General features: G+C 35.7%; 8 protein-coding genes across 10 annotated transcripts; 5 read left to right on the top strand and 3 right to left on the bottom strand.

Annotated features, from left to right (window-relative positions):
- Positions 1-11,705: 11,705 nt before the first annotated feature.
- On the bottom strand, positions 11,706-12,433 carry LOC123674796 (2-iminobutanoate/2-iminopropanoate deaminase). Its single transcript, XM_045609881.1, has one exon. It carries the CDS (start codon positions 12,403-12,405, stop codon positions 11,764-11,766), a length of 642 nt encoding a protein of 213 aa, XP_045465837.1. The 5' UTR covers positions 12,406-12,433; the 3' UTR covers positions 11,706-11,763.
- Positions 12,434-14,139: 1,706 nt separating this feature from the next.
- LOC123674797 (ejaculatory bulb-specific protein 3-like) lies at positions 14,140-15,806 on the top strand. Its single transcript, XM_045609882.1, has 2 exons — positions 14,140-14,359; positions 15,532-15,806. The coding sequence occupies exons 1-2, from the start codon at positions 14,170-14,172 to the stop codon at positions 15,741-15,743; spliced, it is 402 nt and encodes a 133-aa protein (XP_045465838.1). The 5' UTR covers positions 14,140-14,169; the 3' UTR covers positions 15,744-15,806.
- Positions 15,807-16,753: 947 nt separating this feature from the next.
- LOC123675191 (ejaculatory bulb-specific protein 3-like) lies at positions 16,754-17,849 on the bottom strand. Its single transcript, XM_045610501.1, has 2 exons — positions 17,619-17,849; positions 16,754-17,030 (listed from the first exon to the last, which is right to left on the bottom strand). Exons 1-2 carry the CDS (start codon positions 17,806-17,808, stop codon positions 16,825-16,827), a joined length of 396 nt encoding a protein of 131 aa, XP_045466457.1. The 5' UTR covers positions 17,809-17,849; the 3' UTR covers positions 16,754-16,824.
- Positions 17,850-18,804: 955 nt separating this feature from the next.
- LOC123675192 (ejaculatory bulb-specific protein 3-like) lies at positions 18,805-21,461 on the top strand. 3 transcript variants are annotated; one of them, XM_045610502.1, is made up of 2 exons: positions 18,805-19,045; positions 19,114-19,374. In XM_045610502.1, the coding sequence occupies exons 1-2, from the start codon at positions 18,859-18,861 to the stop codon at positions 19,317-19,319; spliced, it is 393 nt and encodes a 130-aa protein (XP_045466458.1). In that variant the 5' UTR covers positions 18,805-18,858; the 3' UTR covers positions 19,320-19,374. The 3 variants fall into 3 exon arrangements, with proteins under 3 accessions (XP_045466458.1, XP_045466459.1, XP_045466460.1); XM_045610503.1 differs by lacking the exon at positions 19,114-19,374 and adding an exon at positions 21,200-21,461 and having other exon boundaries at positions 18,806-19,045; XM_045610504.1 differs by lacking the exons at positions 18,805-19,045; positions 19,114-19,374 and adding exons at positions 20,898-21,131; positions 21,200-21,461.
- Positions 21,462-24,166: 2,705 nt separating this feature from the next.
- Positions 24,167-24,731, top strand: LOC123675193 (ejaculatory bulb-specific protein 3-like). The gene is made up of 2 exons (XM_045610505.1): positions 24,167-24,402; positions 24,471-24,731. Exons 1-2 carry the CDS (start codon positions 24,216-24,218, stop codon positions 24,674-24,676), a joined length of 393 nt encoding a protein of 130 aa, XP_045466461.1. The 5' UTR covers positions 24,167-24,215; the 3' UTR covers positions 24,677-24,731.
- A 796-nt stretch (positions 24,732-25,527) lies between these two features.
- LOC123675194 (ejaculatory bulb-specific protein 3-like) lies at positions 25,528-26,169 on the top strand. Its single transcript, XM_045610507.1, has 2 exons — positions 25,528-25,742; positions 25,850-26,169. The coding sequence occupies exons 1-2, from the start codon at positions 25,553-25,555 to the stop codon at positions 26,053-26,055; spliced, it is 396 nt and encodes a 131-aa protein (XP_045466463.1). The 5' UTR covers positions 25,528-25,552; the 3' UTR covers positions 26,056-26,169.
- Positions 26,170-27,233: 1,064 nt separating this feature from the next.
- Positions 27,234-30,580, top strand: LOC123677141. Its single transcript, XM_045613670.1, has 4 exons — positions 27,234-27,468; positions 27,726-27,923; positions 30,024-30,173; positions 30,304-30,580. The coding sequence occupies exons 1-4, from the start codon at positions 27,282-27,284 to the stop codon at positions 30,507-30,509; spliced, it is 741 nt and encodes a 246-aa protein (XP_045469626.1). The 5' UTR covers positions 27,234-27,281; the 3' UTR covers positions 30,510-30,580.
- Positions 30,581-40,603: 10,023 nt separating this feature from the next.
- LOC123677142 (ceramide transfer protein-like) lies at positions 40,604-41,446 on the bottom strand. The gene has a single exon (XM_045613671.1). It carries the CDS (start codon positions 41,444-41,446, stop codon positions 40,604-40,606), a length of 843 nt encoding a protein of 280 aa, XP_045469627.1.
- Positions 41,447-71,735: the final 30,289 nt, after the last annotated feature.

Below are 71,735 nucleotides of genomic sequence, written 5' to 3' on the forward strand. Positions count from 1 at the left end.
TTCATGAATATTTCCCGTTCAAAATTTGCTATAATGGTTCACTATTCCATTGAAGGTAGAACCATTGAGAGAGCATTTGTTGTCAAGGACTTGGGTATTTCATATGATGATAGTGAGTTATCTTTCAGAATACTTATCCGGGTCATTTCTAGAGCATTTCGGAGGACTCTGGGATCTGAGAGGCACCTGGTATTTCAGCGAGGAGACACTAGAGTACCTCAAAGCGCTCTTGTGACACCAACGTTGGAGTTCTCATCTGTCGTTTGGTCACCCAACACTTTCGTGGACAGTCTCTTCTCGAGAGAGTACAAAATAAGTTCCTAAGATATGTTTCAATTAGAGTTGACTCATTTTCTTTTGAGTCTTCCTCCGCAAGTCGGTTGCAGGTCCAGCTTGAACTGCCCTTCTTGAGAGCAAGAGATTTCATGCGGATGTCATGTTTGTCCTCTAAACCCTTTCGAGGACATCTGTATTCTCTTGAACTGTTTCCAGTCAAATTTTTTTGAAAATTTCAGTTTACACCCTATTATATCTGAAATGATGGACTAAACGCTGAACTGCAAGTTGTCATCTGACTCAACGAATCAATTGATATGATGGTAAAAGTTCCCATGTGGGAACTTTAAAAGAAAAAAAAAATTTCAAGAGTTAGGTATGGAAAATTTGAGGCAAATTTTACGTTCAAAAAATTTTTAGGCGAGTGCAGAATTTGGCTAATAATCGGTAACCGGTGTTAGGATAAATGATCCCCAGATCATTAATCTCTACGAGACCATTTGAGCACTACACTACGCATTAAATTGTTGATCAATTAATGTTAGTTTTTCAGCAAAACGATGGCATTTTCTAGAGAAATAGGCGTCTCCACAACAAAAGAACCCTTTTCTATTATACCCCAACTAAAAAGAAGACACCAAACATCCCTCTCAAGAACCAAAAAGCACAATTGAATAATCCACTCCGCCCCTGCTTCCCCGCCATCTCGGGGGCAGCGTAAGATGAGTGAGAAACGATAAGCCTACCCAGAAGATGAATTGACGAGGTTAGGGGTCGGCGGACGTGGCGGCGGAAGAGCAGACAGCACTCTCTTACCCCGGTGGCAGCGGCGATTACTCATTCGACTGGCCGACCTGCCGTTCCAAGGCGCCCCCGGCCCAGGAAGTGGCCCCGACGGAGATAAGGGCCTTACATTTGTAACCTTTCAGCTAACAAAGCCACGATACAGATAAAGGCCCGTCTTTTTCCACTTACCTCCGAGATTCTTTTGAAAATTGCCTCAATTTCAGCAACGCCCGTCGTTTAGTCGGTGACGTCGACGTTCTGTCATTTTATCTCGGGTTTTGGGTGTACAGGGTGGGGCTGCAAACTGGATGAGAGGGTCAGCGTGATGGATTGCGAGGAAAATTGGGTTTCGTTGGTCGAATTTATTCTTATGTAGTATATACAAGTTTGTGTATCTTGGGTTTCCTATACACTCGCTATTTCTATTCTGTGCTTCTTTGTAAATCTATGACTTTATGCATTTGTTAGGTTAAAAAAGAGGTTATGATATGTGTACTGAAGATTGAACCGCAACAACAATTGTGTACGGTCGCAATTCCATTTTGTGGTGCAGACTTTGAAAAAATGCTTAAAAGAAGAAATATCATCCTATTAATACTTTTAATCATAGATGAACGAGATTTGTTGAAAGATATTTGGGGTGCACAATACCAACAGTTGTCACTTTCTGACTGGAAAAACTGACATATAACAGCTAGGCTATCAAGGTTACCCAAAACACTTTTATATTTGAAAAACAAAAATTACTGGGAATCATAGAACTAACTAGTAATTGGATATAGAACATTTTCTATGCTTGATCTTTCAACTTACATATACCTAGAGGCAAATATAATGCTAATGAAAAAATGATCTTGAACTCCTCATACTTGTCTTCATATTATCCCTTTTTTTAACGCGGAGTAGGATTGGTCATACCGATCATATATACCTATAGTCCTATTCTGAAAAATTTTTCGGCCATGAATACATAGGAGAAATTATGACAAAAAATTACATATTAAGTTGCAGCAGAATAGAAAAACAATGACAACAGTTAGTCGAATCCTGAACATTCTAACATTTATCGATTCTTTATATGCGGTCAAAAATCATAATACATAAGAAATGAAAATAAAACAACTCATTATTGAGGAAGGATTCTAATTAGAGTTATCAGTGAAAATTTGATGTTTTTCAAGGTTTCCTAACCAGTTTTAAACTTTTTGTTGAAGACTTGGGAATCATACTGTAGGTAAATTCGAAGGTTGAATGTTATTCCAATAATTATATCCCCCAAGAGTGTTTTAACCGCTTTATAATACTATTATATTATGCAGATTTTGTTTTCATGTTTTTCTCCCTTCTTTGTTATTGTTTGAATTATGTATTCGATTTGGGATAAACGCACGAAGTCTTTTTTGGGTATGGAAGAGGAGAACTTTGGGTCTCAACTATACTTATGGCCAGTTGAGCCATTTGCCTAAACATTGATTAAAATTTATTATTGATTACTTACTGATTTCTCTTAAGAAATCAGAAGGTATTTGTATCATATGTACTTTGTACAAAACTGATATATTTTTGAAATATTCCAGAGAATAAACCTACTAAAAATTATTACAAAAGAGATAAAATAATAATTTCGTGGAAGTCATCGTACAGTGCTGCGCTATACTACTCATTTGCTTCGAAAAAGAAAAAAAAAGAAGTGAATGTACAACACAAAGTTTGGTCATCGCAGGAGCGCCAGAGGTACCAAAGCTTAACTGATACGCGAAAAACCACGTGGTGGTAATTCCTCTTAATCAAATTATAAAAGTTGGTGAAATAAAATAAACTAAAATGGCTTTCTGTATTAATTTTGTAACTATTGTTCAGATTTAATAATTGTCACTGTTTGGCAGAAATCATAGGTTCACGTTCAATTGACAGTATTTCTGGAAAATTTCTGACATTACAGACATTATGACGAAATTATTGCGTAATCTGTTCGAAGAGTGAATCGCAAAATGTAATACCGTATGAATCGTTCAGCCGGCAAAATAAATTACCAACTTCAGACCTCAACTTTCCAATCCTGAAATGGTGTTGAAAATCCCTACCATAGAAATTCGGTACACCCATGCCCATCCTTAAAGAGTTCACCATCCGTTGCCGTCATAATAACAGCCCACGCTGGTATACCATCAATCATGGTGCAAATTACATGTGCAGCTCTCACACATAAGAATTATGACTGTCATTTTGGTAATTTCATGGCACGCCACATAAGCTCGGTTTGTAATCAAGGCTCCTTTTAACTGTCGAGAAAAACCCTCAGTAATAATATGCAATTCAGGTAATTGCACGGTGAGAATGAATAGCTTTAATTTCACCATCGGTAAAAACGACATTATGATAATATCTGGGGCCCTGTTTCGAATTTAATGATGGCGATGTTTATGATTTAATATTATGGTTGTTTTAATGGATTTTCTCCCGACCTACATGAAAATATGGGTTTTTGGCTTTGTTTTCATTGAAATTGGTAATGGTCTGAAGAGGCAAAAACTAGGGGTTATTATGGTTGTTTTTTTTTCGTGTTGATTCACCTGATGATATCATCCTTTTATTTCAACGCGGAATAATTTTAACGACTGGGGATCACAAGTGGCTGAACTAACTACCAAGGTCTTTTTTCAACTTGAAAGTCTTTTAATGAAACTGAATGAGTATATGAGTGGAGTACTGAAATGTTGTCGGTTTGGGTTTTGATCTTCAATGAATGTTATGTTACTGATTGTAAGGGTTCACATTGCACTTTACAGCTCGCCTTTCTATTTGCGTTTCGTAGATCTACTGAGACCCAGTATCTGAAATAGCTACAAGTTTCTCGTCCGGAGCATTTTTTGCATTGGATTTTGTAACGTAGAGATCAGAAGTTTCTTCCCCCTTCTCCTTACAGAATCAGGAGTTAATTATAATTACTGATCATTCTTTTTTTGGATGCATCCTGAAGCGGCGAAACTACGTAAGGAAGCTAGTGAGGAGGTGTTGCATATTCTTTCTGAGATACTTCTTGGCTCTTGCAGTATTATAGCTTCTTGCTACAATAGAATTGAAGAAGATTGACTTGAGTTCAATATGTTATGAATGGAAATACTTATTATGTATAACTTACTTACCTGTTCCAAACTAATGAAGTACCTGCTTTGGAAATTTTGTAATTTGGTGATGGCAACCAAGAGTAGGTGTTGTGATAAATGAAATTATCCTTAAATTTGTTCGCAGATGAACAATGATTGGTTCAATAATGTTTTCTATGTAGATGGCTCCAGTCATTGCTCGTTCAACGATAATAAGAGGGGGATACGACGACCGAATATAATACTCCCAAGCCTTGAAAGGGCACAACTTATCGGGTGAAATTGAGTCGCTCTGTTCTTCCTGGACCTCTCCAAACCCTTTCTCGTCGACTATCACTTTGTAAACCGAATCATGACTCGTCCAACAAAAGTATGTTGCATCATTTTGGTAAAAGCCAGTCTTGGTGGTGTTCTGTCCATTGCCGACGGGTAGCTCTTTGTCCAGCTGATAGCAGAGGTACTCTTAAAGGTTTTCCTGCCCTTAAATTTGGGGAATACAACTGTCTCCTCATGGCACTGGTTCAGACTACCCGTCAGTAGGTCCTCAAAAAAATGACTTCGAAGGGCTGATGTAGATACCGTTCGATAACTTCGCGTAAAATTTGCGATAAAATGGTCTTCCCTTGCAGATGTTACTCTGGGCTCACCAGGCATTGGTCTCCGGGCAACACTGCCGGTACCCAGGAAAAGGGCCACTATGCGCCTTACTGAAGTGCGTGGAATATACAAACGTTGCGCAATCTGGTGGTTCCACAACGCTTCTTGATGTAGGGCTACTATTCTTGCCCGTTCAAACTGATAAATTGGATCTCCATGCATTTTCCACGGAATATTCTCAACAACTCTCGTTATTCGCTGAAAACTGATTAACTTCGAATAACCTGTATTCTCCCGAACAAAAAACATTTTTTTGCTGGTTTATTGTTTTCATTCAAGTGATAAGATAGCGAAAACCCACACACAAAAATTTGTCATGTTAGATACAACAAGTTGAGAGTTGAGTCTAGAGAGACCAAGACTTTTGACGCTGGTTTGAATCGAACTAGTGAACTAGTGTAAAACTGGAGAAGGTATAATTTCGGTATTTATAATAATAAACTGAGTTTTGACTACATGAACAATTTCGTTTTTAAACCAACCAAGCCTATTGGTGAACTAACCTAGCTACAAGTTAACAGAAATCAGAAGCGACCAATATCGTTTATGTGGAACCTGTATTTTCTCTCCGATCCAACTAACCCTAATCGTCACCGCGATCGATCTGAAACCATCACAACGACACAATTCCCCATCTGCGTAAGCAGGGAGGTTCCAATTTCTGCTGAATCAGTTGAGCGGATCGGCAGACAGATCCAACAGTCCAAAATCACCTTAATCCATCTCAGCTACTTGAAAGCCGGCTCCGACCGAAGTTGGCAGTGAATAATGCGAGCATATCGTGTCTCAACGCAGCGAAGATCAATCAATGTCAAGTTGACGGCCGCACCTCACCACATGCCAATCCTCCACTTGATTTACAAGCCATTGTTGAGCCCCGCAGAACGAAAACTCGACGTTGAAAGAGCAGACAGACGTGGATGGACGATTTCCATAATCGTTCGGATCGTATTTATGTCCGTTTTGAAAATGCAATTATCCCCAGAGGCGTGAATTAATAAATATCAATATTGCGGCCCTGTCTGCCTGCCAGTAATGAAAGGATTGGAGCGGACACACTCTTGGTTGGACGGCTGTAGAAATCGTAAGTCTACTGGTATTGATCTTTGATCTCTACTCTGACTCATTCTGCGGTTGTTTTGATGGATGGAGAATATTGCTTTTTATAGGTCGACTTCTGGGTCTAGTTTATTTCTTCAACTTGGCTGAATGAGTGAAGAGATTGATGTATAGATGGCGCATCTGATGCTTTACTCTTATGGTGGTGCTTGTTTAGGATCAAGTCTATTCTGAGTTCGATTTCAGTTAAAATTTTGAAAATTATCCCGTTCAATGACAAATTGATAATTTTTAGTAGAATCAAGTAAATTGATTCAAATTGTAGCCCTGTGGAAACTTAGAAGTTATGATTTTCTTATGGCTCCTACACCAGATGCAATAACCTGTGCCAAATTTGCAGTGCTTTCATGTCATTCTTAAGAGAGACGAGATTTTTGGATGGTAACGTAAATGAGAATTATGCTATGAGCCTTTGTACTCTCTTACCTCATGAACTTTCATCTTGTTCCCATAGATGAGATGGTTTCAAAGGATGGCAGAATTTGAATTTTTGTTATTTTACATGAAATGATGACCAGTTGTTGGTAAATGAAGGCTGTTGTCAGGTTATTGGTCTGATAGGGTGAAAAAAATCAATTCAATAAATAGCCGACGTTTTGTTTATCATTATAGACTTCTTCAGGAATCATGATTATTATAAGGTGGTTTTCCGCGTTAAATAACAATAATATTCTGAAATGGAAATGAACATCCTCAATAGCTACAAATAACATTTATTAATTTCAGATCAGGCGATGGCAACGTCACGCTATCAGATCAATAACCTGTCAAGAGGTAAGTAGTCGAAACACTGGTGGATGCGCTTGCAATCAATCTGATATGGCGGTATAGTATATTGACAATAGATGTCAGCACCGAGACAATCTTTCAATCAACACCGTTCCTGATTATTCTTCTGTAGTTCTTCAAATGGTCTTAATCTTAAAGTGTCCCTTTAATATTTAAGTGGCGAAGGTCTGTTTCTACTCTGAAGAGGAAAAAATGAAAAAAGCTATAAAAGTGATTTCTGCAATAACTTGAACATTTTGGATAAAACTGATCAATTTTCAAGAGAAAAAGCATGGAAAATAAATATTTAAATATCATTTCTCATTTGACCTTCAAAATTCATGAATCGCCTTCTGAAGCTAGGAATATCAATGTTTTATAGAAAAAGCAATCGTTTTTATTTGCTGAATTTCATATAAATACCTATCTAACTAGCTTTCATAAAACTTATACCAAGAGTTCTAAACATCATTCAGCACTGAAACTGAAATTGCTGAACATAGACTTCCTCCAGGCATTTCTATTTTTCTCTGTCGTCCTGGGCGGTTGTCATCCAATTGGTGCAGATTTTTCTCAGGTTGTCGATTCATCTGGTTGGAGGTCGTCCTTGGTTTCATTTATCTGCTCTTGGTCGTCGTTCCAGAATCCCAAAACGAGGATCTCTAGATCCCTGGGAAGTGAGCCATCTACCTTGCAAACCGAGACATTAGCTGTCTATACTTACGTCCAAGAGTGTCTCAAAAAACCTCAAAGGGGCGCGTATTCACATCACTACTCACAGCCAGGCCACGCTGAGATCCCTGAAATAATATAGCCAGTGGTCTCTACTGACATGGGAGTGCCGTAATACCATAAGGAAATGACCAGAGGCAATGAAGTAACACTACTATAGGTACCGAGATTTGTGATATTGAAGCAAACCAAAAATCTGATGAAGTTTGATAAAGGGCATCAAGGTTAACATCTGTTGGACCTGAGCCTTTCTGTGGGCTCGGGAAAGACCAATATAAGGCAGAGGTTCAACAATGGGAGTGGGAGAACAGAAAAAGCCTCTGGACGAACACGCCGAGTCTTGCTCTCGCAAAGAAATGTGTGGTGCTTTCACCAGGAAACTCCTGACGCTAAGACGAGACGAGCTTCGGGTAATGGTGGTACTGCTGACAGGACACTGTCGGTGCCAAAACCTTTTGTACCGCATGGGTAAGTCTGCAAATGAGATCAGCAGATTCTGTGGATAGGAAGTGGCAACAACCGAACACATAGTGTGCAAAGGTCCGGGACTGACTGGCCTAAGAACCACTGACATGGGAAAGTCAGTTCTGAATACTCACGAAGTAATAGCCAAGGCTCCTAAGTATGTCGTCGGTTTCGTTAACCGTATCGACGGCCTCCCTGGGTTTGTATGAATGGGTAGGGTTAAGAAATAAAGGGATATTTGGTCGCTGTTCCCGGAAGTCTAACAGAGATCCCTGAGTCAGTGATAATAATAATGATAATCTCTTGTAGTAGTTTGGAAAAGGTTTGGACGGTGGACATATGCCAAAATTTCAGATTCTAAATTTTTCTACTTCAATGATTCCCAAGGTTTTTATTGGAAATAAAATACCCAAAATCAACCCCTCCCACCATTATATATACACAACTAAGTCACGTTCAAAATCATTTCCCCTACTACCAATCCGAAAGGAATATGAATTGCTCCATCAGTTCGATCTTCCGTATCCGATCGGGAGACCAAAAACCCGAATACCCCCAAGAAATAAAATTGGAGGGAACGTCCTGATTCGCCGTAGCCTTCCCCATAAAGGAGATGTGCCCGTAGATAAAATTGGAAAACTTGCGACGGGCAAGTTGAAGTTATGCCGCCATAATCATTTGCGGAACGATCGACGAAAGGTTAATAATGTGGGCTCTTATGCCCGGATTCCAAAAGGCGGGTTATTGTATTCGTATATACCGGAGTTGGGCAGGACTCCCGGTCCCTCGAAACTCGTGTTTTCATACGTTTTCTGGCCACCTATTCCGGTGTTTGTCTTGCAGACCTTCCGACGTGACTAGTGAAATGTTTATTTGAACATTTTGGGTTTGGTGCAGACTCCGGAATTTATTATTGGGGGGATAATCTGGTTTTCTCTGACAATATCGTTTGAACGGATATCGCCGTAGGAAAGCAGGATTTGGAGGATTAGATTTAAGGGGTGGGTTGGATGTGGATGGAAAAGCAAATTTGGTTTGCTCGTGGGCAGTTTTATTTTCAGCTGGATAACAATTTTTATGAAAAGAATAATACAGTGCGCGTCAAAATTATGGAACAAATTAATTTTATTAGGAGATTATTTGGCAACAAAATCCTGAAACAGGTCAATTGTTTGTTTCACTTTTACCAAATTTTTATGCATTTTGAAGGATTTTTGTTGCACCCTGTGCCATCCCCATCAAACCTCTAAATTTTTTGAATAGGTAATGTGGGTCATGTAGTTTTGGCAACGTGAAAAATCAGATACCTATTTAAATTTGAAATGATCAATGATGGAAAATTTATTGGATATCTGTCTATTCATTTATATGAGTTGTTTCATATGTATATTAATCCATAAACTAGAAGCAATCAAAACAAATGCATATTGATGTATTCGCTTTCAAAATAATGTCAAAAAGAGTTGATTAGTCTAGAAATTGACCTTGTGAAATATTTGAAACGTTGGGCATGGGTAGTTATTTTTCAACAAACGCAATCTAATAATTCTATTTCGAGTTTTGAGAGCAATCAATTTCATTTCTGAAAAAAATATCTTCACGATTTGTATTTTGTATAGAATGCACAATTAATTCAATTATTTTTACAACATGAGCATGTTCAGAATTGATTAAAATTCAGATTAATTCGAAACAGTTTTTCGAATAATATGTTAGAAAAATAAAACTGCGATCTCCTAGACTATTCAAAATTCACAAGCATCAGTGTCCCTTATATTTCAAAAAAATTAATTTACCTTAACTTTCTGTTGTGAGTTTTCGCTTATAATAAAATATAATAATATAATAAGGAAAGTAGTGTTCGATTTCAACCAACTCTTCACTTTGGAAGATAACTCTTGACTGATGCATAATTCTCAATATGTAATGGTAACAAACTATCAATAGCTATGATTAATTTTTTCAAATAGGAAGCCCATGATTAATGATATGTCAAAAGTGATAAGTATACCAAGGTAATTATGTAATTTGTTGGACGCTCTTTTATTGAAGGTTATATACAGGGTCCTGCTCTAGTCGTTGGTGCTTGATAATCTCTAATTGGGACAATTGGGTTTTCAGTGATTCCTAGACTGGTCCTAAATTTCATCTTCATTTCTTCGAAAATATTGATGGTTTTCGAGATATTTAGTATGACAAGATTTTTTGAATATTAATGCCTCAGGATATTCGATATTACAATGTTATGGTAATTCCTTTTGAAACTTATTTCTGGTCCAATATTATAAATGAAATACTCTCTTGGACGATATTTCTTGAATAGATCTGTGATAGACAGTATTTGAAAAACAGCTTGGCCAATTAAATAAATGAAGATCTGCAGAATTTTCTTTATTTCATATTGAACACCAAGCAAATTTTGGATTCATATAATTTTGGATTCGATAATATACAGGGTGTTCGATTCGAAATGAGGAAAATTGAGTATATTATCATTAAAAAAAATTTTACAAGCTGGTCCATTTCAGATATACCGTTCGAGAGAGTAATTCAGTAAAACAATACTTGACCATAAATAAATTCCAATAGAACTCACTTTAACTTTGAAATATCAAATATTCAGAGTCACTTGAAGAAAAAAGGTGTCTCGCTAGTATGAAGTATCATAAAATATATTATTTTCACTCGAAAAAAAAAAAAATAACCGGAACTTCCAGGAAGAAGTGAACACCCTGTATATGTCTGATAACATTTTTATTCAGTATAATATTTAGTACGCAGGCAATACGAACTCTATAAAAACTTATATTTTATCTTTGACACAACTATATATAATAAAGCGCTAATGTTGCGAGATCCTGTAAATGATTTTGCGTGAAGAACGGTTATTTAAATGATAATTTTTTTGAACGAGAACCAGATGATTTGAAACTTCATGTTCAATGTCCACTATTTAATCAACGTTTTTCAAACGACTGATAAGTAAATGATATTATTACATAAATCAAAATCTAAAGTTCAACTAGCTATTATTGAATGTAATATCAATACAAAGTGTTATTTGATGATTGCTTCACCATTAGTATAAAAAAGAAGTAGAAAAATTACGGGACAATTATGACATAAATCACATGTTTTAATACGTGAAAATGGTTCTCCGCAAAAAGAACTGCTTACAACAACGAAGAAAAACTACGAAATTAATCAATCAGAGTGTAAATTGGAGGTTCTATCAAAATAAGATCCTTGGGATAATTTTAAGAGAATAAATTACTGTAAGCATTTCTCTATTTTGTTCACAAACCTACAGGGTGATATTTTTCTGGAACAATGTCCGCTTTCTCCCTCCAGAACGTTTTTTCTAGTGGAGCACTGCTACTTTGAGGAAATAATAATAATAACTCTTTATAAAGTGAAAAAGCAACTTTGACATAGTACAGAAATTTTTGGTTCGTACTACTATCGATTTTGAAAAAAAAATTTCAAACAACTCTCTCGAATTCATCAAGAAAATCCGAATTATCATAAACAACAAGTTAATCAGCCGTGATGAATAAATTCATTATTTGTTTAGGTGCTTATTTTCCAATCTGGATGAGGATTCGTAGAGATTCGATAATTATTACTTATGTATAAGTAGACAACAAAAAACACTCTGTATCTCCAAAACAAAGAGTTTTCGGGCTCATGTTTATAGCACTTCTCAAGGAAACTTTCATTTTTGTTAGTACCTTCAATTGAGAGACACCCTGTATATCCACGGTGAAAAATTTTGCATAATTTCCAATTCCAACAGACAGAGGCACTTGCAGACATAGTCTGCGTTTATTGTAACTTTGAAATCTACATTAGTTTACATTTTACTACCACAGTTACAAGATACTTGTTCTATTTCACCAGTCCCAGCAATCACTTCAATTTCCACTAAAGCTCCCAGAGGAAGTGCTGCAACCTGATAGGTGGACCTAGCTGGCGGATTACTTTGGAAAAAGTCCTTGTACACATCATTAACCTCCTTGAAACTACCGATATCATCTAAAAATATCGAAGTCTTGATGACATTCTCATAGGTTGTACCTGCAGCTTTCAGGATGTGTCCCAAATTCACCAGAGCCTGCTTGGCTTGTTCACCAACACCTCCTTCCACAAGCTCCATCTTGTTCTTGTCAAGACCCAGAACACCAGAAACGTAGAGGGTGTTGCCGAATTGAACAGCTTGGTTGTAAGGTCCAACAGGTTTGGGCGCACATTGCGTTAAAATAACTTTTCGCACAGTAGGTTCAGAGTTGTTCTTTGATCTGTTTTGGGAGGAAGCCATCAGATTCCTGCAGACTATGTCAAACTTGGCGCCACGGTTGACCGTGTTGTCACAACTGATAGATGTCAGGTTTCGGTGATGTCTATAGAGTTCGATTTTTCTCTTATCAAAAATGCTGCCCTGAATAAAGGCAGTTCCCTTCTTGAGAATTCCAGACAATACTTGTCTACTACACATTTTGTATCACTATGGAATTGGAATGTTTGTCGATCGCTTTCATCATTCTAGGATTTAATCAGTGTTGAAAGGTCAGATATTGAGTCATTATGAATTACTTGATTGGAATAGGGTATTGTAGTCATATAAATATTGAATTAATTCTGTTGATATGATGCCCGTTTCATTTCTTCATTTGTACAGTACAATAGGCAAGATGACAATTTTTGAAAACTATCTTATAATAACTTCTTTCTGTATCTAATAAAGTTTTAGTAGGCAAAAATGACATTTAAGTTTTCAGATTTAAAATTCGCACAAAAACGTGTGAAAGTGTCATGGCGTACTGCTAGTGATGTTAGCTTGAAAATTTGAACTCGAAATTTTGAAAAAACCGTAATTTCTATTTCAAAAATCGTTATATCCCCTAAAATATTAGTCACAGCCCCCTCATATAAAAACGTTTTTTATAGATCTAGTTGCGATCTAGAACATATTGAGGTTTCAAGTCCGTATATCATGCACCATACCTTTCAGAAAAGTAACTTGTTTTGTACCCTAAGATTATAAGTTTGAGAGATACAGGGTGATTGATGAAAATTGGCCTAAATTAATATTTCAAGCAGCTTTTTACAAGAATCAGAATGTGCTGAGGGCTTACAATGAAAGAAAGTTGGACAGAAAGCTTTAAAATCCAAAAACTTATCAGATAACATCAAATATTATCACAAAAGGAATAAAAACAAGACCGCATTTCAAAAAAGCTACATAAAAATTCTTTCGCTTGCTACACTTTTCAAAAAAGTGTGCCATTTAACGTGAAAATTGAATGCATTAGACTGAATTTTTTGTTTCTTCATGTCAATAACCATATTTCTTTAGAACGTGTAAAAAATATAGATTTCGAAGTCTAATGGAAAAAACTCAATAATCTGAATACTGCTCTGAAAATATTGAAATTAAATTAATCGTTTTGAATGGTTGCATGAAGCGAAGAATTCCACAAAATTTGAACAAAATCGGACTGAAGTTGTGGATATCAGAAATTTAGGGCAATTTTCATGAATCACCCTGTATCTCCGAAATTAACAGTCTCAGGATACAAAACAAGCTACTTTTCTGAAAAGCCTGCATGACCTGCATTCTTCACTATGCTATCGCCAGTCACTCATGTTACACCCTGTAGAAGTGACAAAATTTGCTGCAACATAGACTGGCCAATCGTCAAATCCAAAGAATGGCGATAATCTATTCAACCTTCAATTCAAGCTGGCTTTTCGAACTATGAATTGGTTGTTCTTTGAACATAATGTAGTCTGAAATCTGCACACAACAGATTCTAATAAGCTAAACAAAGGCTTTTCAAGGATCAGAAGAAGCTGTATATGAAAAAAAGATAAATGATCTCATGGATGATCAGCGTCATTCTTGCATAACCAATCTACGATCAATCATCCAGGGGCAGGTTGTTTACTCTTCGAAATAAGATTTTCGGCAATACCTGGAACTGAAATTGGCGAATTTTTTTTTCAATGTTACATGAGTCTGCGGAAGCTCACCTCAGGTACGTGAAAAAAATACGTCAGCATGATTGAGCTCTCGCTTTCAATTCATTCCATCTGTCCGATTCAACCTTGGGATCCTAATCTTTGACCATTGATTTTAATTGATGCGAAAAAAACAAGATGCCTAACAAAGTAAATCAGAAATTTGCCTATGCTAATGGGATGGTATATTTAGGATTGATAACACTCCACCTGATCATTCTTGAAATCAATTCCGAAGATGAAACTACTTCTCTTGTTTGTGTTTGCAGCTGCTGCAACAACTGTTTACTGTGATTTGAAAGATGTTGATAAAACGTTGGCGAAAATCGATTTTGAGGCTGTAAGAGCTAGCGGACGTCTTCTTGAAAACATGTTCAATTGTTTAATCGATGGTGTTAGGTGTACTCCTGATGCTAAAGAGTTGAGAAGTAAGTAAACATTTGAATTTTTCTGTATCAAGAACTGAAACTTTGCATTTTTTTGGTTGTTTGATTTTTCTAGCTACTAAGAGGTAATTTGTTTTTTGGTTTATTTTGACATAAATGATATCAATCATTTTCATAAAAAATGGATTTTTTTTTTTCATCATTTGCAACAAAATCAAGATAATTTTCAAATTGTTTTAGACAAAATCATACTAGCTTACTAGCGCAAAAAGGAAAGGATTGAGTTTATCCACTCTTGAATGGATATTTTTAAAATGGCTCTCACATTTATTCCAAATCTAAAAAAGATTTTGTGAATCCTACTTATTCTCATAAATGAAATATAATAGTGGGGGTGCTTATACAAGGTGTTTACAACTTTACAAATGAAATAGGAAATTCCTCGGGCCATTTAAAAAAAATTTTCAAATAACATGGTCCCGCAAACGATTTGTTTTCGAGATACAAAGTTTTTCTTGTAGACTTACTTTTTATGTGATGATTATACGAGATTTTATGGGGTTATTATACGAGTTTATCGAATCTTTATGAATCATTGCTACAGCTCGGGAAAATAAACACTAACATCAATATTTAATTTATTCATCAGAGCTCACCAACTAGATTTTTATGATAATTTGGAAGGATCCTGGGAATTTCGAGAGTTCAAAATTTGAACGAAATCTGTAGCACATACGACAAAACTACAAGAAATCAAAAAGTTCAGTCCTGTTTATTCTCGTATTCTTAAGCTACTACTAGTCCACAAAAAAAAATTTAGAGGAAAAAAGCAGGCACTGTTCCAAAAGAAAATATCACCCTGTTGATTTGCAATTAAAATTGGCATATCCGGTAATGTGAGCTTTAAAATAGAATATATATGCCAAATTTCAGCTAAATACCTCTTGAAGTGCAACTGCAATTAAAAAAAACAAAATTTCAACACCCAGCAACTTAAGAACAAGAACAAATTTATAGGACTTTTTCCTCTCAAAATTATCCGAGGAATCTCTAATTTTTGTTTGAACCTCCAATTTAAGAACATTCTGTATAGATGAACCTTTTCATGAAGGCCATCTTGCGTGTTGATAACAACGATTCTATTTGTATACAATTTTTAGAATTTTTGTTTAGAGTTTATCCCATACTTCACTGAACATAATTTTTCATTTCAGAATTCTTGCCGGAAATTTTGGAAACATGTTGTGCCGAATGCACTGAAAAATTGTATGGTGAAACAAAAAGAATGGTAGATTTTCTTCACAAATACAAACCAGAATATGGAAAGAGAGCTTTGGACAAATTCGACCCTGATGGCACATTAGTTGGAAAGTGTGACGCAGCCTTCCAAGCTAAGGGAATAAATCTGTCAGGATTCAGAATGTGATCAATTTATGTTATGTTATGTTTAGATTTAGAATTTTTCACAATAAAGTTTTTTCAAAGAATATTTGAAAATTGTTCTCAAAAATGAACTCAAATTTCAGCTTACCAGTATCCGTATTACGAGTACGAGTACGATCTTGTTATTCTTTATAGAGGGCCTATATACACTTCTTTGGAGGATTCATCTCCAAATTATATATGAAATATAACAACTTGATGAATATTTAATTGGAAGAAATCATACTTGAACAGATGAGCTTTGATATTTTAAGGGCCAATTGCACCATTCAAAAAATAAACGCTGTTTACCTAATCAATGTTTAGTACTAATCGATGATTATAATTTCTACCGATTGCACCGATTGATAATAATCGATGTTTAGCTAAACATGAGATATGTTTGGCAACATTTCAAAATATCGACGGTGATCATAGAAAAATCAGGAATTTCAATTTTCTAGTATAATGTTCTCTGTTCTTGTGGTGACAAAGTTAAAATAAATCACAAATTATCATTATAAATTGTCAGTGAATGATAATTCACGATCTGAATCAGAATCCATATTTCAATTGTGAAATTCCTCACAAAACCAAACACAGAAACATATAATGTGACACCATCAGGTTATGTCCATAAAGACATAAGGTTTAGGGTTATGTAATAAGGCATATGTTTTGACATTTTGAGTTGCGCAGAACCATAGACATTATATCAAATTGATATTAGGTCTATGTGCAGAACCCTGTTTAAAACTAATCGGAAAAATAAACGTCCAAATTTTCCTGTTTAGTATAATCGGTGATTAGGCCACATTAACGTCATTTGACAGATGGTGCAAGAGAAATCAGAAAGTAATCAATGTTTAAATTTTTAATCAACGATTAGGCAAATGGTGCAACTGGCCCTAATAATTCATATTTTCATTCATTTTCATTATCATCTTTATCTCAGAAATTTCTTATTATTATTTGAAATCGTTTTTCAGAATAGCTGACATGAAATGAGGAAACTGAATTTTAAGAATTTTTATTAATTATTAATATCATCACATTCAAAAAACAAACGAAAAATTTCATTCATTTTAAAAGTTTGAAAGATCCACACCTCCTTCTTTCAACTGTTCTGCACATGTGTCTTTGTGTTTTCTCTCAGGGTCATATTTATCCAAGAGTTTCTTGACAAGATCTGGTTTCTTCTCAATCAGGAAATTCATCATTTTATTTGATTCTTCCTTATGCTTGTCAGTACACTTGGCACAACAAGTTTCCAAAACTTCTGGCATGATTTCTGTGAAAATTGAGAAGGTTAGATATCTTTCTACAACATAGATCACACAACAGTTCATTCGAATATAGCAATAAATATAAGTTTTTCTGAAAAACGAAAAAAAAAAGATACATTTTTATTCGAAGGGGGCAAATTTAAATGCGTGGATTCAGGATCAACCTCATCCAAGGAGGATGGCAACCCAAACAAGAATCTTAAATGGCAAGAAGGGTCGAGTAACATAATTTTATCTCGAACGTAGCCATAGGGGGGGAGGGGAGTTAAGGACTTTGAACCCCCCTCTTCAATTCAGGAATATCCCGGTTAATAAATATTTAGAAGCGAATATCTCATCAAATGCAAAAATGATAAATCATAAATCAGAATTAGAACTTTCCAAGTGAAGGGTTTTCCTATAGCAAAGACACAATTTAAAACAGTTATAATGACAACACTGTTGTTGAAGCGTGTATCTTTCCATGATCAAATGGCGTATCCCACTGAAAACAAATGACATTATAACAATTTTGGATTGTTTTTTTTTCGTATTGGAAACTTGTCACTACAAAGCTTCACCGAATAAACATTGATTTTTTCTTCAGATCATACTTCTCAGTTCTTCTGCTTCTGGTGTACACCCTTTTCCCTCTATGAGGCAATTGAAGTGATTTTGCAAAAGCCTATCGTTATTTCTGATGGCATCGAAATCAATTTTCTCTAATTTCGAACTATCGTAAACATCACCGCAAACATTTGAAATTGTAATTGCAGCGGCCACACAGAAAACTAACTTGAACATCTTGTTGTTTGTTACTTGGAACCAACTATGGTTGGCTGAAGAAGTAAAATGTGTATATATACAGAAGCAAAATAATTACATCTGCAATTACTGACACATGAGGTGGAAATTTTGTTCTCCATTGACGAGTTGAATAAGATCAAAGCAAGGACGCTAATGCATTTGAATCTTTTTAGAGATAAGAAGTAATAACTTATTTGAGTTTGTTATTGTTGATTTTGTAATCGTTATGATCTTGATGCAATATTAAATTCTCCATTTCCGATTAAATGTTTACCTTGTTATTAGGAAATAATGCATAATGTTGGGAAGTAGAACAGTATGTCATGAGGAACTGAAGGAGATCAATGATATTTCTGAATTTGCATTGACTTTGATCGACAAAAGATTGGAAAAACTTCCTGAAACATTTTTTTTTCAATGCAATCTCATAGAGAGAGAGGGTGTATCAAAATGAACCACTATAAGTATCAGATTTGTAATTTCACGGCATTAAAAACTAACAGAGGTTTCACAGTTGGAAGAAATTTACTTGGACTCACAAAATTTGTAATATGAGACTTTGGAGGCTGTTAGAAACCTTATTATTAGTTGTGCGACATTGAAAAAAATACTCATCACATCAAAATGTGTGCAAATTTTGAGTTGAGTTGAGTTTCTAATATTTAAAAAAATGGGAATAATATTTCCATTTAGCAATTATATACGTCTTCATATTTCATATCCAAAATACAAGTTGAAAAAGAATATTTCAAAAACTTCCATTCTCTCTCCCTCAATGAATGTATCAAACAATGAAATTCAAAGGTTACTATATTAATTAGCTGAGAAACTGCCATCACTTCCTGATGACTCAACCAAAATTGCAAATTTTCTCCTGAAGGATACCCGAATTTCATTCACAAGTTGGCAAAACTTTTTCACCTCCAAATTATTCTTATAATCGTATTATAATAACCACTTATTACTCCACTCCAGCGATATAAATAGTTGATGGATATCTTCTGGAATCATTCAACGAGCTCTGGTCTTCGCTCACTTATCTTCAAAATGTTGTTCGTCCTATTGGTTGTAGTAGCTGCTGCTATTAACGTAGCTCATAGCGAGGAAGGATATTCTTCGAAGCTGGAGAACATAGATGTCGATGCCATAATCAAGAATGAAAGATTACTGCAGAACCACTTCAAGTGTCTTATTGATGGACAGGGCTGCACACCTGAGGCTGAGGAATTGAAGAGTGAGTACTCAAGAAAACTACAATTTTTCAAACTATGAAATATATAATTAATATCAAAATTTTTTCAGAAAACATTCCTGAAATCATGGAAACCTGTTGTGCAAAATGTTCTGACAAACACAAGGAGGCAGCTAAGAAAATGACTGAATACCTACTTGCCAACAAGCCAGAGTTGATAAAGAAAGTTTTGGACAAATACGACCCAGAGAGGAAATACACTCAAAAATGCAACGATCAGCTCAAATCAGGAGGCGTTGATCTCACTGGAATATAATTATAATCTTGTTATGTTTGGACAGATCTTTTAATTAAATTAATGTGAAATACAACATGGACTTATTTTTTGTTCTTAAATCCTTAAAAACAGAATATTTCCTATACTTTATGAACTCTCAGAGAGTTCTGTATCTGTTTCTGGAATAGTTTACTCTTAGTAGTTTTCATTCGAAACAGAGACTGAGGAATTGAAGAGTCAAAGTTGACAAAGAAATTTAGAAATTTACAAATACGACTCATACAGCACAAATCTGGCCTCTGGAGGCTTTAATTTCACTGGAATATAAATAAAATCTTGTTATATTTGGACAGATTTTTTCGTTGAATAAATTTTGAATACCATATGGTCATATTTTGGATTGATAAAAAAAGTCTGTTTCTGAAATAGTTTACACTTCATAGTTTCCATTTGAGACTCTTAATTTTTTTTATATTTGCTCTTCCAGAAAAATAGATTACATCAAAATATTTGTATGGAGAATGTTTGATGTTATATTCTTAGATATACCACTGAAATTCTTCTCCACATAGTGAGCATGTAAATGGAAACTGCAATTTTATAACAGATATCAAGTGGAATATTTAGAGTTCTAGAAAAGAAAAATAATATTAATGATGCAAAAATAAAAAAAAATATCAAATGCATAGCAAGGGTGTGGTACTAATGTATTTCATCAAGAAGTCGAACCATTTTAAGGCTTCCATACATTCGTTATATCATTCTATGATGAAAGCCAGCTAGTCTTGGCGTGAAAAATGATGATGACATCAGAAATTATTGAAAATTATAAGCATTTTTGATGAGACCAATTGTTGAATACCAGCTAAGGATTTGAAAATTCACACTTAATAAGAAAATGATCAATTTTGAAGCTCCAGATGAAAAATTCCTTATGGCAAAGATAGTATTATGAGATGTGATCTTTATTGAAAAATACATTTTCGATATTTCACGTAGCAACTATTATGGATATTGCTGGGGAGTGAAGAGATCTAATATAACTGACTATAAATGTTGTCCAAGACTTAAGATTAACCAATTTTGGTATATTCAAATAATACCAAAAATTATGTAAATAGAGCGATAGTCTCCAAAGGAAACTGTTTCATTGAATTGGTTGCACTTTGCAAAAATAAATATTTTGTCTCTCAAAAGTTTATCTAATCGGTATAAAAAAGTCATCAATGAATAAATAATGAAGAACAAAGACATTTCCTGCGAGTTGAAGAAATAACAACTGTTTTACGCAGTCAGCAGGTAGAATCGATTTTGAAGGATTGTCAAACGAAAGAGCCTTAGATTAACGATTCCTCTGCCTCCACGAGCCACTGCCTACTTATCCACATATTTGCAGGGCGATAAAGGTGCAGAAATGAATGAAGCACATGATGTGTAGTGAAACAGGAAATATCGCTTCCTTATGAATCAATTAAAATTGCAAATTTTCTCCTGAAGGATATCCCAACTTCTTTTGAGTGATGCCAAAACTTTTCCACCTCCAAATTATTGTTATAATCATCTTATAATAACCACTTATTACTCCACTCCAGCAATATAAATAGTTGCTGGATATCTTCTGGAATCATTCAACGAGCTCTGGTCTTTGCTCACTTATCTATAAAATGTTGTTCGTCCTACTGGTTGTAGTAGCTGCTGCTATTAACGTAGCTCATAGCGAGGAAGGATATTCTTCGAAGCTGGAGAACATAGATGTCGATGCCATAATCAAGAATGAAAGATTATTGCAGAACCACATCAAGTGTCTTATTGATGGACAGGGCTGCACACCTGAGGCTGAGGAATTGAAGAGTGAGTACTCAAGAAAACTACTATTTTTCACACTATGCAATATGTAATTAATATCGAAATTTTTTCAGAGAACATTCCTGAGATCATGGAAACCTGTTGTGCGAAATGTTCTGACAAACACAAGGAGGCAGCTAAGAAAATGACTGAATACCTACTTGCCAACAAGCCAGAGTTGATAAAGAAAGTTCTGGACAAATACGACCCAGAGAGGAAATATACTCAGAAATGCAACGAGCAGCTTAAATCTGGAGGTGTTGATCTCAGTGGAATATAATTTGACTTTTGTTATGTTTGGACAGATCTTTTAAATAAATGAATTTAAAATATAAATAATATGGACTTATTTTCTATTGATCCCAAATATTTCATACTTCATTAACTCTCAGAGTATTCTTCTTCTGGAATAGTTTGCCATAGGTAGTTTTCAGTTGAAACTGAGATTGAGAAATTGAAAAGCCAAGGTTGACAAAGAAATTTACGGAGAAATACGACTTATACAGCTCAAATCTGGAGGCGTTGATTTCACTGGAATTTAAATTTAATCTTGTTGTTTGGACAGATTTTTTCATTCAATGAATTTCAAATTATTATTATTATTTTATCTACTCCTATTGAATTATATATTCATTATTCAACTGCTTTTGAGCAATTAATAGTATCTATTAACAAACATCGTGAGTTATAATAACTCACTGCTATAACTCACTATAATAAATCGGAAAATATGGATCTGTGCTTCTATACTTCTCTGCTTCTATTCGATTGGCCGAAAGGGAACATTCCATTATTGTTATTGAGGGGAGGAATGTCCGAGGGAATGTCACTTTAATAATTTTGACGTTTTCAAATTAAGCTGATATCTAATTATCGTGAATGTTTTGCTGAAAACGAGTAATTCAGATAGTGAAGATGAAATATTATATAGGTATACATTTCCAACAACTAATGTTACCATACAGAATTACTTGCCCGAAAAAAATATAAAGGAAGCTAGTTCGATTGTAATTGGTGACACTAAGTTTCAATCTCTCTTGTAGTCAGGATCGAGCACATATGTTTATTTCCCGTTCCTTCTGTCTATATTCTAAGTCTGTATATTTTTCTTAGTATTTATTGATATAGTCGTAGATAAAGTATAGTATTCAACTTGCGGTAATGGTCATAACTCACTTGATGAATTACAGCACTCGCCTGCGGCTCGTGCTGCAAACTTCATCTGCGTGAGTTATGACCTACATTACCGCTCGTTGAATAATATACTATTACAATATAAGAGTTGAGAATTACCTATATAACTCACAGAACTTAAATAAATCATTTCAGTGTGAAAAAATATGCAATATGGTCTTATTTTCGATTGATCCAGAAATGCAGTATATTTCATACTTTATGAACTCTTAGAGAAGTCTGTTTCTGAAATAGTTTACACTTGATAGTTTCCATTTGAAGCTCTACACCTTCTCATATTTGATTTTCAACAAAAATGAATAACATAAAAATATTGGTATCGAGAATGTTTGCCGATGTGGAATATTCTTAGATACACCACTGAAATACTTCTTCACATAGTTAGCATGTAAATGGAAACTGTGCAATTTTATAACAGATATGTAAAGTGGAATATTTAGAGTTCTGAAAAAGAAAAATAATATTGATGATGCAAAAATAAAAAAATTCATCAAATTCATAGCAAGGGTGTGGTACTAGTATATTTCATCAAGAAGTCAAACCATTTTAAGGCTTCCACACATTCGTCAAATCTTTCTATGATGAAAGCCAGCCAGTCTTGGGGTGAAAAATGATGATGACATCAGAAATTATTGAAAATTATTAGCATTTTTGAAGCGACCAATTGTTGAATACCAGCTAAGGATTCGAAAATTCATACTACATAAGAAAATGATAAATTTCGAAGCTTCAGATAAAAAATCCTGATAACAAAGGTAATTTTATGAGATGTGATTTTTATTTAAAAATAAATTTTCGATATTTCACGAAGCAACTATTAAGGATGTTGCTGGGGAGTTGAGAGATCTAATATCACTGACTATAAATGTTGTCCAAGACTTGGGATCGACTATTTTGGTATATTTAAATAATATCAAATATTATGTAAATAGAGCGATAGTCTCTAAGGAGAACTGTTCGATTGAATTAGTTGCACTTAGTAAAAAAATGAAATCTTTTGCCTTTCGAGAGTTTATCTAATCGGTATAAAAAAGTCGTCAATTAATGAATGAAAAAGAACAAAAACATTTCCTGCGAGTTAAAGAAATAACAACTGTTCTACGTCGCCAGCAGGTAAAATCAATTTTGAAAGATTGTCAAACGAAAAAGCTTCATATTAACGATTCCTCTGCCTGCACGAGCCACTGCCTACTGCGCTTATCAATATCATTGCAGGCCGATATAGGTGCAGAATAGTTATTTATAATACAAGTGCAGAAGGCATTGATATTCTTCCACGAGTTCAAAATTCAAAAACGAGCCACGAAGTGGCGAGTTTTGGAATGAACGAGTGGTAGAATGAGCCTTCTGTACGAGTATTATACATTATTTTCTCTAATTCATTGCATTTTCATTGAAATTAATGAAATATTTCCATAAATATAATTTAGTGATTTTTGCATTGAAAAATATTGGTTGGCAGAACTAATTTCTTTAAGGCAATTTGTTGAATTGACAGATAAAGCCGTAGCGGAAAGTTCGGAGTGCCAACATAGAATAATAAAATATAACCATGAAAACTGTGCGTTTCTGATATATTCTCGCACGATTTTGTTCTACAAGATGTGGAAGAATGAACGGAATAACCACAGAATTAGAGAAATAAATAAAGCACATGACTTGTAGTGAAGTTAAACAGGAAATTTCGCTTCCTAATGAATCAATTAAAATTGCAAATTTTCTCCTGAAGGATATCCCAACTTCTTTTGAGTGATGCCAAAACTTTTCCACCTCCAAATTATTGTTATAATCGTATTATAATAACCACTTATTACTCCACTCCAGCGATATAAATAGTTGCTGGATATCTTCTGGAATCATTCAACGAGCTCTGGTCTTTGCTCACTTATCTATAAAATGTTGTTCGTCCTATTGGTTGTAGTAGCTGCTGCTATTAACGTAGCTCATAGCGAGGAAGGATATTCTTCGAAGCTGGAGAACATAGATGTCGATGCCATAATGAAGAATGAAAGATTATTGCAGAACCACATCAAGTGTCTTATTGATGGACAGGGCTGCACACCTGAGGCAGAGGAATTGAAGAGTGAGTACTCAAGAAAACTACTATTTTTCACATTGTGCATTATGCAATTAAATTTGAAATTTTTTCAGAGAACATTCCTGAGATCATGGAAACCTGTTGTGCGAAATGTTCTGACAAACACAAGGAGGCAGCTAAGAAAATGACTGAATACCTACTTGCCAACAAGCCAGAGTTGATAAAGAAAGTTCTGGACAAATACGACCCAGAGAGGAAATATACTCAGAAATGCAACGATCAGCTTAAATCTGGAGGTGTTGATCTCACTGGAATATAATTTGACTCTTGTTATGTTTGGACAGATCTTTTAATTAAATGAATTTGAAATACAATATGGTATATTCTTTATTGATCCCGAAACACACTAAAGCTCATACTTTATGTACTCTTAGAGAATTCTTCGTCTGGAATAGTTTGTCCTAGGTATTTGAAGTTCTCCACCATCTTACATTTGCTCTTCCACAAAAATGAATTATATCAAAACATTGGTATCGAGATCGTTCGACTTTGTGCAGATTTAGGTCTTGATAAGAAATATGATATTAATTATGCAATATATAAAACACATGATTCGTTGGAAAATCAAAATAGAGTATTTGATCCCAAAATTCGGCGAATATTTCGAATCTTGTGACAGAGCCAAAGTACACTTTTTCATAAAATTGAGGAAAAAGAACTAATCAAAATGGGAGACTGGAGTAAGTGATAAAGTTCAACAAAGATCTAAATTTTTAGTTAATTCCTGAGCCAAATATTACGTCCTCTTCCCAAATTAGACAATAAGGTAAAATCATGGATATGTTTCAAATTAGAAACGCACAGCTCAAAACTTTTCCTATTCAATTGATTTCATATGTGAAAGAATCTGTTTTATTTGAGTACAGAAAGTATGAAGTATTGATCAAAAAATAACAGAAAATGACTATTCCGAAGCGTCAAAACTGATGATGGAAATGTTTTCAATCTTCCGGATAGAGCTACAAGACTTTCCACTCACTTTAATTGTTTAATGAGTGTGCAACCACATCGATCAAATTGTTATCGGATATATTCAACTTATTCTAATAGATTTTTTGTCAAACATTTTTCAATTATAAATGTTTGAATGATCATGTTGCGAATCAGTTGAATTATCATTTTCTATCCATGCACTATGGGTTTATTTCTTCAAATAGTTGCTTTTATGGCAATAATTCTAACAGGTCATTGTGAAGACGGTTATTCTTCGAAATTAGAGAAAATTGATATCGATGCCATAATTAAAAATGATAGACTTCTTCAAAACCATTTTGGTTGCATACTTCAGGGAAGAGGTTGCACACCAGAAGCGGACGAACTGAAAAGTGAGTTTTAATGTCATTCGATTAATATTTCTTAACTTTTATGTTGAAATTTTCAACCCTCTCAATTTTAATATTCTCTAATAATGTAATGTTATATTTTTCTGCAGGACACATTCCTGAAATCATGGAAACGTGTTGCGAGAAATGTTCAGATAAACATAAGGAAGATGCTAAAAAGATGTCCCTTTTTTTGATTGACAACAAACCAGAATATGTCAAGAGTATGTTAGATAAATATGATCCAATAAGGGAGTATACCCAAAAATGTGCCGAACAACTGAAGAATGAAGGAGTAGATTTGAGTTCTTTTTGATATAATTTCCTCACAAAGTGTTGGATTGATATTTTTCTTTCGAAATGTGTGTTGAAACTTCATATTATCATGTTTTTGAAAAATGTTTGCAGATAAATTAAAGACAAGAATTAATGTTGAATATTTTCTATCCCCACTCCTTTGGGCCTATGTGATACCTTTCAGTAGATCTTATTCTGTAGAAGTTAGAAGAAATATGTTAATTGGTGACTGTGTCCAATCACATACATCGTGCCAATAATGTAACGTAACTAGTCAATAATTCTTGTATGAAAAAATCCTCGCACCTGTCGATTTTTAATTTCAAAAACAATTCATCGTATGCTTTTTTTAATGCGATATTTCTCACCTCCTACGACCCGCACCCCCATACTTGATTTTTCAAATGGAAATATATGGATTGTGATTGATGTATCACAATGAAAGGTAATTTGATCATCTATTCAGCAATGTGGCTAAAAGTAGAATTGGTTATGCCGTTTTTTATTAGAAACTTAGGAAATAATTTACAAATTTTCCTTAATAATTCTGCGTACAAGAATTATTGACGAGTTACGTTACTTTTTTGGCACGCTGTGTAGTATTTCAGGCGCAATAATTTTTTGTCTAGTACTTTCGGATATACAAAACGCATTGAGTAAGCATAAACAAGAATTTTCGAGGAAGATTTTTCCAAGAGCAGAAAACATGTGCACATTGTGCCATACAAATTTGCAGAATGTTTTGTATTCAGATTAATTCCATTAAGATGAATACCAAAACAATCTCTGAAGAAATTAAAAATTTCGAAGAACACGCATTACAAAAATGTTCAATTCCGAGTATTTTATTCCAAAAACCAAATACATAAATATGTATATGAATCACACCATCCTGTATAATTCATAAGAAAACCTGGAAATCCCTTCAAATTACATTTTATAGATAATAAAAATATACCGGGAAAAACTTTCCGTAAGACAACAACACATTAATGCAATGAAACGAATCGACCTACGTAAGATGTAGATTATCTTCATCACCGTCTTCATCTTCAAATTGTTAACGAAGAGGATAAGCGCCATCCTTGATTTTTTATTCAATTCAATTCGCAACGATTCATAATTGGTCTTCTAATGATAGAATAATTGTGGGTATATTTGGTGGCTGAATTAATATTTCGACTATAAATATCCCCTCGAGCTATACCAAGTCATCAGTAGTTCCTTCAACAGAACAATATCAAAATGTACTCTCTTGTGATTGTCGCAGTTGTTGCATTCTCAGCAATTGTGAATTGCGATGACTTCTATTCTTCGAAATTCGAGAATATCGATATCGATGCCATCATCAAAAATGAAAGATTACTCCAGAATCATTTCAATTGCCTTTTGGAAGGAAAGGGTTGCACTCCAGATGATGAAGAATTGAAAAGTTAGTTTTTTTTTTTGATATCTTTAATTTTTCATGAAAGAATTGTTTCTGAGCTACCATGACTGCTCCACTAATGAATCCAAGAAATACATCGGTGAAAACTTTCTAATCTCCAAAATTAAATAAACTATGCAATAAAAATTATTTTATTGACTGGTGCTCTTGAATTTCTTTTCCTAAAATTCTGGAAAATTCTTATTTTATTCTCGGCTATTGAATAACACCCTCAAACATTGATCTTTCATTATTTTTTTCAGACCATATCCCAGAAATCATGGAAACTTGCTGTGGCAAATGCACAGACAAACATAAGGAAGGAGCCAAGAAGATGACCCAATACCTAATTGATAACAAACCAGAGTACATCAAGCAAATGTTGGACAAATATGACCCTGACAGAAAATATGCCAAAAAATGTGCTGAGAATCTCCAATCTGGCGGAATTGACCTCAGCGGTTTCTAAGGATGATGAAAAATGATGAACGATTCTGAATATTATGTAAAATATGTATAGAATAAAGACTTGAAGCATACCTTTTTTGTCTATCTATGTTACCTATGTTCTCGAATGAAATATAAGGTTACCTATGGATAATAAAACCATTTCTGAACAAACTAAACGTAACTTTACCACCTTTTAGAATAACTGAAAGGGTACAACATAATACATAAAATTTGATATAAGGATAGAAAAAAATATAGAGTCTTGATAAATATCTGACACATTAACTATTAAAGCTAAGTTTATAATCTACGTTGAATTAGGAAGTTTAAAATATATTATTAATCTCATTTATGTTGAAATAGCATGCACCAAAAGTCAACTGCACCCTTGGAGATCACATATATGTGGTTTTCAGCTCTAAAAAAATACAGAATTTACCTCAGGGCAAACTTATTTTTTCCGATATTTTTCTTGATTCTCTATGGTTGTTTATTTATGGTTGTGATGACGGGAGCAACAAGAAACTAAGCATGAATCTGGTACATGCTCGAGCGGACCTATAGTAGCCACTATCGTGGTTGAAAAAGAAGAAGAAGTTCAAGATTGTTTTTTCATATCTTCTTGCTAAATCTCAACTCGGTCTGATCTGTTACAGAATTATTATGTTTCAATATTCTTTTCTAGTTTTCTTTGATATGTTGATTGTTGATATGTATACACTTAAATGTCCTACATATATGGTTCTGATGATGTGATTAGCCCGAAACTTTGCACATTGATTGAAATTGTGATTTAATATAAACTCTCTGAATCTCAATACTATTTCTTTTTGAAGTCACAGAATAGTACTCCTTTTTTTCGAGCGATTAACGAGTCTCAAAAAAGCTATAAAGAAGATGAATAGACTATAATTGAAGATTCCTTCCAATTTTTTCATTTACTATTCAAATATATCACACTTATTCAATAATCTGAAAGATGATTGATGTTTACTTCTAGTTCTTTATTCAACTATCCTAGAAGTGAATCGCTGTTTTTAGAAACAATCGATTGTTTCAATGGTTTTGTCCTTCGGGAGCCCATAAAGGATATCATCAATTTTTGTTACAAAATTTAATCATTATTATGAGAAAATTAAACCATTAGAAAATTTTGGATGAATAGCCTAAGAAATACAGAAGATGTAAATCAACAATCTTGGAAATTAATTTCAAACTGTATAAAATGGAATAGTCCATGATAGGTACATCATAAACAACATATGTGATATGTATAATATGTGTACTTACAGATATATCGTGTTTTTAGATTAGCAGAAAATTTCATTTCAATCATAGTTATGACTCAAAATGTAAGACCATTGCCTTCTTCCAATAAAGAATAGTCTACTAGGAACATTCCTATGGTCTTCCATTGTACAAGTCGTTCGAGTAGTTAAGGAAGAATGCATCTAGTTGAGATGCATAATATGTAACAGTTAACAGAAAACAGTCAACTAAAGACGATCAATACTGTCTAACTCGAAGGTTGTAAAAAAAGTTATGTAAGATATAGTCTTGTCAGCATTTACCAATATAGCAATATATTAGTCCATTAGGTCTACATCATGGACTACACTCATATCTTCTGATAAGAGTAAAAATGCAAACCAGATTCTTTCTTGAATTATGTCGGTTTCAAATATTCGATTATCAAGATTTTTCATCATTCAACCAATTTTCATTTCAGAAAGAAATCGATACAATTTAATCGGAAACTTCATTTAAAACTAGATGAGACATTATTGAAACTTTTGTTTCTGAATAACCCCATCTCGAACGATTGGAGGTAGATCACACAACTTTCGATTCATCTCGAAGATAATCCACAATTTGGGAACAAATGACTAATCCTTGAAACTGACCTCGATTGCCGAAATTCAGCACCTCAAGAATGATATTGTCGTAAAAAATTTCATCTGATGGATAAATAATCGTTTTTTCAAAGACAAAATTATTTTGAACTCCTATAAATACACAAAACAACTCATTTCAATTCAGTCGAAGTGTAAGTACCTACAGCATCAAAACCAACATGAAATTCTTCGTTGTATTCGCTGCAATTGCAATAGCCTGTGTTGTCGGTGGTGATGTGTACGATACTTCCAAATTTGGCAACATTGATATCGATGCTATTTTGAAAAATGATCGACTTCTTGAAAACCACTTCAACTGCCTAATTGAAGGAAAAGGATGTACTCCAGAAGGAGATGAGCTCAGAAGTAAGTATGAAAATTATCAAATCAATCGAAGAATCTTTCATATTGGTTTTTTCGAAGTAGTTTTTGAGAAGTACTCTCTACAGCCTGAAAAAATTAAGAGTTGATTATAAATTAAGTTCGATCTTTTCAGAACACATACCTGAAATCATGGATACTTGCTGTGCCAAGTGCTCTGACAAACAAAAAGAAGAGGGCAAGAAAGTGACCATGTTCCTCATCCAAAATAAGCCAGAAATCATTAAGAAACTCTTGGACAAATACGATTCTGAGAGAAAATATCAAGAGAAATGCGCTGATCATTTGGCTTCTCAAGGAATAGATCTCAGTGGATTTTGATGAATGTTGAGATTGTAAACAATGGACATATTTATATAGATATTTTGACAGCAATAAAACCATAGCTCTTATGAATGTGTTTGTAAATCTCCTTCATAGTAATTCAATTCCAAGTAGACAAATTTTCAATGTTTTTTGGCACTTCTGTTCCAGAGCTATAATTTTGTCTAAATCACTAATTTCAGAATTTTGAACGGAAATTTTAATGAAATGATGGAGCACTATATAGTCAGGGAATGTGCGCTAAGAAATATGAAACTCCTAAGTAACCTCCAATGTCCTTAACCGAAAAATTTCAAATTCCATTCAAATCTGTCTAGTACAACACGAAATATTGAGATTCCAGATATTTTACAATTGCGCATGAGCAAGGACCATGGTAGATATGTCTGGATGACCTGTCCTATCCTTTCCCAATATTCTTATCAATTTTCATCAACATTGCGCAAGATTAAGAAATCCTAGTAATTTCACCTTTGCGCATGCTTACGCCCATCCTATATCTATATCTTAAAAAGCTCAATTTTGTATGTGACAATCTATAGCCCAAACTGTAGACCTATACCAAATTTCAATAAAATCGCCTAAGAATTGTAGAAGTGAGGAGCAGTAGTTTTCGGACACACAGGTCGACAGACAGACACGACACCAAAGTTGGTCAGGATATTCTTCCTGAAATGCATTTTGCAATTTTTATTATTTTAAATATCGGAGACCAAACATTTTTTCAACTCTAAAGTGATCATGCTTCCTCTACTTTCAGCAGGCTCAGGAACAAAAATTGAATTTATCAATTTAATCAACCAAACAAAATCAATTCTACATTGTGTAGATGGTTTTGGATTGAACGCACTTGATTCCATCCTCAGAAAGATATTGACTCTTTAAAATTCCCAAGATTCAAACCGTAAACTTAAAAGTTTGTTTTCATTATACGAAATCAGATACACATTGATGAAAAATATGTAGAAATCTTTCTTTTTATCAGGGTGCAGTTGGAAGTATTCATATTCCATTCTATAGTCTATAGTCTTAGGAACGCAGTAGAGGCGTGAATCTAGAAGTCTCTTTTTGCTTCTGTGCTAATGTCGCGGTCATTTTGTTATGATCATAGACTAGTTTTAAGTGACAAGTATTATGTATTGTTGAAAAGTTGAAGAGGTTTTTTCAACAAAGATGTGAGTATTACTAATTCTTTTCATAAAACTCCTGTGAAATATGTCATTATTATAATATTCGATTGCTTTTCCCTCTTGTTATTCACGTATCAGAGTTAATAATTGAAAACTTCTTGGAAATGTAGAATACCTACAATTGTGAATTTTGGTGCATTATATAACCCTCTGCTTTGATGATCATTGAACGGTACTTTTTCATTCTGAGATTTGGAAATTTGACTGAAATTGTTTATCGTTTACATTACGTCAATATAAAAATTGGAAAACAACTTGTTCGAATCTTCGAATTGTAACCTGATTCAGGTTGATGTTCTGGGCACATTTCATAAATGTGCGCATCCTAAAGGGACATCATTCTCAGTTGCTAACGGCTTGGCTTTTGTTTCTCGTCTCTAACAGAATTTGTATTTCTTGATAAATATTTTCTGATATTGAATACCTAATGAGCAGCGAAAATATTGTATTAGGTACCTATTGTTTTCAAAGTAATATCTGATCGATATTTTGTATTATGTTGGAAATAATGTGGAATTCTCAAATTCCTTTCTTTTTCAGAGAGTATGAAACGAAGAAGAAAGAGACGAGTTTGAAATGATAAAGTAATAACCTTAAACTGAATTAAATAACATAATGGTTATACAGGGTTCTGCAACAGTGGCGTGGTGCTTTATATCTCTAGTTGGATGAGAGATAGAAATCTAACTTTTTATTGAGGTATGTTATTGCTTGAGCACTATTCAATCAAAATATTTTCCATCACACAGGGTGTTCAGTTTTTCCTGGTTGGGTTCCAACTTTGTCTTATTAATGGCAAACCATTTTTTTTCGGTTTCTGCATAGAAAAAAGACTTAGTTATGGATGTTTTTTTTCAGTTTTCCCCTCAGTATGCACATCGATAAGTACCGAATCATCTGTGTTCAGGGCTCAGTGGACAGGAAAGGAAATTGTTCAACATTCAACAAGAATAGGTCCTCAACTTGTCTCGACCTTTTTGGAAAAAAGTAAGGTGAGGAAGGACCTGACAAGGTAAGAAACTTCTGTTGATCCTATTCTAGTGTTCTGGGTATGCTTTCTTGAACTTTTTGTTTCTCTATATCCGTCAAGCATGTTTTTTTTTCAAATTTCAGTAATTTCTAAATTTTGAGCAGAGAATGAATCCAAGGTCAAAATCAATTCTGTCCATCCGGCCGCCGTGTACACGATAACTCTCAAACGGAAATTTTTAGGGTAGAATGAGGGTCCGAATATCCTGGTTAAGTTCATTAAAGGGCCAAATTTGTAACACGGTTCCGGAAATCATTTTGTTCCCTTAATAATAGAAGAAATGGGCGTCAGGTCAAACTGAAATAATGAAACTTTTTTTGAGTATATTGGGTATGATATTTTTCTATGGTTCTAGTTGCGTGACCAACATGAAATTCTGAACGAGGCTTTAAATTGTCATTCAACAATCAACATTTAAATTCGAATTTCCCACGGCCATATTTACGGAACCTCTAATCAGATTTTGCCTATGCATAATCTTAACTGCGACATTCGAAATCCTATCCAGAAAATTTCAAATTTCTAGATCTTTTCGTTCGAGAGTTATCGTTTTTACGGGCGGACCAACGCTGAACAGACGGATAGAATCGAATTTGGGGACAGATTAGTCATATATGAGTCGAACCTTATCGTTTATGACCATTCTCGGCTCAAAATTCGGAAATGAGAAAGCGCACGAAAAAAACGTTCATCAAAAATATTGTTACATTATTACAATATTCATTCCAGAAAGGACCCTATTTCTGTTTAGTCCTGAGAGCTTTTTGTTTTTTGTTGGGTGTGATGAGTTTCAAAAAATATCATGCGATTACTTGTTTTTTTTTGAATTTATGAAATTCGCAAGTTCCAGTTTCTGAAGGCCAATTAATATAGTTTTGTCAGTATCTCGTCTTGAAAATAATCGAAATGAGTCAACATGTGGCATAATATCGTTTTTGTCTTCGCCCGACTGCTGCATTTGTTTTTATCAGATGTTTGATCGGATAAACAGCTAGTTTTTATTCAGCCGGCTATGTGTGAAGATGTACGTGGAGTACCTATTTGAATCTGCCAGTGATTTGTGTTTTAAGTGTCGAACTTAAGAACATTATCCGGAAAAATGTAAGTACTTAATACATATTTATATTCACTAGAAGTATTTCGACTGTGTCAGCCTCGATTTGTTTGAAACCCTATCAATTCAATGTCTCCAAATGTATGTATAAATTTTATGTTTAATTATATGTTATATTTGAATAGAACTCTCGTAAGTAAAAAATAATTATTTCAGTTACCTGATTTTTAATTTTGATATTTTTCTTTTAGTAATGAACTCTCACTTCTCAGTAACCAATCCTGTCCGAAATGTGATCCTGAATTGACCACATTGAGCTGAATGTCCCAACTTCTAATGAGGCTGTCCGGTTGCCGAGTTTGAGAAAGTTTATTTTCTACGCTTAATAGCTGAAGAGGAATACATTGATATTAACGCAGATAAAACTGATAGGATAGTCCTTGATATTTCAACTATTTGTTACATTTTAATTATTAATTTATTGTGTGCTTGTTCAGTACACCATTTCAAGTGGTTACAATTTCGATTTTCGAGTCCAACATGTTCTTTTCAAAAAGTTTTAAATCTCAGAAATTATTCATCATATATCGGCGGAGCAATTAAAAATAGGTCAACTAGGTCCTCTAAAAAATTGAAATTCAGTATATTATTCTATTCTACAACTCAATTAGAAGTTATTGAAATATTACTGAACCAACGCGTGAAAGCTTGTAATGTTATATTCTAATGAAATGTCTATTTCATTTTGAAATTGTGATCTGTTGTTGTCAATTAAATTATAGATTTTGTTGTTTTTCTGCACCGGAGAGAAGCAAAGAGAAGGTAAGTAAGGCAATCTCTGAAAATGGATATCAAATAAGAGTTATTCCAATTTCCAGTATTTTATTACAATTGTTCCGCCGCTAGATAGCGGCTTCCTTAGATTTCTTTAAGTTTGAAAGTATTAAATTGAAGAATGGATCATTTTCTCAAAATCTTAAACGGAAAATCAATAAATTCGAAGCAAATGAGTGAAGGGAAAACTTAGCTAACTCAATATTTGAAATTACAAGAAGAATCCAAAGGTCAAATTGATCTACCAAAAGTTCATCAATCTTGAATTAATCTTCATAAAATCTTCATGGCTATCAAAAATATCAAAGATATTTATTTTTTTTTAATTATTTTTTAAAAGTTTTGGTAGAGGTATAAGTGAAGAGGTTTAGCTGTAAATCCAAGCTAGCAGTTATAGATTGACCCTTATTTATGCTCAAAAATCGCCTAGCTTCAGTTTTGAGACGTGTTGTATTAGCAGGCTATCGATTCCAAGAACAAGAGGCAATAAGAAATTCACTCCTTCATTCCTCTCACGATACAAACCAAGAATGATTTATGAAATTCACAAGGCGTGCAGCACTGTTTGGTAATTCAATAGTTTACGACCTCTGTTTTCACAGACGTTAAATTTTCCGGTCATTAGGAAGCGATTACCGCAAAAGAATGAATTATAAAAGTTCAACCCGGGCGCAAGTTACTCTTTCGTGATAAGTTTCCAGCTGAGAGTTTCCATAGTCATAAATTTCCTTTGAAATGGTGTCTGGTGAATTATTGGGATGCAGATGCTAGAGCTATTAATAATAAAGTGCTCCACTCGGCCATCTTTTATGTTCCGAATACACCTCTGGTGAATGCTCTTTCAGCTGAAATTGCGACGAGAAGATATTTCAGGATGATGTGACAGTTATGATGACTAATGGCTTCTTCCGATGGCACTCGTGTGGATTTATAGAAAGGATCAAGGAGGCGCGTTATCAAACATTAATTTCGAAATTGCCCGTTTATTATTTCTGTATGTGATTCTATGGGTTTGAGTTGGGAGGGGCGAAAAGTCGAGAAAAATTATCTCAGGTCTCGTCTCGAGGCTTTAGCTAGACTGTCTTGAATATAACATTGAATATATACACACTTGAGACTTACATTTCTACATATTGGATGTTTTCGATGGATGAAAAAACAGTACAAGCTCAATTTTGTTACCTTCTTAAGGTTGTAGACTACTTTGCGCTGAAACTGCAATTCCGCTAGATGGAGCTACCCGAAAATTTTTGGTAGATTTGTACCTGGCACACCCATTCAAGTTGAAGAACCGCCTGTTTGGTATTTATTGCCCCTAATAAAATCTCAACTCTCGATGAAGCCCAGCAAAGAGTAAATTTGTGTTTCTGTAAACTTTAGAAATTCAGTTCAGTTAAGATACAGTGGCGTATCCTAGGGGGGGGGGGATAAGGGGGATATATACCCCCCAGAAGGAATATCCATTATATGTAACAACCTTATATATCACAATCTTATTATAAGTAAGCAAAATTCTTTGGAAAACTTCTTCAAAAGAAGGAAAATTTGTTATATTTGTTTAGTTATATATTACTAAATAAGATAATTACTGTAAATATTGTGAATACAGAAATGACAATGAACCACTGTCATGGACGTATATCGAATATGGATAATAGAAAAATAGTAATTTACGTAACAAGTCCGGAAAATAGGGTTTTTTTGGACGAATAGACAAAATTCCAGGACGAGCGTAAGCGAGTCCTGGAAGTCTGTGAGTCCGAAAAAACCATTTTCGGGCGTGTTGCGTACAATATTTTTTCGGCAACCATGTAAAATAACACTATCGCTTCTGCTTTCCATATTTTATTGCGATTGCGATCAAAAAACATGCAAATCTTTGACAACTAATTTCATATGAACTGTCAGCCGTTATCTCGGTTGCTATGGATTCTATGATTCTTTTCCGGCCTAGTCCGGGAAGTACGTACTTTCCGGACTAGGCTGGGAAATGCTACTTTCTGAGAGAAAAAGCGTCCGGGAAGTGAGCACTTCCCGGACGGTTGCCGAAAAAATATATGATTATCTCTGAGTGTATGATTTCACAGAGAAAATCATAAATAGTGCATATTGAGATTTCTAGAATGAAAAATTCGAGAAGCTTTTGAGTTCTCATTTTATGCGCCTTTGGAGACCACAAAAGTGGGTATAGGAATATAAGACATGTGATTTATTAGGTTATTGTTGTCGGTTTGTTTATTTGGATGAGAATTTCTGATATTCTACTGAAATTCAAAATGATTATTTGACATTTGACACGTAAAAAAATTAGTGAAGGCAATATATTTGGATGAACTTCTACCATGTGAATCAGGAAAATTGAGAAATTTCAGACCATACTTCTTTCTGACATTGTGGGGACAGAACAGGATTTAATGTAACAATGAGTTGGACTCGTTAATATCTCAAGGAAATATAATATACATATAAATAATTGCTTATAGGAATCAGCAATACTCTTATTGGCTATAGGTGAAGATAAGTAATATTCGATTCAATCATCTTTTGAATTGGTAATATTTCTTTTACTTCAGGTAGAAAAATTCTCAATATTTTTCACAATTCTTTGCTTTAAATTCAAATTTGGAATAACGATTTAACGTTCAACTCTTCGAGTTGAAAGAGATGTATATTGTTCTCTTTCTCTAGGGCAATAAATCAAGAGAGTTGAGTTAACGAAAAAGATTATTTAAAAAAAATATTGCAATTTCTTAAACTTTTATGACATGAAATTTTCAAGGAGGTATGTATACAAGAATGGCTTCACGAAGCGAAAAATTTTTACTATAAATTTTTTCAAGTTAATATTAATGAAGGAAGTACGAGAAAATTTTCTTAATCAAGAATTGCCTATTTTCAGGGTTAAATTTAAATGGTAAATATTGTAGATAGAGTTTCGGGAATAGGGAGTTTTTCAAAAGAAATTTTTTTTTTTGAGAATTTTTTGTCAGATTTCTGAAATATTAATAATTTTCCATATTTCGGCAAAAATCCAGATACCTTTTTTTCATCTTAATTTCTTTATGACTTTTGAAATTTTCTTTATGATACTAAGCGCTCAAAATGTACTTCTCCAGACATCATTACGAATAAAATCAGCTAGCATATATATTTTAGGAACAGTATCGTTTCTAATTCTAACAATGAATTCATAACAAGTTTTCTACCTTTCCCTATTCTTCAGTGCAATATTGTCATAAACTAGTAATGTACACAATTTTAGCCAATCAGAGAAACCCTACCCTCGTAAATCATAAAAGTGTCATTCATCTCGAGCCATAAAATACAGTCCAAGATTCTATTGGCGTTCATGTTGCAAAAAGGCGTAAACCTTTGGGAGGCGTTCCAAAAAGCATAATTCCATATGAAAATCATCTACAATTAGAGCAAATCAAGCAATTTTAAAAAAATTTTTGCACCAATTCAAAACACATAATATCACTGAACATTTGTGGATGAGTTACTTGAAATGAGAAGTCTCTCTGAAGCTGAATAGTCATTTAAAGAAAGTGTTCAATTTCAAAGTTCGATTTGCGGAATACTATCGATTTTTTTTTGGAAATCGAGACGGGATCTTCAAGTTCACTATATCACGTCATTGTTCACTCAAAAAATGAAATGAATCCGACCTGTACTTTGGAATTGGAATGCACTGAAATTAGCACTGAAATAGCAGTGGTATGAACAAGGTATTGAACACCCTTAAGGCATTCCACTATATGACACAAGACACAAGAGATTTGCCTAGAATAGTTATTTATAATACAAGTGCAGAAGGCATTGATATTCTTCCACGAGTTCAAAATTCAAAAACGAGCCACGAAGTGGCGAGTTTTGGAATGAACGAGTGGTAGAATGAGCCTTCTGTACGAGTATTATACATTATTTTCTCTAATTCATTGCATTTTCATTGAAATTAATGAAATATTTCCATAAATTTCTTCAAGGCAATTTGATGAATTGACAGATAAAGCCGTGGCGGAAAGTTCGGAGTAACAACATAGAATAATAAAATATAACCATGAAAACTGTGCGTTTCTGATATATTCTCGCACGATTTTGTTCTACAAGATGTGGAAGAATGAACGGAATAACCACAGAATTAGAGAAAAACTATTACGGTGTCTGAGGGATATCACTGAAGCTATTCGCCTCAAATTTGCTAAACCATAAACCAATGACATCACGTAATCAAGAAAATTATTCCATGTCCATTATCACCCATGGTATCCCTCAGGGACCCATCCTGAGGCCTCTTATATTTGTTATTTACATCAACAGCCTACCAAAGAATATTGGACTGTTACATTGCTCTATATGCAGATTATTTGATTTGGATATACTTTATCTTTGTACTTCATGCACTAAAGATGAACCCAACAGGGTTCTAAACATGTCTGTTAGAGCTTTTTCAATAAAGTTTTATCATGTTCGAGGTGAAGACTCAATGAACTTAGTTCCATTTGATATTAAATAGTTAATCTAATTGAATTAGAAATTGACTTGTTTGTTTTCGTTTTGCAGTTGTATGAATTATTGTTTAAAATTTGTTTGGAAACAATTTTTTTAAATTTTGAGTAATTTTCAACCTTTGTTTCTGTTGAATGTTATTTTCTATTAATGCACATTCACAGTGGAATAATTTTCTCTTTTTCTCAAATATGAATATTGACTGAGTCAGCAGTTTACAAAATAATATCTATCGCACCAATTTTATTTTATTTGTCATTCAACAAAAGGTATCTTAATCAAATCCCAAGTAATGGGACGTTAATCAGATCAACATCTCAACTTTTTCCCATCGGCTTTAAGTACAAAAAAGTTGTTATAAGTCGACGGCAACAACAACCCTAAAGACTAATGGCTCTCGACTGGAAAGTTCACGCCCCCACGTACTTGGCCCTGGGTTAATTCAATTCCGGCTGATAAACGTGCAAAGTCCTCCAGCCTCCATCCCTGTGTGTCGTCTGAGCGCCGCCCCTCCCATATTTCTTTAATTCTTTTAATAAAGAGCTCAGCGAAGGTTTAATGAGGACTGGATGGGTGCTAACGCCATCTCGTGCCCATTGATCACGTTCCTGGGCGGCGAAATTCTTAATTATCGCCCTTCTTTTTCCGGATGGCTCCTTAGGCACGCTGTCTCTTAGGGAATATTTCAAGACGTCCCGACGGCGTGAGTGCCGATGACAAAGGGACGCTCTGATGGAGGGCGTCTGGCAGAGCACCTCGAAAATGGTGGATAATTTTTTACTGAGATGTATTTGTGATATCTTTATGTTTGAACGATTTACAGTTTATTATTTCATTACAATGTCTGTAATTTTAGAATTTTGTCAACAATAAGGTACTCAAATTCGGTTCTTTCCATCCTTCTGCAATTATGATCTTTTTTTCTGCTAAAAAAGCTTTTTTGTTAGAGATATGTTTTGATGAATCGCTTTGGTAAATAAATAAAAAAGTGGATCTAGGACGGAGCCCTGAGGAACTCCGCTAGAAGAGTTCTACTTTCCAACCCTCTCCACGAATTGTCGGTTTCTCAGAAATTTCTCCAGCCACGAATTCATCTTTTTATGTATGTCATAATGTTCGAGCTCATGTATAGGAGCCTTCTTGTGGAAACTCTTATTATTTTTTATAATAATTATGCAGAAAAATTATTCAAAAACACTGAATACAGAAGATTTAGTTAGGTAGTTTTGGAGGTTGCATCTCTGATACCCACTTTTAGCTCAAAACATTTCAAATCCTATTCATTCTCAATAATTCACAATCAAAATTCTTTGTAGAAGTAAATGCTTCGACTCGAGTTTTCTAGCTTCTGATAATTGATGAGAGCTTTCAGGTTTTTCAACAAAGTCAGATGTAATATGAAAGAAACTCAATATAATCATAATTATTTGACCTACAATGATAATTATTTGAACAATATAAATTTCAATTATTTTCAACTGAATCTTATAGGTTTATTCTTAGTTTGACTCCTCACATACGTTGTCAATCGCTTCAAAAATCTCGGATATTCTTTCTTATAAAACGGCCTCAGTAAAGCTGGTGCGGTCCAACCACCTGGGTCTATAGTTGCAGAGTAGGTGATCTTACAGCTTATTTGATCCCTCGATATTACACCATCTGTGTTGGAAACCGGAGGATCAAACTGAGTCTGGCATAACAAACAAACCGTAAGTTGTACCCTCACACATTTACTGGTGCTGACTTCATAATCAGGATGTTCTGTTGAATGGTTGACCACTATCCATTGATCAGAGTTGTTACCCTTCTCCAGATTCCGGATGTGGGACCAAAATACAGAGTCTCTCTGGCTAGCAAAACATATCTTTTTGTATTTCTGCATGAAAATCAGGGTGTCATCACCAATTTCTTCAATTACCACCATCTTGTCTACTAAGACGTCCCAATCGTATCTATATTTAGGAGTGAAAAAGAAATGACAAAGTTCGAAAGCTGTGACTCCATCAACGGTGAAGAAAGCCTTGATTGGATCACAAGAGATGCCATTGACTTCTTCTTCACGGCGATATATTTTCATGTTGTTCTCTTCCAACAATAACTTCCATCCGAGGGTTTTATCATCAGTACTACGTTTGGCTTTATGGGCTTGTTGCCTTACTATATTCTCTATTTCTGCTGCTAATCTGTGTGTTCTTAATGTTTCACTGTGAGGGATGTGGTTCAGTAGAGTCATGCCACTTTCTTCCAATTGGCATTCTTCGGTTTCACTACTTTCTTTCTTCAGAATGCTTCTTGGCTCGTCCATGCTGTAAGTCATAGTTAATGACAATTCAGTTTCTTTGACAGGGGTGATATTCACCATAGAACTGTCTCAATTTTCCTGCTACGCTGTGATCGGCGCATCAAATATTATGAGGTATAAAATAGATGTGGCACTCCAAACTCCATTTTTAGACCCTGATTATAATATTTTGAAACACTTCATTGAATCGATTTGATACACTTCATTGAAGCGAACTTTTTTAAAAATAAAATCACTTTTCGAAATTTTGTTGAAATTATGTTATTATGTGAAAGATACATATTCTAGTGTGTTTCAATATTTCTTGTCCATATCTAAGTTCGATATTAACTAAAAATTGTAGGTTGTAGGTTGAAGATAGTCTGATGTTAAAGTGTTTTGAGTCCCTCTTGCATTCGGAATAATTGGGACGCCGTTTTTGGCAATTGATTCTGAATGAAAAAATCTGGATACGCCACTGGCAAAAAAACTCAAGGCAGCCACCGTTTCTCCATCGGAACCCCACATCTAACAACTTTCTTGTGCTCGCTTGTTTACGACGGATATTTAAAGCTATTTCTGTAAACTTGGCCCGCAGTTTCTTTGTTATCTTTCACACTGTCACATAAAACAAAACCCAAGACAATTATAAATCTCCCCCCCGGTTTTTAAGATGCGGCATAAATTATGTAACAATTTGTTTTTATTCACGCTAGCAGCCAGCTACGAAACTTCCGAACATAATGGCCGCTATATTTCAGCAATTATTTTACGATTAATAAAAGCGAGGAATCGAGAATCATGTTTTATTTACCTACAGAAATTTATGTGATGGCATTAACTGCTATTTTCGTAGTCCTTTCAACGCTTGTTGGACGAGAGTCAGAGGTTTTGGTTTGTTACAAGCAATAATAAATCTATTCAAACTCTCGGGGGAGAGAATTTCAGCCTTGGAAATTTTCGAATGGACTTTTTTTTTGTTAAGGCAGGGAAATCCTCTCACTCACTAAACCTAGTTTGGAATATACCAGTCATAGGCTTCTTCATCAAGATCTGAGAGGGGTTAAATTGAGGAAATTGGGATTGCCTGTTTTCTTTCATGTAACGGGTGTTTTTTTTCGAGGTATATAACTTTAAGTTGGCATTACTGTTCAAAGTGGCGACCGATTTAACAGCTGTCAAGTGATTAATTCTCAGTTTGGTTTGGCAATTCATCATGAATAGACTCACGTCTGAACAAAGCTTGCAAATAGTGCAATTTTATTTCGAAAATAATGGTTCTGTGCGGAATACATTTCGCACTACGTCCATTTTATTTAGTTTAGCGATGAAGCGCACTTCTGATTGAATGGCTACGTCAACAAACAAAACTGCCGCATTTGGAGTCAAGCTAATCCTCAAGTGTATGTCGAAACACCGTTACATCCAGAAAAACTGACTGGTTGATGCGCTTTATGGGCTGGTGGAATCATTGGTCCGTACTTCTTCAAAAACGATGATGGCCAGAACGTTACAGTCAATGGTGATAAAACCATGATTACAAACTTTTTCATTCCTGAAATGAACAACCATAATGTCCAGGAGCTGTGTTTCCAACAAGACAGCGCAACATGTCACACAGCTCGTGCCACAATCGATTTATTGAAAGACACGTTTGGTGGCCGCCTAATTTCACGTTTTGGACCTGTGAATTGGCCTCCAAGATCTTGTGATTAAACACCGCTAGACTACTTTCTGTGGGGCTATGTAAAGTCATTGGTCTATGCGGATAAGCCTCTAACCCTTGACCATTTGGAAGACAAAATTCGCCGTGTTATTGCCGATATACGGCCATAAATGTTGGAAAAAGTCATCGAAAATTGGACGTCCAGATTGGACTACATCCGAGCCAGCCGTGGCGGTCATATGCCAGAAATTATATTGAAAATGTAATGCCACAAGATTATCTTGCGGATAAATAAAATTCATGTCAATCGAATAATCCATCGTTGTTTTATTGCAATTTAAAGTTCTATAGCTCTAAAAAAAAACCCTTTACAAGCTTTGGACGCTTGCATCTGTAGGAAGATTCGTCGTAGTCAAGGATTCTCGGACTATACGGTTAGGAAATTTTCGAATGGAAAAGTTACACAAATCAGTTAAAGGCAGATATATTCTTCTTCCTGGACGGGTCCAAACATCTGGACAAATTTCTAGACAATTATATAAAAGCTCTTATACCAATGATTCTACTAAAAGACTGCCCAAAGATGTTTTTGTTTCATGTTGATAGCACCAATAATAAATAAGTTATGAGAACAAAAGTTGCCCAACCTTGGATTTCAGGAGATAGATACAGAAAATAATAAATATTCTGCATACTATAAATTCGACAATTAGGAAAAATATCGAATTCCAAATTTTCAAATCTGCATATTTAATCGGGAATCACCCAAATAAATATATTCAATTCAATATAATATACATATATAACGATACAGTAAAATTGTGGATTTGAAAATATATCACAATCCGACAACGTAATCTAACCATGTTGGGGACATTTAAAAAAATTGCGTATACTCCCTCTATCTATGTTTATTACTCTTTGGAGACACCATATACATCTGAGTGAAGCCTTGATACCCTTCAGCATCAGCAAATCCACCACATTCCAAAGTTACCTTTCTACTCGACTCTCTTCATTCTTCGTCATGTCCCACCATTTCACCAACAACAGGAAATGAGTAAAACCAAAACGCGCATCCGCCTATGCCTGTGCCCCAGCTAAGATACGCCGCAACGAGCTCTCTACGGCCGACAAACAGTACAAACATGACGTCTAGTGATGTCTACACGGCTTTATTAAAGAGCTAATGACGCCAGTAGAACGTTATAACGCTGTCATCTGCATGCATTAAAAGCGCGATCTTTTGAACCCACGCATCCAGCCGGAAAATTTATGTGGCGCATAAAGGAACAGAAAGGGGAGGGGGGAGCCTTTCTCGTTTTGATAAATGGGAATGTGTGTGCCTTTTTTCAAATTAATTAACGCGGTTCCGCCTTTATTTGTGAGAGAGTTTCCACATTTCGTCGGGCTGTATTTCAGGATGATGTTCGCTTTCATCTTCTGCGGTTCTGGCCTTTTTATTTTCGGTACTTACTACTTGAAGTTGAAGTTTCGGTCGAATTTGATGTCCGGGTTCAGGTGCGGGGTTCTGGGGGTAAAGTAGGGGGATTTGAGCAAGGCGAGTGGGGATATTTCGAATTTTACGTTGTGGTTTTTTATTTCTTTATGAAAAAATGTATGGTTTGCTTGAATTACCAAAATGTTGCTTCTTGTTCGAAGGACTGTATATTTCGATTGTGGATGAAGGAAAATACTAGAATAACTTTAACTTGTTTAACTCGCCTTGTTTAGCGAGAGAACACAAACACTGAATAAAACTGTAGGTAATTCTTATGATACCAATAACTTATGAATACTACTGAATGAAACCTAACTGAGTAATGAATACTTATGAATGAATTACTGAGTGAATAAATACTTATTGATTATATAAGCACTCGCTAGAGATGAGAGCATGGTGCGAGTAACCATAGAGTTGAACCACAGAAGAATTCTTCTTCTTACTGTTTTTGCCTTAACACTATTTTTGAACTCAAAATATCTCGATATAAGCCAAAAAACTGAAGCATTGACGTGAAGTTAGGAGGATTTGAGCCAATTGCAATTGACGTATACCGGGCGTCCCAAGTTATCGTATACAGGCAATATCTAGCTTATTTGGCAAGATAATAAAAAAATTGCTTCGAATAACATCAAAGTACCTTCCCAATGATGTATAAGAAAGGTTCTTACATTTGACAGCCCTGTGGTAGCTACCCCAAACTTTTATTTTCAAATGGCACCCCCTGTATATTGTTAGTGAAAATTGCGTATCATTCTTTTTGGAATATAACGATAGCAAGTAGGCTGTCAAATATAAGAACCTTTTTATACATCATTGGGAAGATACTTTGATGTTCTTCATAGCAATTTTTTAAGTTCTTATTATCTTAAACAATAGAAGGTGGCAAAAACTGAATACTGCTCTTGTTAGTTCTTCAGAAGAAAGAACGAGAAGGGGGTATCAAATTTTGTCTATCACCTTTGGTTTGAAAGGTGTAAACAAAATGAAAAATATTTATAATATCTAGCAGTGGGATTCGATTCCGGTATTGTAAGCTATAATTATATAAGTCTATACAACCTCCTACTTCAATACTTAAAGAAAAAATGATATTAAAATATAAAACAACAAGTTCAATACTTATTTACATTTCTAGACGTAAATAAAGTCCTTTACCAACACCAAAAGAATATGATGCTGTGATAGCTTTGTTTTAGAACATATTAGTGTAATACTGAGTTATATGAGCTCGAGCCCGGGTGAAACTGCTCTTTTATTCGCTTCTTAGTATTGCGATATTGCTTTTTAGCGTCCGTTCCAGCGTATCAGCTTGTTTTAACAGCTTCCCTAAGAACACAAACCGATTTTATGTCCCCCTTGATGAAAGTAGTGAGGAAAAGTCTCAGGCTACTCTGTTAGAGAAGTACAAATAGAAAGATACTCGATCGTAAAAGGGAAATTTACAAAGAACTGTATGTATGTACGTATGTAATCTGCTTCATGAAAACGGCTTGATTTATATGATAAAGTTATCTTTATTCTCAAAAGTTAGGTGAAATAAGATCGTATGAAAATATCCTACCAATGGCATCTCAAATTTTAAGTTCAATTTTTTTTATTCCAGAATGATGAATAAGTATCATTTTTGCTGTTCTTCTTTGGACTTCTGGAAGTCCAAGAATTCAGGGGATATATCTGTATGGCAACATTCCACAAATTGTTGCTAATTATTCAAATTTCTCTAATACACATAAATAGATTGGACATTGTTTCAATCGGTCATCTGCAACAATTTTGGTTAATGCTGGGGCAGACTTAATTGGCTTTAAAGATGCATGGGGGATAAAAATTCTCAACGGCTGCCGAGTCTATATATTAAGAATTCTTTCTGAAATGAAGTGGATTTAGCAGATAATCGAAGAACGAACCAGCAATGTAGCTGATATAATGGATGAAGGGCACCTATGCATATGAAAACCAGTAGGTATAAGTTTTACAATCTAGACCGCGAATTTATTTTTTGGGAAATTAGTTGCATAGCAACGGATTATTATACAGGATGAGCGTATTTCAATTGTGGTCTGAATTTGCTCCAAAAAATAAAGCATTCTTTAACGATTCAAAAATAAATGCTATTTCTTCCTGGTAATCATAGGAATTTCAATTCCTCTCTGATGATAATGTTATCGAAATTCCAATGAATTGAATAAATTCAAAAATTCGGAGAACCAGTTCTATTCCGACGATGGAACGATGCCGTCCTCTTTCCATTTCAATACAAGCCTGTGCTTGAAAGGGAAAAGTTTTACGAGTTAGACACAGCACATATCGGCTGATGTATAGCAGACACACATTGCCTCAGATGAAACGCAATATGACCGGAGGAAAGCAATAACCATTAGGATCCCAGAAAACTGCCCCATTCCATATGACACGACCAACGAATATACGAAAATTTATATTGACCGGAATGGTAGATAAGTGAAGGGACTAACAAGTCCCTGTCCGAATGCCGGATGTCTCTGCTCGGCCCTATTTCGCGTTGAATAAGCAATTTCGGATATACAGGATGTACCTTTCGTGCGGTTGGTTAAGAGGGATTACCACCACGTGGTTTTTCGCGCATCAGTCAAACTTTAGTACACTTTAATTTACCCTCTGGCGTATCTCTGATGACCAAACTTTGAACGGTGTACGAAGTTGTACATACACTTCATCTCCTCTCTTTTTTGAAGCTACTAAGTAGATGGCAGCACTGTACGACGACTTCCACGAAATTATAGTTTTACCACTTTTGTTTTGAACTGAGCAGCCACAAGGTGGTGATCCACTTAATTGATCGACACATTCGGGAGCATTTGAGCTCTAATTGTGCCCTTGGAGCCCTCATAATAAACATATTATATGTATACTGTTATGTGCTTTTCATTTTTGCTGATGAAATAGGATCAAGGACTTCTTTTTTATGAATTGAAATAGAATCCTTCATACTTTTACAGCTGATTCGGTTAGGTTAGATTGAAAATAAATAGTTTGGTCTTTTGTTCAATATCCTGCTAAATAATTCCCAAGGAAAATTTCTAGAGAATTTGTAAAAATAATGTGTTGGCTCCTTTCTATTCCAAAAGATGGCAAAGAAGGCTGCGCAATTATCAGAATAATGTGACACTTGAAATATAAACTTTTCTACAGCAAATTGTAGACCCTTATAAGGCAGGTACCACTGAGTTCTCATAATGAAGATTCCATCGGTGGTCTCGTGAGCAGTCTCTAGACAGGGAGCACCATAAAAATTGGCCAATAAAGTGAATAAAGCCTTGCCAAGGAACATTGAAGCCTTGGTTACTATTTTGTGGGGATTTAGAACAAGTTTGTCACATGTTTAGGAGTTGTGTATGAGTTCAGCAGTTTTTATGTCCGATTTTTAGGGTCTGCACATTTAATCTGCCGACAGATCCATTTTGTCCCACAAGTATCTGAAGCACCGTTCGTGGTAGCTGGTTTGTAGGATGAAAATATTCTACTAATATTTTCTCTTGAATTATTATATTCTTTCAGTGGTATATCTTATTCCGAAAATTACATTGCTGAACTGATGCCTTATTGGTTGGAAAAGCAGGGGGAATGCACATTATGAAAGGTTGAACACTTAATCATAGACTCCTCATTTTCGATCTAAAAGGGATATTCGTATTTGCTAAAGGGTGTTTTTGTAGAGCTATAGAACTTTAGAATTTTATAGAATTTTATTTATCCGCAAGATAATCTTGTGTCATTACATTTTAAATATGTTTTCTGGCATATGACCGCCACGGCTGGCTCGGATGTAGTCCAATCTGGACGTCCAATTTTCGATGAATTTTTCCAACATTAGTGGCCGTATATCGGCAATAACACGGCGAATGTTGTCGATTGTGGCACGAGCTGTGTGACATGTTGCTCTGTCTTGTTGGAACCACAGCTCCTGGACATCATGGTTGTTCAATTCAGGAATGAAAAAGTTAGTAATCATGGCTCTATACCGATCACCATTGACTGTAACGTTCTGGCCATCATCGTTTTTGAAGAAGTACGGACCAATGATTCCACCAGCCCATAAAGCGCACCAGTCAGTTTTTCTGGATGTAACGGTGTTTCGACATACACTTGAGGATTAGCTTCACTCCTAATGCGGCAGTTCTGTTTGTTGAGATAGCCATTCAACCAGAAGTGCGCTTCATCGCTAAATAAAATAAAATGGACGTAGTGCGCGATACGTATTCCGCACAGAACCATTATTTTCGAAATAAAATTGCACTATTTGCAAGCGTTGTTCAGCCGTGAGTCTATTCATGATGAATTTCCGAACCAAACTGAGAATAAATCACTTGACAGCTGTTAAATCGGTCGCCATCTCGAACAGTAATGGCAAATTAAAGTTATATTCCTCGAAAAAAAACACCCGTTATATTCATATTTATTCACTACGCAGAATGATGGAAGTTCGAAATCTTAGGGGTTGAATGATTTTTTTCTTTCAATTTGGATTAGTTTTCAAGCTGAGGGAGCAAATGAACTATTGTGTGAAATTTGCAGTATTCTTTTTCCGATATATCAGAAATGTTTCTTCATATTGTGATGAAAGGATGTGCCAACATAAAATGCAATTAGTTTGACCAGCTCCATCAGCGCATCAGGTCAAACATTTCAACTCCCTTTGATCTCGCCGCTAATTGGGAAATCGCCGGCTTCAGAAAAAAATACCAAACATCTCAGGTTTTCTCCCAAGAGAAGTCTCACATCCGACCACCAAAACATCTTGTTACACCAGTTGACCATCTTCTGACCTCCCCAGCGGTCCGCGGGAAAAGAAATATTCATTTGTAATAATTTAGGACCGCCGGCTCGAGAAGGGTCGTAAATCACCCCGTTGTAAAAGTAGATAGATACACAATGGCGGCATAAATTCAGCTATAGTATCACAATTTATGTGTAAAAATCGCCAGGGAAATCATTATTAATGATGGCGTGGCTGGTAATTTATCATTCGCGCTTCGGTTGCGGATGATAAATGAGCAGCAGTCCATGCGTTTTAACCGAAGATTTAGGGCAAGTCGGCAGATTCTACGGTGCGAATATTTCATATTAACGTTTCCGATCCGTTATTTATGCCCCCCCTCCTTTCGGCGGATATGAATATTCGGTTTCGGGACGGAGAGAGGCGTCAGGTTTTGGACGTCTCGTCGGCTGAAATAACGCGGCTCATTTCGCGAAAGGAGGTATTGGGTGGGGATAGAAACGGATTTTAAAGGTGATGCCACCTTCCTCTGAGGGTTTTTCCACTGAACTTCGGAAAAACTTCATAAAAACAAGTATTACCAGTAGTCCAACTCAGGGCCGTCGCTAGGAGGTAGGCAGGGCGGCATTTCAAGCTTGATCAACAAAAATCACATGTGTAGAAATTCAAAGTATCAAATGAGATTCAATTCAGTCAGCAACAACAGAAAGGAATACCGACAAAAAAAAAACACATGCATTCATCAGGCTGTCGGCGTTCGCTTTACGTTGCCGAATTTTATTGCCACTTGGGGTTCTGGATTATTTTCTGTTCAATTCGCTAATCAGAACGTTTATTCGTCAGAATTATATCCAAAATATAAGAAAGCGTTGTATGTAGTCAAAACTCAGCAGAAGGATTTGAAACCTGAATTCAATTAATATACTTTATCATTCATTCATTGGAATTCATTTTATCACGTTTATTGTTTATTAAATTACATTCATCCTAAATCATTTCAATCAATTTGAATCCATAAAAATAATTACACTTAAAATACATTTTTTCTTCCGCCGTTTTGCAATAATTGGCTGTAGCAGTAAGTGGTAGTCGAAATAGATGTCATACAAAAAGTTTAGGTATTTTTAAACATAACGCCATCGAAATATTAGTCGGTTTGTGTCTGCATCATAAAGTTATTCTCGATTAAACATGTCAGCTTACGAGCCAAATTCTCGTCATTTACGGGAGGTTTTAATTTTCTGCTTCAATATGGAGAAATTTGCTGGTGAGGCTCATAGGATGCTCTCAAATAACTATGGTGAGGCTGCTATTAGTGTAAGAACGTGCTGAGAGTTTCAACGCTTCAAGAATGGTGATTTTGACGTCGAAGACCAGCATGACGATGGAAGAGGAGATTTTCGAAGATGCAGAATTGGAGGCATTACTTGATCTAGACTCTTGTCAAACGCAACAAGAATGGGCAGGACCATTAGGAGTGACGTAACAAGACATTCCAAACTGCCTGAAACTCATGGGAATGATTCAGAAACAAGGAAATTGGGTGCCGTATGAGTTGAAGCCGAGAGATGTTGAACGGCGTTTGTTTCCTTATGAACAGCGGCTGTTTCTGCATTGCATTGTGACATGATACGAAAAATGGTTCATTACGATAATCCCAAGTCCAGAAAACCATAAGGATATCCTGGCCATGCTTCCACATTGACGGCCAAACCGAATATTCACGGTTCCAAGGTCATGCTCAGTATTTGGTGGGACCACCTCGGCGTAGTGTATTATGAGTTGTTAAAACCGACTGAAACGACTACAGGCCATCGTAATAGAATGCAATTAATGCGTTTGAGCCGAGCAATGAAAGAAAAACCGGCCGCAATACATGATAAAGTGATTTTACAGCACGACAATGCTCGACCCCATGTTGAGAAAGTGGTCGAGACATACTTGGAAACGTTTAAATGGGAAGTTTTTCCACACTCGCTGTATTCTCCAGACGTTGCCCCCTTAGACTATCACTTGTTTCGATTAATGGCACACGACCTGTCGAAGTCAAATTAGTCGCCTGATTCCAATGATCCTAACTCCGTGAACTGAACTTCATCAAAAGCAAAAGCTTCGTTACACGTCATTATTAAAGTGCTCTCTAAATAAAAAGGCGTCAGGGGGTAACTTTTCATTACAATTTAGAATCGTAGCCTGAAGAAATGCCTCCTCCATCAAACAATCGCCATCACTCTCCATTAACACCATCCATCCTTCCTTTTAATCTACTGACAAATTTCTCCTTATTAATTTCCCACCCTCCTCTACCAACACAACCAAAGAAAGTTCATCAAAGCAGCCGGGATAAATGGCAACATCGAAGGATCTTATTTGTCTTCATCGTGTAAATCAGTGCGAACGGCAAACACAAACTCAAACGGTTTTATAGAACGGGCCGACAAGATAGAAAGATCGTCTGACAGTCTCGCAGACTGATGGGCCCATATGTCTTCCAACCCTCCAGCCGAGCGCTGCGCGACTGTGAAAAATCACCCTTCCAACACGTTTTAGGGAAGTCAAGAAGGCTGACTGATACACCCATCTGAAAGAAACGTTCATCTGGCCCATTTGTATCCAGCTTAATGGATGAGGGAGATGCGGCAAGAAGTGAAGTTTCTCACGTATGAGAAACAGTGAAACCTGAAAATAACCTGGGAAGTGGAATGAGGTGCGATATTTCTTCACTTTAGGGTTTGTTATGGAATTAGTTTTGAGATGTCTTAGAGGTCACATTTCTCCATGTAAGAAATTATGTGATGGGGATGTTGCCTATATTTTGAAATTGCTTTTAATTTGTAGATAAGATAGATCTATTAACACAAAAAAAATTTTTCAAGAAAAAATATAGAAAGTACTAATAAAAAATACGTAAATAAAAAAAAGTTTCAAAATTCATGCTGAAACGCTCCATTCTGTCACGGTATTATGGTGACGTCACTGCATAAAAGAGTCTCCACCATAGACAAACAACTAGTTTATCTATTATCACCAAGTGCTAACGGTCTGTCAAACTGAACTAATATCAGCTCAATTTTGTAGTGGTCAATTCGAAATTTGGGAAAAAATTGAATTTGCCTCCAAAAATCGTTATATCTCCTGAATTATTCGTCACAGACACCTCAAATGAAGACATTTTTCAAACATTAAGTTCCAATCAAAAACATTCTGAGGTTTCAAGGGCGTTGCTCATGTCCAGATAAAATTGCAGCCTCGGGAATATCATCAATTTTTTTCTCGAAAATTTCAGATTTTTACCTCTAATTTCTGAAATAATGTACTGATCACCCAACTGCAAGCATTTGCGTGATCTACATAATCGAATCAATCAATAAAATGAAACAATACTCCCATGAAGGAATTTTTATTCTTTTTCAATTTTGGAAAATTTTACGAAAAAAATTTTTCAGGTGAAATCAAAATTCGGCTATTAGAAAGCGTCAATTCTAGTACCGCTCACCGATTCTTCGTAGAGCTCACGGTTTCGAGGAAATTTGAACTCGAAATCAGGAAAAAAATTGAATTTGCCTCGAAAAATCATTATATCTCCTGAATTATTCGTCACAGACCACTCAAATAAGAACGTTTTTAAACATCAAGTAGCCATCTAAGACATACTAGGTTTCAAGGGCGCAGCTTACGTCCAGGAGAAGTTGCAGCCTAGGGAATGTTATCAATTTTTTTCTCGAAAATTTCAGATTTTTTCCTTTAATTTCTGAAATAATGTACTGATCACCAAACTGCAAGCATTTTCGTGATCTACATAGTCGAATCAATAAATGAAATGATACAATATTTCCATGAAGGAACTTCTATTTTTTTTCAGTTTTCTAAAGTATGGAAAATTTTACGAAAATTTTTCGACCAAAAATTTTCAGTTAAGATCGAAATTCGGCTAATCAGGCATCGTCAATTCTGGCACCATTCATAAATTTTGCGTAGACCTCACAGATTCGAGGATATTCGATCTCGAAATTGGGGAAAAAATTTTATTTCCATCCAAAAATCGTTATATCTCCAAAATTTTTCGTCACAGACCCCCCAAATAAAAACGTTTTTTGAACATCGGTTTCTGATATAAAACATAGTGAGGTTTCAATGGCGTAGCTTACGTCCAGGAGAAGTTGCAGCTTCGGGAATTTTATCGATTTCTTTTACGAAAATCCCAGATTTTTAGCATTTTCGTGATCTTCATAGTCGAATCAATCAATAAAATGGTACAATAGTCCCATGAGGGAACTTTCAATTTTTTTCAATTTTCTAAGCTTCACTTGAAATCAAGTCAAGCTCAAGCCAAGTAGCTTGAAAATCAAGCCAAGCCGTGCCCCTGCACGAACTCCATATTCTCTTGTCGTCAAATTAGCGAAAAATTCGATCTCATCTCCCACCACCCAAGCAGAAGCACCTATAGTGCATCAAATACCACCCCCTCCCCAACCGGAAATGACGACGCCGCTTTTTCATTAGCTAAAATATCGGAAATGTCAGAATAAAGCGTCGGGCCCCGGGCTCAACATAATTTCCTCACGGAAAATTTACATTCTGACATCAGCAGATGCAGAAAGATGTGGAACGTTTCTTGAGGGCAATAAAACTTTGTTGACAGGTCCAAATTAAAAATACGGAGCCGTACGTTCGGGACCCGCGGGAATTTTTTCGAATTATGCGCATTCCTTTTTACGTCACCACACATGACAGATTAATTTATATCAAATTTCGGGATACCTGATGTAACCGGCTGACGGGACATGTTTGAACTTGAAAGGAGTCAACTTTGATGTGACCTCTCTCCGAATTTCTCAGGGATATGACGCTGTGATCATTTATTAAATATTTTTGTTATAATAATAAAAATGCTCCTATTTTAAAGAAGAAAATAAGGAATATGGTGTCGAAGTCTAACCAAACTACTCTACTTAACCCCCAAATAATAAATTTAAGAAAAATAGCAATAAAAAACAAAAACAAGAAATAACAACCATAAAGCAGCAATAATAATAATAGTAAACTCTTATTCCTCTTGTTTATAAAACATAGTCTTGTTATAACTGTCCTTTAACCCTGTGTTCAGTCCTAGTTGTCAAGCTGATGACCAGCTCTCATACCATCTTCTAAGTGGTCTGCCAGGATGCTTTTTCGAGCTGGGTTTCAATTGTTCAGCCCATTTTCTCCCTCTGCTTTCACTCATTTTGTCTACGTGGTCTCTTCAACTTCGTCTTCTACCAAACCTAATAATAATAATAATAATAATGCCTCTATTTTCGAGTAAAATTCACGTGATATAGTGGAGAAGTCTAACTAAGCTTCTCTACTTAACCCCCAAATAATAAACTTAAGGGAAATATCAATAAAAAAACGAGAAAAAACAACCACCAAGCAGCAATCATAATAATAGTTAACTCTTCTCATTCTTCTTGTTTATAAAACATAATCTCGTTTAAACCCTTATCTATGTCTAGCCAAAATTGTCGTCACAATAATTAATATAAATGTACCTGCATTTGAGTAAAAATGGTCTTTCGTGATACTTGTGCATACAATTTTCTGATTCATAGGGTTTTCAGATAGATACAAAAGAGAATATCTTTCCCGTACCCTAATTAGTGTGCAGGCATCATGACATCATTTCGCAGGCATACAACTTAGAGAATAAGAAAAGGAAGAAGAAATTCACGGTGTAAAATATGATTTTATGTTTATAACCCAGGTATGAAAAAGGAGAGTTTTGGGGAGTAAGTTACGAGGTGATGACCGGTTGAGTTGTTAGAGTTTTCAAGAATGTTCCTAAGTGCTATACCACAATAAAATTCTCGTCTGTCGTCCATGAGTGTTTTGATAATCCCCACGAAAAGGCAATACCCCAAATTATGGCTTATATGATACTCACATCATTATATAATACATTACATCGATTACCGTTTTGGAGACAACTTTGATAGAATCTTTTCCTATGAATTTTTTGAATAACTTTTACTCTTTTATATAGGAATGATCTCAAATTTAAGTCAATTGACCACTAGAAAATTCAGCATGATTGATTATTGTCCGAATATTCAGATACTCAATCATTTATTGTATTCGAACCATTATCTATCTGTCTTTAAGCAAAAGATTCTTATATTCCTAATGTATTTCCACGAATGATCGAGTTTTTCATTCGGTAAAAACATAATTATCGAAATGAAAATCCCTCAACCTAACTACTCACAAATTCATTCAATGATATCGGCCCGCAGAAATGAGTCAATAATTAATTGAAAGTTGAACACATATGGAAATTTTCCAATATACTGAAATAATTTTCCCGATGTACAATAAATTTTCATTATTCCGTATCACCGGATTACTCTATTCGCAATGATTTCCCATTGTTATCCAGGCAACCTGATCATGAATAATGTAAATGAAAAATGAATAATGATTTCATTAACTCGCACTCATTTACATGCAAATAAATATATGGCACGCTATCCGTATAATGTCTCACGTTATAATTTCTGTCGTAAAAATGGCAAATAATGATTGCACGGAGTTTTATTGCACACGATACGTATCGCATTAGCCCCCATAAATAATAAAGATAACCGCGCCGTGAAATCATTGCCTTTTGGGCTTTTTATTAATAAAGCCGGGGTACATCGCTAACTATCGCCCCACGGAATTTACATAATACTAATACACTGGCGAGCAAAAAAAAGGGTCAATAAGATTTTACATTATTTTTTCAACATGAATTTTTTTGAGATAGAGCAATACAAAAAATTATCAACTTCAAACGAAAAAGCATGTGTAGATGTAATCTCAGTATTAGTAGAGGAAATGTAAACGAGGCATCATACATTTCAACGTATGTTACAAGAGAACAGATAAAAACCCCAGCAAAAACTCTGTCTCCCCATATAGGTGTATTGACTGGTTTGTGTATACGTTTACAGAATAAGCTGACATATTTATATTGAAGAGCTTCCTCTTCATCCAAAACAAAATTTTTTCCATCCTTTCTCTTCACCAACGATTGACGACTTCATAATTAAATCCTAAAACAAAAAAAAAACAAAACCTGAAAGGAGTACTAAATATTAGTTTCCATTATATTGATTTACAGTTAACGAACCATTCTTAAAAAGAATCTGAAACTGAATGGATAGCTTGGAAAACACCATGGAATTTTATAAATTGGACAAGTATTCACCAAGTGGTCAATGGTTTCTTTTACACCACACTCACATAGTGGGCTTTAACAGAAAGCCAATTGAAGAGCATAATATTGCTAGGACCATAACCAGTCTCAAGTCGATTTAAAATACACCAAATTTTCCTAGGAAGATTGAAACCTAGAACATTCTCTGAAGGTTAAATGATAAGACTTTTGTTGAAGACATTACAAGAACTATTCCGATCGCAAAATTTCTTAGTAACTTTCATTAGATTGAAAGAAGGTATTAATCCATAAAGGTTTGCCTGATTTTAATCTAGTAGTTCGTATCTGGGTGGTAAGATACAATTGGAAATAAGTTTGGGTAAAAATGAAATTTTTCACAAAATTTCTTGACTGGGACCTCCAGAATGATGCCACTGGGTCTCAGTTCGGCTGGATAAGCGCTGCACTAAGAAAAAGAAGAGACCTGTCTACGAATATGAGTCGAAAGTATATGTGATATCAATGGTAACCAATCTTAAGATGTAGATCTAATAGTTCCACTGATAATTCTCATAGAAACCTTAAACTGTCCATCAATTTTATGAACATGAGCACTATTGAACCAAACAGATCAACAGTATTCAGCAGCAGAAAAAACCAAGGCCAAGGCTGCCGTACGAAGAGTGCTGGCATTAGCACCCCATGAAGAATCTTGATTTTTGAAGGATATTATTCCTCGACTTCAATTTCAAACGCAAATTTTTCATGTGAACTATTTTTTCTACCATTTCAGAACTCTCAAGATTCTCATAAAAATTTTAAGTGACCCGTTTTTTCTGATCGCCAGTGTATATCGCCCCATGGAATTTACATAATATTTCGCTCCAACATTTCCTCTAATTAAGTCGCCATATGGTACACATGCGAATATCATACTTAATGAAGTTGTTCGAATTCCTCTCAGTTAATATGGTACGTGGTTGTCATGCAATCGTTCCGGCCAGTTGACTTTGATGAATTGTGGATTACCGATAAAATGCCATTGCTGCAGCTGAAAACAGGTCATTTTGCGGGGACTCGCTACATATAACATGCCAGATCGATCAGTATTTGTTGTATGGCTTTTTTCGGATCGAGGCCTGATATCCTGAATTTCTGGTTTCGAAATAAAGGCTGCATTCAGCGAAAAGATTAGTTGATAATCTGATCTCTGAGCGCTCACATATCCTAAAGTGAAATTGGAGTGAGATATCAGTTGAGTTGAATATAACAGAAGGTAGTATATTTACTATTTTGTTTGAACAGTTGCCCATAAAAGAGCATTACTCGAAATGTTACAGAAAAGGAGCACAAACTCCTATCATTGGCCAGGAACCTTTCTGTGGTATAGGCAAAAGTACATACAAGAAAGAGTTTCAGGAGAAGGAGAAAACACTCTGGCGGAATCTTCCTAGATTAGATCATTCCAAAAGGTTTCTTCAAAACTTTGACACTGCCATATCGAAGAATCTGGATCTCAGCCAGAATATACTCACTGGATTCCTCACAAGGCATTGTCGCCTTAGGAAACACCTCAAGAGTATGAGTTTGGCAGAAAATGACGAGTGCAGATTTTGTGTGTATCACCTGGTGAAGGAATGCCTCGCCATTACTAGCCAACGCAAAATTTGCTTTGGACAAGAAACTTGTAGAAGTGAGGGAGAAGCCTCCTTGAAGCCATCCCAGATACTGGAGTTCGTTAGAACTCTGGAACTGGAAGCGATAGATCAAGCTATGGCGAGAATAGTTCTTATGTGGGGACAATAGAACATCAGGTCGTAATTAAATCTTAATCTAAGCTCGTCAGTTGGATGTTGAATTTGAATTTTCAAAAATATTCTCGGTCATCCTCTTCAGAAAATCTATGTCAGTTTTCCATTCTAAGTCTCTGTTGATTTGTTGGTTTCCCACGAATCACAGCATATCCATTACAGCATTACACCTTATTTTCTGTCACTGGTATCTTCTTGTTATGGATTTTGGTTCATTTGGCATTTTCTTCCTATAAATGAGTAAAATGTGCTCATTCCTGAGTTAGTATTATCCATTGTGTATTTTATATGGTTGTTCCATATGAGTCGTGGTGTGTCTTCTCCTTCTATTCCTATATTCGAGTTGCTCTATAGTCTCCTTTTCTCTAGAAGATAAGTTTATTTGAATTTTTCATTCAATGATCCATTCGTCCATATGTTATAGTGAATCATCTGTATGTGGAGTCAGTTCGTCGTTGTTTGACTGCTATTTCCGTATCATCTGCAGATTTTATGGGTGTTTAGGATTTTGAAGTATAGCGGTTATCGAATTGACCCTGTTGTAGATTCTGCATAATCTATTTCTTTCAGGTAGCTTATTATTTTTGCCAGTTTTGGTAGTGTAACCTATCATTCTCATTTTGTTAGCTGAATGTTCGTGCCAAACTAAGTCTCTCAACTATTTTCCTAAGTGTCGACAGTTTTCCAACTTTTCGGTTAGTGTTTCGCTCTCATCACTCTGCGGTTAGCGCTGCTATTCATTTTCTAGGCATCTCTTGTGACTTAAACTTTGTTATTTTATCATCACCAGGAGCATTTCTGGTTTTCAATTTCCCGCTGACTTCATTGATCTTAGTTGTTAGATTAGGAATGATGTCGCAATCCGGTTGCAAATACAGACATCGTATCGAAATAGTATAGGTAATAATCCGTTCGGGGAACAAACGCCGATCGTAAACCTCAACCAAACCATCCCACCTAATCAAATCTCCCCCCAAGTCTTCGACTAAAGCACGTAGCAACAAACGCAGAAAAGAGACATATCAGATATCATCTGGTATAAAAGAGGAGCCTCCGGGAACATCGATTCTTGTCCCCTGCAGCGATTAGATTTGTAGGACAAGCGACCGGACCCCGGACCATGGGCCACGTTGCGGTTGTCGTATCAATAAGGTGCCGAACCGGAGATTTATGTCGGCAATTTAATCGGGACGACCGCCGTTCGTCGATAAATCCCCTGGAACGGACCGTACTGCGGACAGTGTCGAACTGGCTTTTCGCCGAAAATTGGAATTTTCCGATCTTCTGAGATATTGGTCCATACGGCGGCCGTTAAGGGAGGAGATGGCGATGAGATGGCCGTGTGGGATTATTGGGAGATTGTTGGCTCTTCGAGTCGTCTTGGTTATTAACATTGTTCAGGGTGTCTTCTTTCGTAATACTGTAATGGGTGGAATGCTTTGGAACAGGCCTTGATGGCTGTTTCAGTGTAATAAACTTTGTAAATCGACTGGAAAAAAAGTACTCCATGGATGTATCCAAGTAGGAGAAAGACACATGCATTGGGGATTTCTAGAGGATCTCTAAAGCCTTGCGAAGTGAGCCCTCTATTTTACAAACCGAGACACTAGCTGTTTCAAGAGGTGTGCATATTTATATCAGTCAAGCCACGCTGAGCTGAGGCCCCTGGAATCACATAGCCAGGGGTCTCAGCTGACATGGGAGTGTCGAGATACCATAAACCAACTGGCCAGAGGAAATGAGGTAACTCTATCTATGAGTACCGGTGCATTGAGAGAAATGAAAAAGTCGATGAACTAACGAAAACGGCATCAAGGTTTACACGTTTGGTCCATAAGCCTTTCTGTGGGTTCGGAGAAGATCAATATGAGGTAATGGTCGTGGAAATTGGATAATAGAATAACATATCCAGAAAAATACTCCTGGTCTTGCTCAGGCGAAGAAATTTGTGTTGGTTTCACTGACCTATATCCGAGATCAAATAATGCTATTACGAGCTAAGCTTCAGACTGTGGTGGGACTGCTGACAAGCCACTGTCTGTGCAAATATCTTTTGGGAAATTAGGCATATGACAATGCTCTATGGAACGGAGGTAGCAACATCTGAACACTTGATGTATAAATGTCCGGGGTTGACTGGCCTAAGAACCACTCATATGAAAAAGTGATTACTAGCTCCTAAGAATGTTGTCAGTTTCGGCATTCTTAGGTTTGTATGAATGGGTAGGGTAAGAACAAAAGTTTCCCCAATTCAATAATAATTTTCCTCTTACTCCAACAAATCCAACAAATCCCGTTGACAAAAGATGACCCGCAAGAACCATGGGGCTTCTTCAATTTTGTTAAATCAGGGAAAAACCCTATAGATGAACTACATTTGAAAGGTCGAACATTTTGAGACTCTTACCGACTAAACTTAACCTACTGTTTGGTATATACAAGTAATAGACTTCTTCATCCCGATCTGAAAGACATTACATCCGGGAAATAGGATTGCCTGTCATCTTTAGAATGGGATTTAACAGCGATACATTGGCGAATCGGTTCTTTTGAAGGGAGACTGAGTGCTACAGTGCCTCATTCACTGGCGGTCATCGAAATATTCGATTTACAAACTCTTGACGCTTGTATCTGGTGGAAGATTCGTAATAGTCGAGGGATTCTCTGTTGGGTATTCCGCTTTCTCAAAAGTTTTAAAAGACAGAGCAGGGATGACAATCCCTTATAAGGACATTTTTTTCATAGGGGCTAGTATAACATAAAATTTTGTTTTTTTTTATAGAAATATAAGTTTATAATAATTAAGGAAGAGTTCCTATTTTCTGCGTTTCAATACATATAATCTCCTTCAAATTCATTCAGTTTTGATATCATGCAAAATATACTCCATATGTGAAATTTCCGTTGGTCTTTTTAATTTAATATTTTACAATTATTTTTTGAATTGAAACTTAGTAGTGATGTAGTTATAAAACAAGGAGACAATGGTTTTTTTGCATTTAGTGGAGATCGTTGCACAAAATTTTATTACAAAAATCTTCCACTTCATCCAAAAAGTGAGCACAGAAGCGTATTCTGTCCTCTTTTACCTCGGAAACAAAAAAAAATTTTACAATTTGGTAGAATACAACACTGTATTCCCGATGATATACCAGGGCAATTCCGGATCTTAAAAGGATTTGGTTTCTGTTGCCTTAATTAGTGATGTGTTGATTCTTCCCTCGCCTCGACCGCACACACCTCGATCAAAGGAGGGGATGTAGCTCTCTAATTAAATATCGTGTCGACACCATCGAAGGTGGCCATAAATTAAGCCGAGATCACGCAAAAGATTGCAATGGGATAAGTGAAAGCAGACAATTATGTCGACGTTTCCTATTGATGACATTCGGAAGTCGTTGGATCGATTCCATCGCCATAGCTGTAAAAAATTGCTGTCATTATTAAATAAAGGACCTAATACACACAAAGAACACACTAATAGGATGATGGAAGCCACTGTTAATGAATCTACACGAATTTGTTAACTATAAATGACATTCGGAAGTGGTTGAGTGGATTCCACCACCATAGCTGTAAATAATTGCTGTCATTATCAGAAGTAAAGAACCTATAACACATAAAGAACACACTAACAAGATGATGGAAGCAGTTGATTAATGAATGTTCACCAAATTGAAGGTACAAAGGAAAAATTATAGATTCCTTGGATAATTTCATGGAAAAAAGTTCTATAAACAAACAAATGTGTTTATCAAATGTCTATTAATCTTCGCTACATATTGAGTGAATAAGTTCGAAATTTTATGATACATTTATCTACTCCTATTGAATTATACAGGGTATCCCGTAAAGACCACGTCAAACCGAGGGAGAATATAGATCAAAGGATAACCCACCTGCTATGACAAAATTCCTATTATAAAAGTCTTACTGTCTTCGAGATATTTTTTTTGTTGGAAATAATGAGTTTTTGCCCCTTTCAATAGTTTTGCCCTTACGATTGATACAATTTTACATCTTTCTGGTTGATTTTTTCAGTAAAATATTGCTGAAGAATGATTTTAACGTTTACATTAAAAACATCCTCCGAAAATTTTAAAGGGGGGCAATGAGAAATATTTTCATTGGAAATTTTGGTAGTGGATTATTTTGTTCATGAAGTTTAGCCCATCGTAGTGGAAAAAAAATGTACCGAGCTACTGCTGCACATTACACCAATAAATTGTCTATTTTATAGTGATTTCAAAGAGGTATCACACAAGTCATTTTTTATTCAAAGAAAAAAGATATGGGTGTTTTTAGCTAAATGGGTACGTTTCTGACAAAATCAAGTTTGTTAATTCTGTTAAGGAATCTTCGATGTTGCATTACTTAGTGAACAATGGCAATTGTTTACGTGCGAAAATATTACTCGCATAATTATTCACCTCAACGTAAGGGCAAAACTATTGAAAGGGGCAAAAATTCATTATTTTCAAAAAAAAAATATATCGAAAACGGTAAGACTTTTATAATGGGAATTTTGTCATAGCAGGTGGGTTATCCTTCGATCTACATTCTCCCTCGGTTTGACGTGGTCTTTACGGGACACCCTGTATATTCATTATTCAACTGCTTTTGAACAATTAATAGTACCTATTAACAAGCAGCGTGAGTTATAATAACTTACTATTATAACTCACTATAATAAATCTGAAAAGATGGATCTGTGATGTGAACCGGAATAGTTCTTATCGTTATGATCCAATAAAATATTAAGTTATACACTTTGCTTCTGTTCTGGATTTTCCTGTGTTTTTTTTTCAATTGCTAATTCTTTCAATCTTTCAGTTATGTCTTTTGCTCTGTTGTTTCTTCAGATAGAAACATCTAGAAAATAAGACTACGGCAGAGCAGGCATCTTTATACCTCTTTGACTCTCCTGATGAAGTTCTAAAAATAATTTCAAATGTTGTTGGTTATGCATCTACAAAAATTTTAATAACTGAAAATTGAATTCTAAATGAAACCCTCACATTTGGCAATACCTTTCAACACAGCAGGACCATTAAGGCCATTTATTCCTTCGGAACACATCAAAGAGAAGCAATCTAGACCCAAAATAGCTGCGCCCTACAAACACCGTGTTCCCAGTGCCGACAACACAGCCCAGACCTGCATGGAACCCCAAGCTGTCATTCAGCCACCCCCGTAGCTGTCACTCTTGAGCCCCGCCTTCCTCGTTCATGTTAACATGTGCTAATTACCCTTCCGATTTGACAATATTACTACGGAATGAAAATATGATATAAACGGTTGGGAGTGAAACATACATTGATAGGTTGACGTGGAACAGATGTCTGGATGGTTTCAACAACGAGTCGAGGACTCGGTCGACGTCCTGCTATGTGTTGCGTGCCATTTTTATCATGGTGTCGGTTCCGTGCCGAAGCCTGTGATTATCCTGTCAGCCCGGGTGGGTATGAAGATATCCTGTGGTGTAGATATGTCAAGAGGAGTTGCTTAGTTGTTGTTAGGGTTCTAGTGAAGACATTCTTAATAGTTCGGGATGAAACCTCTACGAATTTCAACAGTAAGACAACTTTAACGATTGAGAAATGAAAGCCGGGTTTTTTGATAATTTAGCCAAGAGATTTATGGGTCAAATGAGTCAATTCTAGAATAGTTATTTATAATACAAGTGCAGAAGGCATTGATATTCTTCCACGAGTTCAAAATTCAAAAACGAGCCACGAAGTGGCGAGTTTTGGAATGAACGAGTGGTAGAATGAACCTTCTGTACGAGTATTATACATTATTTTCTCTAATTCATTGCATTTCTATTGAAATATTTCCATAAATATATTTTAGTGATTTTTGCATTGAAAGATGTTGGTTGGCAGAACTGATTTCTTTAAGGCAAATTGATGAATTGACAGATAAAGCCGTGGCGGAAAGTTCGGAGTACCAACATAGAATAATAAAATATAACCATGAAAACTGTGCGTTTCTGATATATTCTCGCACGATTTTGTTCTACAAGATGTGGAAGAATGAACGGAATAACCACAGAATTAGAGAAACTGTTGTAAGGATCCATTCAAGCACAAAAACAACCATGAGTTTGCTCTAAATGTGGATACATATAGCAATTAGTAAACTCACTCGGAGCATATTATATATAAGTAGTTTAGGGCTCAAGTAGGAGAGAAATCTTCAAGAAATACACACGTCAAAATTCTTGGCCACCCTATCAACTCTCAACTCGTTGAATGTAACATGACAATTTTTTGTGTGTGGAATCTTCACTATGTCATCACTGAAATGAAAACGATAAACTAGCAAAAAAATGTTTCTTGTTCGGAAGAATACAGTTGTATTCGAATTAATCTTTTTTCAGCGAATAACAAGAGTTGTGGAACCACCAGATAACGCAACGTTTGAATATTCCACGGACTTTGGTAAAGTGTAAAGTGGCCTTTTTCCTGGAAACCGGTAGCGTTGCCCAGAGACCGGCGCCTGGTCAACCCAGAGTAACATCTGCGAAGGAAGACCTTTACCTATATCGCAAATCTTACTTGAAGGAATCGAACGGTATCTGTAACAGCCTTTCGAAGTCATTTTTGAGGAACTATAGATGGGTAGTCTCAACCAGTACCATAAGAAGATGGTTGAATTCCTTGAATTTAAGGGCGAGAAGACCTTTGAGAGAACCTCGGCTATCACATGGACATAGAGCTTCCCGTCGGCAATATGCAGAACACCACCAAGACTGGCTTTTACCACAATGGCGCAACGTACTTTTTTCGGAAGAGTCACAATTTGGTTTACAAAGTGATAGTCGACGAGAAAGGGTTTGAAGAGGTTCAGGTAGACTTGAGCAACTCAATTTCGACGGAGAAGTTGTGCCCTTTCAAGGCGGATCAAAAATGTGCTGGGGGGTATAATGTTCGGTCGCCGTACCCCTCTTATTATCGTTGAACGAATAATGACTGGTGCCGACTAGGTAGAAATCATCATTGAACCAATCATTGTTCCTCTGCACAACGAATTCAGGATTCAGGAATTATTTCATTTATCAGGATGATAACGCCCAACCACACCGCACACGATGGGTTCAAGAGAATAATATCCATCAGAGCATGAACTGGCCAGCAAACTCACCAGACATGAATCCAATTGAGCACTTATTGGATTAGGGAGCGAAATATCCAATCGCAAAAACCCACCTTCAACTTTTCAGGAATTGAGTATAGGAAGAATGGAAGGATATGCCTGAAAACTTCATTAATGATTTGATTCGTGGGATGCCTAGGCATGTTGTTTGAGGAAAGAGGAGGTAATACGGAGTATAGAACTTGGATTCAGTTGTGGGAAGTCTATAATAAATCAAAAAGGAATAATCGATAAATTTAGATTTTTTTCTCATTTCTTCTATTTTGTCTCAAGTAACAAAGTTACGAAGATTTTCTATCAAATTAATTGCAGTTGATATAGAGGAAAACATTGGTCTCATTTTCATAACAGATTATTTATTTCTTGAGAAACCTAGGGGGGTTAAGACTTCTGACCATGTGTGTACTTCCCTTGAATGAAATCCGGTTTAAAAAATGTTATTATGAAATGGTAATTATTAGATACTGATTGCTATCGAAAATATTTCATTTTGTAGGTTGTCATTCAAAAAACTGTTTCATTCCAGTTACACACAGCCCTTTCGATAACCTCTGTAACTATTTATTAATATTATTCCTCCAACTCGGCAACCATAACGGATTCAACGTAATGAAAGATCTAATAACGACGTGGATTGACCTGAACACGAGTGACGCGATCATCATGGAGTTAAATCCGATGTGGCGGAACACAGCTAGTTGTTACTGTCAGCTGTCACTAGAACGCAGTCGGTATGTCAGTTACCTGTCTGGTTAACATACCCGTCGTGTTTTAAACGTTGGCCGGTCAGTAGTAGCTGGTCGGGGCAAAAATTGAATCTGCATTTTATCAATTTTACGATTTGCATGCTTAATAAAACGGCATGCAATACTGCCAAGCCGAGGCTGACAAGGAGAGGTGAAGAGGGTGGCCAGTGGCGGCGAGAATAATTCTTCTGAAAGGCTGATAGACAATCTTTGAGAGGTTAGAATCGTGGATTTGAGAACTTCACATCGTCAAATCTAGAAAATATTAAGGTATGTCCGCCAACATCGCCTACTTAGAAAGGTCAGGCGAAAGGTCACGTCAAAAACCGACTAGATCATAGCTCGAAGTTTTCTAAATCAGCAACGTTGGAAATATTTACAATTGAATTCGGAAATAATGACAACAGCTAGTTTGATTTCTAATATGGTTCACGAATGAAGTGATCATTTTGAAAAGAAAAATAATTGTCGATTACTGAAAACTATACATCGTTATGCGACAATTGCTAACGATTGATTCTATAGATCCTCTACGCTTTGGTTGACAACTGATAAGTTATCTAGTTTGTTTCGAGCCTCAAATTATGGCAAAGAATATACTGCAGTTCCGAATTATCCAAGTTATATTCATTTCAAAAACTTATACAGTATGGTTTTGTCCTCCATTACTATACACTTATTTTTGAAGGATCACGAAGGGCGTGTGCTCTAGGTACGCTGAAAAGGAATTAACTGCTGTTCCAAATTATCTATGTTTTATTTATAATAAAAATTCACGCAAAATCTGTTTATATTTCATTTCTATCCACTTATTTTTGAGGGGTATACGTCCCAGGTACGCCACTGACAATGTAATTCTCCTCAGTTTGGTGTTACATAGCAAGGCTTTATTTAATAAAGCGCCTGGATAGTGAGTAATCGGTGTTGACTGAACTGTGAGATTCCTAATTAAGATCGCCTGGAAGACAGCTATGGCAGTTTTAACATGAAAGACACCACATTGTTTGGGGAGGTTAGACCTTCATCAGGTTTTCTGTGCTATACCATGAAAATCCCTCAATGATAAATGGAAATATTTGGGAAAGCGGGGATATATTTGAAATGAAGTTTCAAGTGGAATTTCGTTGTCATACCGGATATCTATCCAATTATTGAGGAAACAACATTCCATAAAGTTATAACTCCGGAATCGCCCAATGAAGAGGGTGAATATGGCAGGGAACACCATACCATACTGATGATTCCATTGGTGTTCCCGGGATAAAACACCGCAAACCTCCGAGAGAGGCTCGCCAAAGTAAAATTCAAATGAGTGATAACGGTTCTTCAATACAAATATTAAATTGTTAGATTATCGAATATCAGGGTTAACACCAACACTAGTTCATAAAATGATTGTTTGGCACAAGTGGCTCTCCACTTCCCAATCATAAGTACAACTCTTCCTAAATTGGATTACTGGATCACCAGTCAGATCATTTTGTTGACTTTGTTGACAATATTAAACTTTATAAACGCGCAATCTTCAATACATGTTGGAAATTTATAGGTTGCCTATAGTTCATACTGCTCTCGGTGATTCAAACTAATAATAGTCATTGCGAGAAAACTAGTAAACCACGATTGAAGATTTTACAGCTTTGCCCTGAATTTTATTATGCATTAAAATCAGAATTATCACCTAATGCAATATAAATGTTGATGGACATAATTGCTCCAATATAAATCTTCTTTTGAGAATATAAATATAATTTTTTATCTCAGTATTAGCAGAGGAAATATGAAGGAGGCATAATACATTTTAACGGATGATACAAGAGCACAGATAAAAACCTCAGCGAAAACATTTTCTCCCGTATTTCTTTGTATTTATTCACAAAATGACATATTTACATTGAAGAGCTTCATTCTTTCATCCTTAATTTCTCAAGATGCCGACGCATACATTATAATTAAATCTTGAAACAAAAACTAAAAGGACCAGAAAAGAGTAATAAATGTTATAATTTTCATTATATACCACACTGATAGATGACAATTGAAATCACCACAATAAATATCAAAATTTCTAAACCAAAGACTATTATAGGGTTCGTACAATGCCAACTATTCTGTTAACTTCACGTTTTCGGACCAATTCTCACCACCAACTAAGGATTTTTCAACATAACAAGCCAGACCATGAACAGAACTCGATAGGCAATCTATCAATACATAACCTGCTAAAAATCCTTTTTCATGGAGATGTTCTTCAGTTTCCGTGCGGAAAGGAAAGGTACCACCACGTCACTTTCTATGGCCAATGTCGATAAAGTAAATCAATCCTGTCCTTAGAAATCGCTTCAATATCCGAGTAAATAATACGAAATCTGCTCCGAAATCGGAAGGGTTTCTTGAACCAGGATCGAATCTCCAGGTGATGCTTTTTCTAATCATCAGGTGTACGCATTTGGAGTGAAGCTAATCCTCAAGTGTATGTCGAAACACCGTTGCATCCAGAAAAACTGAATGTTTGGTGCGTTTTATGGGCTGGTGGAATCATTGGTCCGTACTCCTTCAAAAACGATGATGGCCAGAACGTTACAGTCAATGGTGATCGGTATAAAGCCATGATTACTAACTTTTTCGTTCCTGAATTGAACAACCATGATGCCCAGGAGCTGTGGTTCCAACAAGACGGCGCAACATGTCACACAGCTCTTGCCACAATCGATTTATTGAAAGACACGTTTGGTGACCGCCTAATTTCACGTTTTGGACCTGTGAATTGGACTCCAAGATCTTGTGATTTAACACCGCTAGGCTACTTTCTGTGGGGCTATGTAAAGTCATTGGTCTATGCGGATAAGCCACAAACCCTTGACCATTTGGAAGACAACATTCGCCGTGTTATTGCCGATGTACGGCCACAAATGTTGGAAAAAGTCATCGAAAATTGGACGTCCAGATTGGACTACATCCGAGCCAGCCGTGGCGGTCATATGCCAGAAATCATATTCAGAATATAATGCCACAAGATTATCTTGCAGATAAATAAAATTCATGTCAATCGAATAATCCATATTGCAATTTAAAGTTCTATAGCTCTAAAAAAAAACACCCTTTACTTGGAAATCATCTCCCATAGATTAATACTGATTGTATTCCATCAAAAACACATTACAAAATACAAATATTGCACCAATATTCATTTGATAGACTACAGTGCTTCATCAAATAATCCGTGAATTCTGTAACATTCACGGTATTAATCCGATTCCTCCCATCTTTCTCACATCTTCTTCCTTAAAAAATACCCGAGGATCAGTCATGCATTCAATCCAACAAAAAGCCTCTTCCCTTAATGTCATTTGTTACGTAACTGGAAATAAATGGCGTCATTAGGAGAGGTCGTGTCCTTATATTTTTTCCTCTTTGTTAAATGTCCAACTTGACATCGACGCTTTATCACTGTCGGCGATGACGTTAAAAAAACACCATATCGTGACGCTTTTGGTGACTGAGGACATCAAAAATACGGAAACGCTGACAAGTATATCAATCTGATTTGGGGCATGAATGTGAAAGCGTGCACTCCCTGCTTTATTAATGCAAGGAGGGGGGGATTTGCGAAGGGGATGATAGTTATAATATACCTTTTTAGAAATTCTGAAAAAGTAACTTCTCACACGTATGGAGATATGTTTCAGTAAGATTTAAGAGCCTAATACAATTTGAAGAGTATGGGTCTATCTGTTCATGTGTTGGGATGAAATTAATATGTTCAAAACGAAAACTACGATATATTTTAACTTTTCAGGTGACTATACAATTACCGCAATAACACATCTGATGTCGTATTTTTCGCTACTAATGATTTTTCCTATATATTTTTGCATATTGTTAAGAATCTTGTTATTTTCGAATTCCAACATATTGAGTTCATAAAAACAGATTCATTATAACAGGACCTTTTAAAATCTGCAAAAATATACATTTGAAAAATAAAAGATGGCATTGTGGATACAACTACTTCAGTAACAGAAAATACGTATCAGGTGTGTTTTGCGTAAATGATCTTGCCTGAAAAGTTTCATAAATATGGTCGTTTTCTTGAAAACAAATTCACTTGGTTCCATATTTTTTACTAACTCTGTATTTTTTGGTTCAAATATTGTTTCATTCCCTTTTTTCTTCCATTTAGATCACCAACGTCATAGATGGCAACATTTTCAATTCTTTTAGTATCTACTGTGGATTCATTATTATTCCCTACCCGACTCCCTACCCTATCACAATTATGGAAATTTGATAGATATGATTCTTCATAACTTTTTCTATTCTAAGCCTCAAATTGATGTTTGTTAGTGGAGATTTTTCCCTTAAAGCTGAAATTGTTGCAGTTATTCTTTTTCTGATATATTAATAGATTTTTTGGCGATCGTTATTAAATTTTCATGGCAAAGAACAATTGAGACGTTTTAATTTTTTTGTAGTTACAAAAGTTTTTCCATTTGGTTACTATAATGTTCTAGGATTGCTTTCGAGTCTAGCGCAGGAGGGATTTCGTAATCAGTTTCAAAATGAAAAAATTGGTGATTCACAATCAAATTCAAAATTTTCAATCGAAAAATGTTCGGCGAGTCAAGTTACGAGGTGCGCCCTCTGCCAGGGGTTTGGTGTTTCGTCCCGAGATCGCTGGTGGACTATCCAGCATCCCTGTCCAAGACATAACCTCTCGCACCATCGTGGAGAGGTGACCCTGTTGCGACCCCTTTAAATCCGTCGGGGCCGAAGTAGTGTGGCGCGGAAACCCATAGCGCCATCTGTGAGTTGACAGAGTCACTACAGATGCATTTGAGACAAGACTAGTTTCGCAACAGCTTCTATAAGTCTTATTTGATTTCGATGGCTCAGACGCAAACGTGAATTCTTTTATTAATATCATCTAGGAATGTTTGTCTTTACTCGTGATATTGCGTAGTATGTGGCGCCATCTCACGTACTTACGAAGATCCACCGAAGAATATATAAAATAGCAGTTAAAAATGGGTCGTAAATGCCTCATATTCTCGGACATAGATAGCCAGTCAGCAATTGAACTGAAAGTCCCCAAAAATCGATCTGACTCTGTCGGTCAAGCAATCGCGCGATAAATCTCTGCCACCCTCGAAACTGCCGGTGCTTCATCAACGTCTCCAGTCAACGATAGCAGTTCGTGCAGTCAAAGGGTGTGTGACGTAATTTGTCGCAGGGGTGAAAATATTTAGGGTCACGGCGACAAGCGGGTGAAAAGTTAATTATTTTCTCTCTGGTTGTTGTCGATATAAATCTCGGTGTCTCTGATAATGAAGAAATAAAAGTCAACGGTCGACACGTGGAACTGTTTAGGGGCGACGATTGTTTGTGGGATTTAGAGAAAGAGGTAATTTGGGGGGTTGTTGTGGTTTTCGGCAGTGACGTGACGTTGTTGGTGGTAACTGTTTGGGAAGGTTTAATTATTTCGGACTCGATTTACTTTTGAA

Source organism: Harmonia axyridis, chromosome 3 (genome assembly GCF_914767665.1).
Source record: "Harmonia axyridis chromosome 3, icHarAxyr1.1, whole genome shotgun sequence".
NCBI lineage: Eukaryota > Metazoa > Arthropoda > Insecta > Coleoptera > Coccinellidae > Harmonia > Harmonia axyridis.

Bases quoted from the DNA above. Each gene is read 5' to 3' on its own strand.
- LOC123677141 (XM_045613670.1), top strand. From the start codon at position 27,282: ATGTACTCTCTTGTGATTGTCGCAGTTGTTGCATTCTCAGCAATTGTG. The intron at 27,924-30,023 runs GTTTCTAAGGAT...CAATTGCAATAG, and splicing joins TGGCGGAATTGACCTCAGCG to CCTGTGTTGTCGGTGGTGAT. The intron at 30,174-30,303 runs GTAAGTATGAAA...CGATCTTTTCAG, and splicing joins AGAAGGAGATGAGCTCAGAA to AACACATACCTGAAATCATG.
- LOC123674796 (XM_045609881.1), bottom strand. From the start codon at position 12,405: ATGTGTAGTAGACAAGTATTGTCTGGAATTCTCAAGAAGGGAACTGCC.
- LOC123675194 (XM_045610507.1), top strand. From the start codon at position 25,553: ATGGGTTTATTTCTTCAAATAGTTGCTTTTATGGCAATAATTCTAACA. The intron at 25,743-25,849 runs GTGAGTTTTAAT...ATTTTTCTGCAG, and splicing joins AGAAGCGGACGAACTGAAAA to GACACATTCCTGAAATCATG.
- LOC123675193 (XM_045610505.1), top strand. From the start codon at position 24,216: ATGTTGTTCGTCCTATTGGTTGTAGTAGCTGCTGCTATTAACGTAGCT. The intron at 24,403-24,470 runs GTGAGTACTCAA...AAATTTTTTCAG, and splicing joins TGAGGCAGAGGAATTGAAGA to AGAACATTCCTGAGATCATG.
- LOC123677142 (XM_045613671.1), bottom strand. From the start codon at position 41,446: ATGACTTACAGCATGGACGAGCCAAGAAGCATTCTGAAGAAAGAAAGT.
- LOC123674797 (XM_045609882.1), top strand. From the start codon at position 14,170: ATGAAACTACTTCTCTTGTTTGTGTTTGCAGCTGCTGCAACAACTGTT. The intron at 14,360-15,531 runs GTAAGTAAACAT...TTTTCATTTCAG, and splicing joins TGATGCTAAAGAGTTGAGAA to AATTCTTGCCGGAAATTTTG.
- LOC123675191 (XM_045610501.1), bottom strand. From the start codon at position 17,808: ATGTTCAAGTTAGTTTTCTGTGTGGCCGCTGCAATTACAATTTCAAAT. The intron at 17,031-17,618 runs GTATGATCTGAA...CAATTTTCACAG, and splicing joins AGAAGCAGAAGAACTGAGAA to AAATCATGCCAGAAGTTTTG.
- LOC123675192 (XM_045610502.1), top strand. From the start codon at position 18,859: ATGTTGTTCGTCCTATTGGTTGTAGTAGCTGCTGCTATTAACGTAGCT. The intron at 19,046-19,113 runs GTGAGTACTCAA...AAATTTTTTCAG, and splicing joins TGAGGCTGAGGAATTGAAGA to AAAACATTCCTGAAATCATG.